General features: G+C 42.0%; 2 protein-coding genes across 2 annotated transcripts in view; both read left to right on the top strand.

Annotated features, from left to right (window-relative positions):
• The window catches only part of LOC145400664 (uncharacterized), a 20,373-nt gene extending 8,933 nt beyond the window's left edge, over positions 1-11,440 (top strand). Inside the window, exons 3-4 of the mRNA XM_080273098.1 lie at positions 357-416; positions 10,270-11,440. Coding sequence (XP_080129224.1) covers positions 357-416; positions 10,270-10,405 — 196 coding nt within the window. The 3' untranslated portion in view covers positions 10,406-11,440. The remainder of the gene's footprint in view (positions 1-356; positions 417-10,269) is intronic.
• Positions 11,441-33,477: 22,037 nt separating this feature from the next.
• On the top strand, positions 33,478-59,817 carry LOC145400665 (uncharacterized). Its single transcript, XM_080273099.1, has 4 exons — positions 33,478-33,596; positions 37,934-38,012; positions 45,968-46,027; positions 59,140-59,817. The coding sequence occupies exons 1-4, from the start codon at positions 33,527-33,529 to the stop codon at positions 59,273-59,275; spliced, it is 345 nt and encodes a 114-aa protein (XP_080129225.1). The 5' UTR covers positions 33,478-33,526; the 3' UTR covers positions 59,276-59,817.
• Positions 59,818-66,118: the final 6,301 nt, after the last annotated feature.

Genomic DNA, 66,118 nt, shown 5'->3' on the forward strand with positions numbered 1-66,118 from the left:
GTCCCGATAATCTGGCAGTACGAATATATATATATATATATATCTATATATATATATATATATATATATATTTATTTATATTTATATATATATATAAAGGTGGTGCCATGCTCTTGGATATTACTGATGCAAATTATAGCCTACAAGGGAATACTGAGGAGCAATAAGCAAAATATATCGCTCAGATAGAAATGCGAAAATGTCCCTTTTGCCAACAACAACACAACCCATATATATATATATATATATATATATATATATATATATATATATATATATATATATATATATATATATATATATATATATATATATATATTTCCCAACCTGGTACAACTCTTAGCCTCCCTGTACAGGTGTGAAGACGGTGTCGTCGAATGTCAGCTGACCACTTCTCCGGTACTCTCCTCCTTCCGGTACGTCACTCGGTACTGCCACAGTATAACTTACGGTAACATTCCTTTCGTTACTAAGATTTGTGTTGTAGGAAAGACAAGGAAAGGTGAGTATAGAGTCTTTCTACGTCCCTCGTCCCTCATGTAAAAATAAATCCCACGAGGGGAAGATTATCGCACTTTATTCTCTGTATCTCAACCAGTCACGTGGTAATTTCATCTCTCACAGCTTCGTACCTGAGTAAAAACACATCTGTAATTCTATGTCTCAATCAAACCGTTTCAGCACATCAGAAATCTTAACTATCTCATTCTTTCTTACCAGTAGACGATTTTATATAGCCAGGAGTGACCATTCGTCATCTTAGGCCACGTCCACTCCAAAATCTTTCTAGCACAGGAGGGGACGAGCGAGAACTACTTTGGATTAAAATTTTGCAGAACTTCCGCGCGTGCCAGCAAGCATTTGTTATGGACATGACCTAAGAGGTAAGACTACCTGTTGGTAAAATATTTTTTGCCATAAGGGTACTGGACTCCAGATAAAGAAGCACCCACCAGTTACGTAGCCAACGTAGTGTATATTCTCACTGTTCTTTGTATGCTGGTTATACGGTACAGCATGATACCCACACAAACTTGCTGACGATATTAAGAGTCTGTGGTACAATTACAGTAGTTGAGAAGCGTCATTCTTTTGCACTTGCAGGTCTTCGTATTCTGGATTCAGTGTGCAGGTCTATGTATTTTGGATTCCACTTGTAGGTCTATCTTTTCGGAATTCCACTTGCAGGTCTGTGTATTTTGGATTCCACTTGTAGGTGTATGGATTTTGGAGTCCTCTTCCAGGTATAAGTATTTTGAATTCCACTTGTAAGTCTACGTATTGTTGTGTCCGCGTCCCCACACTGCCACAGGCTCCAACAGCAGTAGTTCAGTACAGGAAGGACGTTGCCCAGTGAGTTGTTCTTATGGTCAATCTTTCGGAGTACAGCACACAATATCAGCCGAGGCGAAACTAAACACTGGCTTCTTGAAGTTCCCTGTCTTTATTTTCCAAATAATTCCACTTAATGCTTTCCAACTTCACTGTTCTCACAAGCACTGGAGCTATACAAACTTTACTAACTGCTATTACACTTACTGGTTGACAACACTTCGCTGTTATTACACGTAATACTTGACAACACTTCACTGTTATTACCCTTAATGCTTGGCAACAGTGTTTTCACAAGTACCGAAAATATAGGCTGCAAACTGACACTGCACTACACTCATACTGAACTGAAAACCAACTGAACTTTTTCTAGTCTCTTATCCATCCTTATGTAAGCTTGTTGTGTTCAAGAATGATCTACTTCTCCACAGTTCTGGTGTATTCGAGAGAGCGAGAGCACAATTACTAACTCGGAGATAACCAAAACATGCAAGAGTTTTCTTACATTACGTAACACTGTAAGTTATTTACCATACAAACTTAATATCAATCACATAATTTAACAGTCACGTAAAAAAACATTATTGAGAAAAACTGCAAAAAAATTAATGCATAACTTAAGAAATAACTGCACTCACAAACAGCAGGCAAACTTGCAACTCTGACTCGTACCGAAACCTACGATACGGGAAACGCCGAGAAGCTTCTCGAGCACCTAACTGGCAAATCCCGCTTCTTAACGGTGTTCTGGACACCACTTGCAGGTCTGTGTATTTTGGATTCCACTTAGCAGTTCTATGTATTTTGGATTCCACAAGGAATATATAAGTTTGTTTTCATCACGTCTTTGTTAATTTATCTGTACAACTGAGAATTTGTATAGAAGTTCGATTATTGTGTGTAGTATTCTTGAAGACGACTGTGACTGAAGAAAACTTGTCTGCCTTAATAACCCCCGGACAGTTGATAGGCATTACTCTAAACCTCGTATTCTGGTTGGTTAGGGAACCTCCCTAACACCTCTTCTTTACCGATTTATTTTTGGACATGGCTGGTTGATATCACTGTCTACGTTTTTATGCAGAGTATGGTGATATTATAATATTTTGACACTGGAGAGGACGGCAAGGTATAATAAACAAAATATATTGCTTAAGAAGAGGTGTTGGAGACCTTCCTTATCTGATAACGATACGGACCTAAGTCTTCTAACTGATATTTGTGTATTTATTATGAATACTGCAACTGTAATTACGAATTCCACATTTAACCCCATTAATGCTTTAAACAATTGCTCTTGATGCCTCCAGACAATTTTACTAGGCTTTGGAAACCTCTCGTACTGAAAGCATTAGCACAAGACTGTAATGAAACCCCCCCCCCCAGTTATAGTCCATTTGATTGAGCTGTGCACTTGAGATGTATAGGGCATGTAGGGTGTTTGATCCACGGCTGCTGATTGGCCGCCGATGACGTCATTGACATAAATGCAGGCATTTACTGTCGTGCAACAATTGGACGTTGGTGTGCGCCGTGGGTGGATACTAGTGCAACATGCGGACGTGGGTGTACACCTTGGGTGGATCATTTACTTCAAACGTCACTCATCGTTATATAAAACTTCACAATCAACATTAATTTTCTTTGATAACAGTAAACTTTTAAAGCTAATTTTGACCTCTTTAGCTTCGGAAATTATTCCAAATTTAAACTGGCCGCTTACTGTATATTGCAAGCAATTTAAATATATAAATATATATGTGTTAAAATAAGAAGACCTATAGATTTTACATCATCGGCGACCAATCAGCGCCGCGAATCAAACACACCCTACTCTCCACATACATTTCAGCTGCGCAGCTTAGTCAAATAATGTATAGTTGCTAGGCTGAGTTAACTTATCCATAGGTGACTGGAACATATCGAAGAAGAAATATTCATAGTCAAGGGTTTACTTTCCAATAATACATAGCTCCTCCCAATATTCTTCAGCCTTAAAGTAAACTCTTGCCCTTTAAAAAATACAGCAAGAAATACCTGTATCTCGTTCTTTAAAAGATCACATAAATGTACTATATAATTCAGTATCTCCACATACATTAGATGGCCAATTACTTTAACACTATCTGTGTAAGTCTTAGGGACAGTGATATTGTGATAACCTGAAATTATTTGTGAAAAAATTGCATTATTACTGTGGGTGACTGCGACTGATATGCTGATGGAAATGTGGAATGCGGAACAGATTACTGAGATGTATTGTGATAGACTGTGTCAGATATTTTGCTGGACATTGTGGTACAAAATTGTGATGAACGATTGTAGTGGACATTATGCTTGAAAATTATAGAGGGCAATTGTACCTGACACTGTGATTGACGATTACAAAAGACATTGTTTGAGGCGTTGTGAAGGTCGAATGTATGAGACAATATGCCGGAAAATATGACAAATTGTGACTGATCGTTTCGTTTGTATCGTTTATAAAGGCTCCATCATTCTTTCATGCTTCGGCCTTGGTCATCTAATGGCGGCTATCCACGCTGCCCGACCTCTGGCAGCCTCCCTTTTCAGCCCCTTAGGGAGATTCTGATGTAGATAGTAGGGTAACATGAGACTGGAGGAAACAGCTGGGTCGTGGAGAGCTCATTCAGTGCAATTAAAGGATAGTTATGTGATCAGCCTTCCCTATATCATACTTAAGAATCATACTTAGTACTCGCTGGATAAATGAGGGATAACGTGATACACTGTGGGAAGGCATATTATCTTTGTTCGCTGTAAATACTTAACATTTGTTTGAGATAAGCTGATATGACAGACCCGGGGACTAGCTTGCTAATTGGTCTTTTCTGGTGATGGTTAGCTTTATTTATTTTTTTTTTTTTTTGCATTCAGAATTTAGATCATTAAACAATAATTTCCCTTGGTATCTAAATAAACAATTTAATAGTCCCCCTGGGGGTAGTTTTTTTTTTTTTTCTCAAGAATATTCCGCCAGTATCCCTGCTTGTCGTAAAAGGCGACTAAAAGGGTTGGCGGAGGGTTAGTGCCCCTCCCCGGAAAACAACTAACTAAAAAAACAAAAAAGAAGCCTCAGACAAGGACTGACTTAACGATGACGACCCAGGACCGGACAAAGGACTTGGTGATGGACAACGTGAAAGAGAGAGAGATTGTCCAGGTGCTTCAGGGTGAGAAAGTGGATGTATGTGAAATAACTGAAACAAAATGGAGAGGAGAAAGTGTGAGAGAATGGGAGTATGGATGGGGTATATGTGCAGGAGTAGGTGAGAATGAGAGGGCAAAGGAAGGAGTATGTATAGTTGTGAGTAAAAGATGGAAGAAGAGCATAAGACAGTATGGATCAGTTGGGTCAAGAATTGTGTGGGTAAAGTTGAAAGTTGGAATACAAATGTGGGCAATTGTGCGTGTGTATGCACCAACGCAAGATCGTGCTAGCAGAGTGAGAGAAGAGTTCTGGATAAATGTGGAAGTGTGCATGGAAAAGTTTAGAAGGAATGAGAGAGTGTTTTTGATCGGTGATATGAATGGTAAAGTAGGGAATGTGAAGGTGGATGGAATAGTTGGTGAGTGGGGTGTGCCTGCTGAGATAGATGAGAATGGTAGTGCGTTAGTGGACATTTGTGCTGGGAGAGGGTTGGTGATAGCCAATACCCTCTTCAGGCATAAAATGATCCACAGTTATACATGGCGAGTGATGAGAAGGGTGGGTGGTGAACTGAATGAAAGGAAGGCAATGATTGATTATGTGTGTGTGGATGAAAGGATGCGAAGATGTGTAATGGATGCAAGAGCTTATAGAGGTTGGGGGAGTGGACTTTCTGATCACTACTTGGTGGTGGCTAGAATTAGGATCCAAGTAAGATGGAGGAATAGAAGAAGGGAAAGACGAGAGGAAGGAGTAGTTGCAAGGAGAGTGGAAAGGTTACAAGAGGATGAGAAAAAGGCAGAGTATGAGAGAGAAGTGGAGGAACGATTGGGCAAATATGAATTGGAGCAGATGGGGGACGTGGAAGGTGTGTGCAGGATATTTACAGAAGAAATATGTGCAGCATGTGATGTGGTGTGTGGGAGGAATAGAAGACAGAGGGGGGTGCAAGGAACAGCGTGGTGGAATGAAGAGGTGAGACAGGCTGTGGCACAAAAGATGAAAGCATACAGTGAATGGATGAGAAATAGGGACATGGAAAAATTTGAGAGGCGGAAGAGAGAGTTATATGTAGAAAGAAAGAGAGAGGTGAAAAGATTAGTAAGAGAGAGTAAGAAGAGAGTGGATGAGGAATTTGGAAGGAATTTGAGTGTAAAGTGGAGGGACTGTAAGACAATGCTCTGGAAAGAGGTGAAGAGAGTAAGACAGGGTGGAAGTGAAGTTAGCAGGGGAGTGAAAGATGAAAATGGTATATTACTAGTGGAGAAGGGAGAAAAAGTGAGCAGATGGAGAGAACACTTTAAGGAATTGTTGAACGTGGAGGATGGAAGTAATGCGAATATAAGTGGCTGGGAAATGGCTGGGAGAAGGAGGGAGGTGAGAAGACAGGAAGAAATCAGTAGGATAGAAGTTGTGGAAGCAATGAAGAAAGTTAAACTGGGGAAAGCCCCAGGAATTGATGGAGTGTGTGGTGAAATGCTGAAGCATGGGGGAGAGATAGTGGTAGAATGGATGTGGAAGATGTGCAGATTGGCCTGGGAGGAAGGTAGAGTCCCGGAGGATTGAAAATCAGGTATAATTATTCCCTTGTACAAAGGAAAAGGGGAAAAAGAAGTGTGTGGTAATCATAGGGGCATTTGTCTTCTTAGTATAATAGGAAAAGTGTATGGTAGGATACTTATTGACAGAGTTAGAGAAAGAACAGAGGAATTAGTTGGAGAAGAACAGGGAGGCTTTAGGAAGGGAAGAGGTTGTGTAGATCAGATATTCATTCTTAGATCCTTAGTGGAAAAGTTTCTAGAGAAGGGAAGAAGTAGTATGCGGCTTTCATGGATTTGGAGAAAGCATATGAAAGAGTGGATAGACAAGGATTGTGGAAAGTAATAAGAATATATGGAGTAGATGGGAAGTTGTTGAATGCTGTGAAGAGTATTTATGATGGTGCTAAGGCTTAAGTGTGTGTGGATGGTGAACTAAGTGAATTTTTCTCTTTGAAGGTTGGGTTGAAACACGGATGTGTCATGTCTCCATGGTTTTTCAATCTGTACATGGATGGGATAATAAAAGAGGTACAAGGTAGGGTAGTGGATGTTGGAGTGGCCCTGGTGAAAGAGGATAGTTTTCAGAAACTCCCTGTACTGTTGTTTGCAGATGATACTGTGTTGTTGAGTGAAGACGAAGGGGAGCTGCAAGGCTTGGTGGATGAGTTTGGGAGAGTGTGTAAGAAACGGAATCTAAAGGTGAATGTAGGGAAGAGTAAAGTGATGGTCTTTGAGAAAGGTGATATATCCACTCAGATGCCTGAGTGGATATATCTCCACTAATGGCTAAACCGTTGTTCTTACTTTTGCAAGTCTTGATGCATCTATCCAAACATGATAATACTGATTTCTGAGTGTAATTGCCACAACTTCTTTTACATCTACTTCTCAACCTCGAAAACAAACCCTCTAACTCCCTATCTATCATTCCAGCTAAAACAGTAACTCCCTGCCTGGTAAGATAAGTCCCATCTCAACTATACAAGTCACTCCGACTAGAAAACCGGTCCCGGCTGTCTATGAAAGGTATTGCGTTATCTTTGCAATACCTTTCAAGGCGGCAATTAAAACCTATTGCCCTGTTCAACCACTCTCTCCTAACCCGCTTTCTAGGCAGCACACCCCTTTCCCTAACCTCCTCTAACTTATCCTTGTACTGCTGCCACAGTACCTCACTCTTTCGCCTACTATTATTATTGCCTCCTACACTTAGGCACACAGTGCGTTTGTCTCCACTATCCTTCATGATATTTGAAACTGTCTCTGTTACATTACCCACCCTGGCCCCCGGAAGACACACATGTTTAGTGAGTGGAGTATACATGGCTCTGTTAAGATATCTGTGTGGATGAAAAGTAGTGGTGTGGAGGAAGTTGAGAGATGGAAGAGAGAAGTATAGGTAGAGAAGAAGAGAGAGGCGAAAAGATAGTAGAAGAGAATAAGAAGAGAGTGGATGAGGAGTTTGGAAGGAATTTGAGTGTAAAATCGAGGGAATGTAGAAAAATGTTCTTGAAAGAGGTAAAGAAAGCTAGACAGGTTAATAAAGAAGTTAGTCGGGGAGTGAAAGATAAAAATGGTAGATTACTAGTGTACGTGGGAGAAAAACTGAGCAGATGGAGAGAACACTTTAAGGAACTGTTGAACACAGAAAATGAAAGTAATGCTAGTATAAGTGGCTGGGGAATGGTTGAGAAAATGAGGGATGTGAGAAGAAAGGAAGAAATCAGTTAGATGGAAGTTGTCGAAGCAATGAAGAGAGTTAAAATGGGAAACGCCCCAGGAACTGATGGAGTGTGTGGTGAAATGCTGAAGCATGGGGGAGAGATACAATAGTAGTGGAACGGATGTAGATGTGCAGATTGGCCTGGGAAGAAGGTAAGGTAAAGTCCCGGAGATATAATTTTTCCCATTGTACAGAGCAAAGGGGGAAAGTAAAATGTGTTGTAACCATAGGAGTATTTGTCATCTTAGTGTAATCGGAAAGTATATTGTACGAAACTTATTGACTGAGTTAGAGAAATAACAGAGGAATTAGTTGGAGAAGAACAGGGATGTTTTAAGAAGGGAAAAGGTTGTGTAGATCAGATATTCATTCTTAGGTCCTTAATGGGAAAGTTTCTAGAGAAGGGAAAGAAGTTGTATGCGGCCTTCATGGATTTGGAGAAAGCATATGACAGGGTGGATAGACAAGGATTGTGGAGACTATTAAGAATATTTATGCAGTAGACTGGAACTTGCTGAATGCCGTGAAGAGTTTGTGTGAGGGTGCTATGAGTTCGTGTGGATAGTGAAGTAAGTGAATTTCTCTATATGAAGGATGGACTGAAGCAGGGATGTGTCATGTCTCCATGGTTGTTCAGTCTGTATCTGGATGGGGTTATAAAAGAGATACAACGTAGGGCAGTGGATGTTGGAGCGGCCCTAATGAGAGAGGGCAATGTTCAGAAACTCCCTGTACTGTTGTTTGCAGATGACTCTGTGTTGTTAAGTGAAGACGAAGGGGAGCTGCAAGGCTTGGTGAATGAGTTGGAAAGAGTGTGTAAGAAACGAAATCTAAAGGTGAATGTAGGGAAGAGTAAAGTTATGGTCTTCGAGAGACATGAAGTCACTGAATGTTCAGTGAGGTTGGATGAGGAGGAAATGGAAAATGTGAGTGCATTTAAGTACATACTTGGGTAGTGTGATGAGTAAGGATGTAATTTTAGAGAGTGAAGTGCTTGAAAGGGTACAGCAAGGATAAAAGGTTGCTGGCTCTTTGAAAGCGGTGATAAGAAACAGGGAAGTGAGCATGGAAGTGAAAAAGTCACTGCATTACTACAGTGATACCAATTCTAAGGTATGGAAGTGAAGCTTTGACCTTGTTGAAGGGAAACGAGTCAAGAGTGAGAGCATTGGAAATGAGTTATCTGAGAAGAGCATGTGGAGTCACATGGAGAGACAGACTGACAAATGAGGAAGTGAAGGAGCATTGTGGTGTGGATGTGGATGTGATAAGAAGCGTTAGGCGAAACACACTGAGGTGGTTTGGCCATGTGGAGAGGATGGAGAACGAGAGACTGACGAGGAGAATGTAAGTGAGTGAGGTGGAAGGGGGGGATAAGGAGGGGAAGGCCAAGGATGAGATGGAGAAATGGAGTGGAGAGGTATATGGGAGAGGGGGTGTGAGCTGGGAGTACGGCAGTGAAATGGCGGGGAACAGGGCGACATGGAGGCAATTTGCTTATGGCCACACCTTACGGGACTAAGGCACCTGGCAATAGATAGAGAAATAGCAGATTAACAAGGTGGAGTCAAAAGCTTTTTCTCTCATTAACTCTCCTTCTCTTATTATCTCCCTTCATCCTCAGTCTCTTCACTGCACTGTTGCATCTTTATCTCTTTTTTATCGTTAATTCGATGGTCATTGCTCCTCTGATCTATTTGTTTGGATCCCTCCACCACAACCACTGTCACCTAGCACCCGTCTAGTAATAAACTCTCATCTCTTTTCTGTCCAAATTTCTCATGCAAGAATTAGCTGTTGCTCCCAATCCTTCATATATACAACAGGTCATCTCTAGAACTGACTGCCTCTATCAACATTTCCTGCACCTTATGATCCTGAGTCTTTCAAATGCAGTGTGTTGACGCATCTTGAAATGAACGGATCTTGAATTTGGCTCTCTTTCGTATTGTTTCTGTTTTTTTCTTGGAAGGAATGGTTTGCGAGCTCCTGGCATTGGTAGCTTCTTCTTTGCATTAAAAAAAATAGAGTTACACACACACACACACACACACACACACACACACACACACACACACACACACACACACACACACACACACACACACACACACACACACACACACACACACACACACACACACACACACACACAATATATATATATATATATATATATATATATATATAATACACACACAGACACACAATCAGAATACCATTTTTTCCAAACACGCAAGGTATGGGAACCCAAGTAGATGGATTATCGGCAGGCCACTCCTCAATACTCGCTACGTCTTGCTACACACAGATAAGTAAATACAGAGACAGACAAATACATGGCCCAAAAAAACAATTTTCTCCTATAGTACAGCTTAGAGAGCCCAGGCAAAGGGATCGGTGGAGGTCTACCTCATAAAATGCTGTCAGGCAAAAAACAGGTATAGATACAAAAAGATGGCTACATTGACAGTCAATAGAATAATTTTCTTATACTTCAGCTGTGAGAACTCAACCAGGAGGAGGCAGAGAAGGCAGGCGCGAAGCAGACGCAGAGGCAGAGGCAGAGGCAGAGGCTGTGGTGGAACACCCAATAGAACAACCACTGAAACGACCACTGAAACCACCACTGATTGAACAACGGAACCACATCTGAAACGAGCAATGGAACTAACTCTGGAACGAACAATGGAACCACCACTAAATGAACAATGGAACTAACTCTGGAACAAACAGTGGACACAACTCTGGAACAAACAATGGACACAACTCTGGAACAAACAATGGAAACAACTCTGGAACAAACAACGGACACAACCCTGGAACAAACAACGGAAACAATTCTGGAACAAATTATGGAAACAACCCTGGAACAAACAACGGTAACAATTCTGGACACAATGGAACACTGCAACAAACAACGGAAACAATGCTAATAATGGCTTGGACCCTGGGCTGGTGGGTGGGTAATCAGGTAGTGTAGGCGGTGGGGGTGGTGGTGAGGGTGAGGCTGTGACGGAGAACTACGGTAGTTCAGGCGGAGGGACCCACCTATCAGGCTGTCACAGTCTTCTGTCGCTGACCATTTATGCCTGACCACCACCAACCACTGCATTAACCAGTCTCTTCATGGCTGACCACCACCACCCACTGCATTAACCAGACCCTTCATGGCTGACCACCACCACCACCCACTGCATTAACCAGTCCCTTCATGGCTGACCACCACCACCACCCACTGCATTAACCAGTCCCTTCATGGCTGACCACCACCACCACCCACTGCATTAACCAGACCCTTCATGACTGACCACCACCACCACCCACTGCATTAACCAGACCCTTCATGGTTGACCACCACCACCACCCACTGCATTAACCAGTCCCTTCATGGCTGACCACCACCACCCACTGCATTAACCAGACCCTTCATGGCTGAGCACCACCACCCACTGCATTAACCAGACGTTTCACGGCTGAGGACCACAACCCACTATGCTAACCAGACCCTTCACGGCTGAGGCCCGCCGCCCACTGCACACACACACACACACACACACACACACACACACACACACACACACACACACACACACACACACACACACACACACACACACACACACACACACACACACATGGACACACACACACAAAAAAAAAAGCATTCACTGCACTAACTCTTCATGGCTCATACCCACCACTCACTCCACTTATCGAACCCATCACGGTTGAGGCCCTCCACCCACAACATAAAGCCGTCACGGATGGGTCCCGCCAGCCAGTGAACTAACCCGTCATTGTTGAGGCTCGTCACCCACTGCACCAGCTCTTCACGGATGAGGCCCAGCAGCCCCTTCACTTACCACCTGGCCTTTGAGAGTTGTCATACCTGCAACAGTATATCATTTAGTAGTTGTCAGACGTGGTGCCAGACCCCACTCTACAAGCAACATAATACCGTGTATCTCATCGTACATAAGACAGTCAGTTCTTTGGATATAAAGTAAACATATTGTCAACCCTTATAGCTCAGTTTTGTCTTACAGCTGAGGTCCTGAGCGCTTAGTAATCACGATGTCTTGTGTGATGATATTCGGCAGTTGTAAGACAGATGGTCTGGCGGAATTTAAACTCTGGCCATCATACACGTTTACTGTCACTGGTGACAATAAATATTTGATCCTTATTTGTGTTTTGTATATCTGTCGACAAAATTATGGCATGTTGCTATTGCTTAACCCCAATGTGTCTGATCGAGCAAACCCGTCGACCACAGGTAAGAAACAGCTTCTATGGTGCAGTTCTACAGGTACACAACAATACCTACACCGTGCAAGAAACCGGTACCTGTATGTAGCAGACACGCCTTGCCAGGGTCCTTCCCACGGCAAGGCACAGTGAAGTATGAGTAGATTTGGCCCCTGGGTGAACGTCGCAGCTGCTCCACTTAGAGTAACACAGCCACCACGTGCAGGCTCCTCTTCACTACCGATAAGCTGTGTGTAAAGCAACTTCTCAGTACTTGGATTGTTGGCTATATTCTTGACAATATTAGGCTGTGTTATACGCCTCAGTGACTGTTTTACGTATTGTATTTTGCACCAAACATTAAATGGACATTATTTTGTCATTACCTGGTATGATAACTTAACACAGAGTTCGATAGCTTTGTTTTCTGCTTCCTATAGTAAATCAATACCACACAAATAAATACAAAAACAGAGTAACAAAACTTCCACACCAATCGCAGGGCCGCGTCTCGCTGTGCCGAGATGCTGTCAATCACATGGGAACAGCAGCTCACCGCACGGGACGGCCCCGCAGGGGCGGTTGCTTGCCTGTGGTTGCTGGGTCTAGTCGATCAGATAGATTGGGGTAGCACAACAACGACACAGTATGCATTTCAGATAATAAATTTTCTAGGGATGTTTTAAGTGTATGCAGCACTTTAATGGTAACTGTCAACTCCCCACCACCCACGCCACTATCGAACTCCTACTATGGATTGATAGTAGTCCAATCAATGCAGGTAATTCACTGGGTAGGATAATGCGTCTCACTGTTTCGACGAAACTCATTAAAAAAGAACAAATAGCAGCTACAAGCGGTACCTCGTATTAAAACAATAGTACCAGCTTATGATGTAAATTATTGTTTTTTAATATCTGTTGCATGGTAATTATCGCTAAGGTACATTATACATCACGGCTGCGATTCCAGCGCGGCTACGTACCAAGCACTGTTATGAGTGGCTCAGGCTTTGCCTTGTTTCCCTTGCAGAGGAAGTGGAAGGCAGGGATGGCTATAGATAGTTTATTTTCGTCTGACAATAACTGCTGCCTCTCCACACTGAATGCTGAGCTTTTATGGGAGAGGAGTGGTAAAATATGCTGCTGGCTATGAAGAAATGGTAAGGAAATAATGTGTTAATGGAGTATCATCTGATTTTGTCTGTAAGTAACAGGTAATTGGTCAGAAAGAAAGCAAATCTCTGTCAGATACGATCAAGCTGACAATAACCTAGGAAGTATCATCAGAGGTAATGTCACCCTGTGTCTAAGTGCTACAACTATTGGCGGATTTTTCTTTTTTCTTTTACTTAGTTCGGCCTTGACCTCCAGTGGACATGCTTTCGGCATTAACAATTAGTATGGGCGTATAAACACGTGGCACCTTGTTGACAGTGTGTGTGTGTGTGTGTGTGTGTGTGTGTGTGTGTGTGTGTGTGTGTGTGTGTGTGTGTGTGTGTGTGTGTGTGTGTGTGTGTGTGTGTGTGTGTGTGTGTGTGTGTGTGTGTGTGTGTGTGTGTGTGTGTGTGTGTGTGTGTGTGTGTGTGTGTGTGTGTGTGTGTGTGTGTGTGTGTGTGTGTGTGTGTTTCATCTATTGCTCTCCACCTGTCTCTAAACATGGCTGCTTCATACGTTTAAAGAGGAAGAAAGTGTGAAGACTGCTGCTACAGTTTGAACAGTTCCAGCTCAAAGATACATTGTGGTTTATTATTATCCAAGGATTTCATTTTCCAAATTATTGTGTTCTCTGGTGATGCCTTACGTCATCAGTGGGAGTTTTCTAGTATGCATAAAGAGTATAGGATCAGTGTTGGTATTTGAAGTACGCAGATATATAAAATACTACTGAGAAGGCTGCAGTAAATATTACACGTATTTTTTCATTAATTTCTTTCTTCTTAGTTCTGCCATCAACTGAGCAGGCACTCCGTTGCCCGGTACAGAAAACGTCCCTTAACTCGCTCCCTATCCCCGGAAGAGGGATGGTGGGCTGCAGGAGAAGGTTAGTTTCAGCCTGCAGTCCGCTGTGTTCACGTTCAGATGAGCCTGGTGTTACTATAATAACAACAACACCAACACCAACAACACCAGCACCACCAACAACAACACCAGCACCACCAACAACAACACCAACAACACCAGCACCACCAACAACAACACCAACAACACCAGCACCACCAACAACAACACCAACAACACCAGCACCAACAACACCAGCACCAACAACAGTATCATTCATCCTCACTGACATTGTCCATTGTAACTCGCCAACGATGCATGGACTCTGTGTGATGCTAATATCTGTTTCAATCTGACCTTGGAACGTTACCAGCAAACAAGATTATGTGATGATTTTTTAGTTCTTTCTGTCATCACATTATTGTATTTAACACTTGGGAAACCTGCCGCCGTGAGGGGTTAAACAAGTCTCCCTTGACCTTCCTTCACAGTTTAATATAAGCTAAATACAATCCTCAGGTGGTAGCAAGTAGGCAGCGAAAAGGACATCCTCTGACTGATGGGGTTATATGTTCTCAGGGGCAGCTTTGTCAAGAAACACTGAATGAATATATTCAATAACGTATGTAATGTAATTTGGTAAGACATCTCCGTGCTGGATAATATAATCCAATATGGTTCACTGTTCTGGCCGATTTTCATTTTCACTTCATCTCAGTTCAATGTCTCCCGAGCTGCAAAATATTATATAGTAATAGTCTACTGGTCAGTGTGGCTAGTTGTAAATTCGGTTTTTCAGTTGAAGGGGTTGATGAGCCTATCTAACACCTTCTGCTCAAAAACCGTTTCAAAATTAATCAAATCGCGCAGAGCTACCAAGAATATAATAAAGACGTCACCATATGGAAGAGATTAATAACTTACACACCAGTAGAACACAATCGATGTTTGTAAAAATTATATACCCCAGTCAGACTGAAACTGCTGCATCTTAAAATAAACCACTTTTCCCTGTGTGGCTGATCCATTGTGTCAAGTGGACAAAATTGGGCAAGTGAGATAAACAGTATACAGCCTGATGTCTTTATTTTCGCTAACGTTTCTGGCTACACGCTAAAGAAAAATTAATAAAGAATCTCAGCACTAACCCGAGTATCACACCCATCCAGTTCATCCCCTTTTCCCTTCGTACAATTCATGGCACTGTGATATCCAAACACACAATCCAGCTTTCAAAGTCCCAATGCAGTCACAGTCGTACTCATCCCAAGATGTAAAATACACTCTTTGGAAGTCTGTTACTTTGAGTGGCTTGAGGCTCTGGTCACTGGACCGTCCCCTAGTGAATGAGTAGCCTCGGGATTTGCGGAATTTTGGCTACTGTCTCCTCTCCCGACACCTTATCATCCGAATAAGATATTTGAAGATCAAGGTAAATTAAGTTATGTATTATGAAGCAGTAAAGGTGAATAAGGAAACTAGCTAATGTCTTCTCTCGCCACGCCCAGCCATTTGAGTCAGATACCTGGAGGTGAAGGCAGAGTAAAGTGGTTAGAATTCATAGCTGAGATTTAGGTAAGCTAAGTCATGGATCATAAAACTGGAGAGGGAAAATTAAGGGCCTGTCCAGTGAAAACCCATTTTCTTCTGAGTTCAAATCATTACAAAACATAAAGTAATAGATTATAAATGTTTGGTTGGATACAAAAAAAATATAAACGGCTTGTGAGGTCTGAAATGCTGACGTCACTTAGCTGCCAACATCCGGATACATAGCCTACGTGGTAACGCTTTAAGGCTGCTCTCCCAAAGTCGTGGTGATCTACCTCTGCATTCAAAACCATTGTTCTTGCAGCGCAGGTCCAGTAGGTCTGGCAGTATTTTTTATAGACAGCAATGCCGAGTGCCGTGCATCCCAGGACTGATGACTCATCTGGAATTGTCTTCAAGAAAGTTTCCAAGCGGGATTTGAATGAATCTACTGATCAATCAGCGAGGTTCCTAATGCTTCTTGGTAGAGAGTTCAATATCTTATGACCAGAATGGCATTCCAGTCTCTAGGGTTTTATCCATGGCAAGTGACTGCATGGATAGTGTTCTGCTGCACTTGCAACCAGTTCTTTGGTGTGAAATGGCCACTGTCTCATTTGTGCTTGATGAATATTGTTAGTTTTTCTAGCGCCCTCCATGCGTAAATGGTAACATATCTCTCCCTACTCTTTTTATTAGGAGTAGAGGTCCATCCTTTTCAGTCTCTACCAGTACATTAGGTTCTTCATACACCGAATCTGTCTGGTGAAGGCATGCTGGACTGCTTCAAGGGCTGTATGTGTGATATTCTGTGAAAGGACCACAGTTGACTGCAACAGTTCAACATAGGCTGGATAAAAGCCCTCCAAAAAGTCATCAGGCATTCTGCCTCTCGGGATTTTGAATATTCGTCGTATTCATCCCAAGGCTTTCTTGGTCTTACTGAGCGTTTCTTCGGTGTGGCGTTTGAAAGTACCGTCATCACTGAATGAATGGCTAGGGTGCTTGCCTTTATTTCCTGGCCGTCACTTGTAGGTACAGTAGTGTAGTATTTTCTTCAATATCGAACTCCACATCTTAGGAGTTCAAATTCATCGACACTGAATACCATAATTATTCATTCTTGCAAAGTTCTAAATACTGTTGAGGTCCTCATACAACTGGTCAAAATCCTCTTTGGTTTCCATCCCTCTGCAGAAGTTTGTGTTGTCAGCAAAGAATGACAGTGTGGACTGCGACACTTCATTGTCAGTGTTCCCCATTAACACTTAAAACAATAGGGCGTCTGGCACCAATCATTGTGGTACATCATAATGACTAGGCCTGGGTGTAACATAGCTGCATGTGCTGGTACTGCCCGGGTCTTTGACTTTATGGGTAAACACTTCTAATTTACCGGTAATTCCTTGGCTGAGGAGTTTGTGTAGAAGGATACATTTTTGCTGAATGCTTCTGAAGAGGCCAGGAATACTGTCACCGTTTTCTTTGTCTCTCAGCTGTAATTTTTTCGCCTTGGTTTAGCCCAGATTTTCATACTTATGCAGGTAAATTCATGTAGCTCAGTGGCAGAATAAGCCAATACAACGGCTCTGCATAAGTGTACAATGCAACGGGGGTCTGTTAACGGGTCGTTTTCCCTTTCATGCCGACTTCCACTATTATACCAAGTTAAAGCACAACCCGTTCCCTTACCTGCCGTTATTGCATATATGAGAAAAAGGGTAATATAACAGCTACTTACCTTAAATTATATCTTATTAAAGTCTAGATTATAATCTTATAAAATACACACATTCTCCTGCTTACTTAGGACCATCACTACTGAAAAATACTTAGAATACTCAAAACACGGGTGAGTGGGGTGCATGAGGTAGGACTCAGAGGTACAGTAGGTGTGGCGAGGTAACTATAAGGCATGGTGTCTCCACCGTAACATCTCCTAGGGTCTCTCTACTGAGATCATAGTAGCACCTTACCTAGGCATTTCTTCTCTCAGCATCTGCGCCCTGGATTATATTTGATTCATGCTAGAAAAATACTATATGTGATCTTAAGTTCACAGTAATGAATAAGTACAAATTACACCATTAACAAAGGGTACGTATTATGGTGTTTAAAAAAAAAAAAAAAAAGTGGGTAATGAAGTTTTTAGTAGCTAGTTATACTCAGAATAGGTAAGTTTCCCCTTAAACTTCAAGGGTCGTCCCACTTGACCTTGAAAACGTAAAGATTTTAACCTCTATTTATTCAAGGTAGAGTGAGATACAAGGTCTGATCATTTCTGGCTAAAAATGGGACCACTCCGAGCATGACGTCACGCGGCACCTGACCCCGTCACTCCAGTAGGGTTAAGGAGATTAGTTGGACTTAGACTCCGCTTGGGTGAAGATCCTCAGCTCCTCCTGACTTTTCACTCGAAGCTAGGCTACTGGTGTCCTGTGCAGTTTACGGGTGCACATCCTCGCAGCGTAAAAATAAGGAAGATGGAGGTACACATTTATATCGTTTCCCAAAGGATGAGGAATTGAAGAAAAAGGTGGATTTATCTTTGTGATAGAATTAATATTAATGTCAGCAATTCAACTTACTAAGTCTGAAAGGTAACCTTGCAGCTAACTGGTTGTCAGAGTGCAGTCATAATTAGCAATAAGGGTTACAATAACTGACTGAAGAAATGATTGCCAAAATATAATAAATATAGTTACGATATTTGTGTAGATTAATTTAGAAACGGGGCTTTACAAAGTTTATAAGATGGTCTAGACACATTTGAAATTTTGAATTCCCGGGTCAAATCAAAATACAGCCAAGTAAAATTTTAAGAGTACCTCGATTCTCTTCCCTTCCATGTTCAGGGAAAACAAGGTAAATGATGCTATTATGGTGATACTGTGGTGGCGTGTGTGGTGTGGGATATATGATGTGGTGTGGTGGTGTGTGGTGATACATCTGATGTGGTATGGTGGCGTGTGTGGTGTGGTATTCCTGATGTGGTGTGGTGGTGTGTGGTGTGGTGTATCTGATGTGGTGTGGTGGTGTGTGTAGTGTGGTATATCTGTGATGTGGTGTGGTGGTGTGTGTGGTGTGGTATATCTGATGTGGTGTGGTGGTGTGTGGTGTGATATATCTGATGTGGTGTGGTGGTGTGTGGTGTGGTATATCTGATGTGGTGTGGTGGTGTGCGGTGTGGTATATCTGATGTGGTGTGGTGGTGTGTGATGTGGTATATCTGATGTGGTGTGCGGTGTGGTATATCTGATGCGGTATGGTGGTGTGTTACTAGTGTAGTCACAGTCTTGCAGGAGCTGCTTAGCATGGACCAATCAGCCTACTGTAGTTATAAGTTTTTCTTATGTTTTAAGTAAGGTTTTGAAAAGTTCAGTCTGTGTTTGTAGTGACCTCCATTCCCTCCCTTATGTGCCTGAACTGTGTGTGTGAAAACGACCGGTACAGATGTTGAAATAACTGTATGGAAGTGACAAAGTAATGATTATGATGATGATGATGGTTGAGGTGATGATAACGGTAAGACAGGTATACTGCAGAAGCTGAGGGAATTATGGTAGTGATGCATTGGTGATGATGGTGATGGTATTTATAATAATGGTGATAATGATGGTGACAGTGGTAACTGTAATCATGGTAATGACGATGATGGTGCTTTGTGTGTCTAGTGTCCTATGCAGCCTTATTTTTCGGAATATGTGTGTGTGATGAAGCAGTTTATAGAAGCTGGGGGAGCTATGGTAGTGACAGTGATGATGACGATGATAAGAAGTATGTTACTAGTGATGACGAAGATGATGATGAAAAGCATTAACACAAAGGAAAGAACAGCAAAAATGTTTCATCACCATCATGATAGAAACGATAAGACTGGTACAAATGATGAATTCAGATATTCGAAGTTCATATATACTCTATTTATGAAGTTTCCAGTACTGAAGCTATAAATTAGGGAGCCTTCAGTAACAATACTAAGAGCAACACCAATATAGTTATATTACAATGCTGACCAGGGTGAGAACATGACGTAGCAAATTGTGGTAATTTATCGCAATTACCCATCCACTTTACCTGTTTTCTCTGAACCCCCGAGAAACATTGTGTGACGTCAAGAAGATGAGCGGGGAGGCAAAATGATCAGACCTGTTCTCTCACTCGACCTTGTATTTATTTACCAGTTGGAATGTAATCACGGGATACAAGCTAGCAAACAGGAATGATTTTGTACTGTAACTCTACCCCTGTGAACAAAGGCTTCTTCCAACATGCCTTCTACTTCATTTCTGTTGTTAATCACTTGTCAGTTTATGCTAAGGCTGCTTCAGGCTCCGTTTAATGTGTCTGTGAGGAATATAAGTACTAACCTCTTTAGAAGAGTAAAATAACCTACACATCCATGGGAAGTATGAGTGTGTGAGGGAGACAGTGCTCAGCTCTGCTCCATGTTCTGTTATAAACAAAGGCGAGGGGAATTAAGCCGCTATAGGAATGAGTCGAGGGAAAATTCCATTTACCAACTTTTTCCTGAGCTAATTTGGCAATATGGATTTAATAAGAAAGGAAGGGTCATCGAATACAATTGCCATCGCGCACTCCTGTTTCTAATAATTCAGTTTTACTAGGTGTTTAGGGAATTGAGGGGAAAGCGGAAGGTGATGTCATAGGGGAAGAACAGTGATGTCAGGTTCACGGGTAATTGAGTTACGGATGGCGGGCAGTTTGAATCCAACCTTACGCCCATTACATTCATGGAGCCTTAGTATGAAAGTAAGTACAAATATAATTGTGCCTGTTTAAGGCGACAAGTGAGTGAAGGGAAACGTCGTACTACAGATTACTGGCGGCATTACACAGCTTTCCTCCCCTTTTTAAAGACTTTTACCCCAATCAATTGTCCTACAAATACATATGACACAGGGAAACTATTCTTACTTATAACTATAGAGTGACAACGAGAGACACTGCCGACCCAAAGAAACTGTCACCAGTACATGCCAGTACCTCACTCTCCTGGTCCACAAACACTGATGTCAACCCGACACCAACTATATCCCACACAGACAAATCTCCCACCCACCTTAAGTCACTTGTGAGACCCCAGATGCCTATCATAGAGGTTATCGTGGACATCCAGACTAGGTTGTCCTACACACTTTTTGCAGTAGGTAAGCCTCAAAGAGGAAAGTGGTTAACATGTAACACATTCTCTTCATCCACACATTTTCGTACACATAGTCTTCCTATGGTTTCCTTAGAGCTACTCAGCATGTCCTCATGTGTTCAGATACATTCTCATACACAGAACACCTATACTGCATCCGACTCAGGACGCCTTATCGCAAAGTAACGCCAGTGACAGGAGTTTGACAGGGAGAATGAAGCTCACGAACGGGACCAGAGAGTGGTACATTGCACATTTAACAATCCTCAATATATCTACGGGCATGTCTGCGGTTTCTGGGTGGCAAGGTCTCAAGCTGACAATCCTCATCATCTTCCACCACGGCTGATGACTCCATCAGCCACTGTTCCATTTCTATATAAGGCTTCACTTTCTAAGTTGCTCTCTGCATTAGAGTGTCGTCAAACGTGTTTTTCAAGTGATAAGCACAACCATCACGTATCACTTCTACCATTTTATATGGTCCCTCCCATCTCGCGTTCAGTTTATGGCCCGTTCCTGGCTCAGGATTTTCATTTTTCACCCATTCTAAGTCTCCACACTCAATCAATTGGTTCTTTCGTTACCAGTTGGCTACTTCAAGGAACGTGCGAGCCATGTTCACAGAAGTTTGATGTATCAGATCACGAGCCACAGTCACTGCCTCCTGACGTTCCTCATTTTCTATCACTGGTAAGTTGACATCTACATGTCTAGTGGCGTGCCTTGAGAAAAGAGCAATATGGGGTTGTTCGCCAATTGAGATATGCAGAGCACCGTTCAGGAGACGTTGACATTCACCCAAGAAATCGGGCCATAATAGGGGATGACCTTTATACAGGTTTGCCAGCACACTTTGCATGGTTCTGTGCATTCTCTCTGACAGCTATTCCCACGGGGGTGATATGGAGTCGCATAACCTACTTTGATGTTGTAGGAGGAGCAAAGGTCTGTGAATTATTGCGGTGTAAATTCTCCTCCATTATCCATGAGAAGAAGGGTTATGACTCCATAGTCACAGAAATACTCTGAGAAGTTAGGAAACACCTCAACCGTAGTTTTAGTCCTGATTTTGGAATATTTGACAAACCTACTGTAGTGGTCCAGAACTGTCAGCATATAACGGTACCCTTGGGTTCAAGCACACATATTAGTGAGATCAATACTGATCCGGTCAAGGGGCTTGTGCACAGGGAGCAACTCTTGCTATTTCTGTTGTAACCCAGAGGTATCCATAAATTGCTAGCAGCTTTTACATTCTGATACATAGGTACTCATCTCCTCTCTAAGGTTTGGCCAGCAGAACAATGTTTCAGCCTTGTCAGTTGACTTTTTCCGGACTAAATGTCCTGACTCTTGATCATGTACTAAACTCAAAGGAGACTTCTTTAACTTCTGTGGGACTACTGGTAATTAATGTAGGCTGTCATCCTTCTTAGGTACTAGCCAATAAAAATTCATTGTTCTACAGCAAACTGATATAGGGTGGCGCCAGGATAGCAATGTTTAGGGACTGCACCGCTTTCTTGGTAATCTATCATATCCTTCCACTTAGCCTCTTTACACTGAGCCTCTCTCATCTCTTCCTGAGCCTTCCCTAGCCATCTTTCGTCTGGTTTCCATCTTAGCACTCTCACTGGTCTACTTAACTGGTCTAAACCCACGTTCTTCCTACCCGTCTTGTAGTCAATGTCAAACCAGCACTCGCGCATTTCCAGCATCCACTTGTTCATTCTAGATGACTTCGTTTTCTTTTTTAATGTTACTTGAAGCTGGTGATCAGTCTTAATGTTGAAATGACAAGCGTACCGCACATGTAGCAGGGACGGAGTAACGCGCTTCAACGGGCTTTAATTTCTTAGAAAAGTAACCCACTGATTTATGTGACCCATCCAACTTCATTTGCATGAGATCGGCTCCCACATGGATGTTACTAGAATCAGCGTGCAAGATAAATTTAATATTAACATTAGCTTTTACTAATACAGCAGCACTGATCAGTTTTTGTTTAAGGTGTTGAAAGGCTTCCTTACATGACGGGGACCAATGAAACTGAGCATGTTTCTTAGTCAGTTCAGTTAATGGGACAACAATTTCAGCAAAGGGGGGGAATATGTTTTCTATAACATTCAACCATACCCAAGAATTGCCTCACATCTTTAACATTTTTAGGAGGCTTCATAGCAACCACCGCTTTAACGTTCTCAGGGTCTGGCTTACATCCCTTTTCTGATACTTAGTGTCCTAAGAACTTTACTGTTTGTGGGGAAACTGACATTTAGAGAAATTCAGCTTGAGTCCATTTTTAATGAGATGTTTAAACAGGGTTGATAGTCTCTTAAGGAGCTCATCAAAGGTGGGTGCCCATGAAATGATATCATCCAGATAATTCTTTTATCAGCCTTCCTTCATAAGTGGGGTTAACACTGATCCTGACGGATAAATATTGCCGGACTACAACTCAGCCCAAAATGGAGTCTCTTGAAGTGATACAGCGAAATTCCATCATTGAAAGTGGTAACATTTCGACTTTCTTCATCCAACACCATCTGGTAATATGCATCCTTCATGTCAAGGATTACATAGAAATGGTTTCCAGCTGTCAGCTCTACTAATTCACCTAACCTAGGGAACGGTTGTAAGTCAGTTTGTAACTTGGTGTTAATTTGTCGATAGTCCAAACACATGCTCTTACTCCCATCAGGCTTTGGTACTAGGACTATTGGACTCAGCCAATTGGCAGTAGATGGCTCACTTATGTCTTTTGTCTACATATCTCCCAACATTTGTGATATTGCCTTCGCATTCTCGGGACATCTATATAGAGGACTTCTGGTTGGTGCAGGGTCGGAAATACCAATGTGAGCAGGGGGGACCTTCATGGTTCCCAGTTCATTTTCGCTAAGGGTGAACACCTGATGATTCTGCTTGAGAATATTAGTCAACTGTCTATGATTTAAGTAATGTCACTTGCACTTTTTAATGAAGACCTGCAATTTCTCTTCTCGGGAATTAGGACCAGAAGCTGTGTCGCAACTGGGAAGCATGGCATTGCTCACTATGGTACTTCTGACTTGGAAGGGTGTGTCCTCAATTTGGTTATTAGATAATTTGTTTTAAATGGCCAGTAAGGTACCAGGTTTTAGACTGATTTTTGGCCTACTCGGGTTATGAAAGGGGAGACAGACTTCCTTTTTCTCGTTAACTCTAACACACGTGGGTGCCACTTGCTGGGGACATTTAGTCTCAGGGTTAATCTCAAGAATGTCATGGGGGTTCTCTGCTACTGGTACAGGCAAAACACAGGCTTGATATGGAGGAAGGTCGATTCTGGTTACTAGTCTGATGTACTTACTTCTTGAGGATTCCCAGCTACATTTCTTTGGCATGGTTCCACGAACAAATCTCAGCCTATCACTGTCAGTGTGAAAAAAAATGAACTGTGTAAGTAAAGTCAGTCCACTGGAAGGTCTTGTGACTGTTATCCCAGGACACGGGCTCTTCCAAGGAGAGCAACACCCAGTAACAAATCTGTACTCAGGTATCCATTCGGAATCACTACTCCTAAATGCTTCACAACTTTGGAAGGCCCTATGAAAATGTCAAGGTAGATTGTACCCAGAATTTTGAGTGATGTTCCTGTAATACATGAAAGAATTGGTATAGTTTTACACTGAGATATTGGTAAACTCATTTCATTTAACAGCGACTGTCTCACTAATTACGTGAATTTACTAGCTGTGTCTATCAGAGCTTGGCATGATATGTTATTCACAAGCAGCGTTATGGCAGGGGATTTCCTCTCAGTAACCAGTTGCCTTGTCTTATTGCCTCGTCCCGGACAGTCACTTTGTCACTTACGACAATTCGTCCTCAAAAAATCAAAATAGGATCCATGTGGGGGTTTTACTGGACAGTTACGTTGATCATATGTCCATGTCTTACGGTACGTACACCATAAGGGTCTCTGAAGTCTAGCCATGGTCTTCATTTGATATGGGAGTTGGTTTAGGGAAGCTTATAACTTCTGCCCCTAATCTTCTGCTACCTGTGGCGTTTGAGAATGTAGTGACTGCGGTTGCTGGGTTGGGGTTTTAGCCTTGGGTTCAGGCCTCTTTGACTGCGTCACTTCATATACACTATCATTACTACTGGATAGACGTGCCTGATCCAACTGGTGTTCTCTGTTGATTATTTTTAGGAACCTGTCTAAAGAGACATCACTGCCTATGAAGGTCAGTTTATCCGGAACATACCTAGGTAAGCTTTGAAGGATTTTGCGCTTAATTAGCTTATCCTTCCTCGGCCAATCACCTGCGAGGAATTTTACTTCTAAGGTGGAAATGATACAGGTCAGCCTGTTCATGAATTTTCTCGGGTCTTCCGAAATACCGTATACCTCGGATTCAGTGCTCTTCCATCCTTGTTGCTCGTCATATGGACTAGAAAACTGTTTTGTGAGAATTTTCTTCAGATCTGCCCAGGAATTAAGATTGCCTTTGGATTTCTCGGTCTGTAATAAGGCAGCAATATCTGAGTCTACCCTGGCTCTAGCTACAGCAATTCTCTCATGATCCATAGCGGCACGACATTCAACATTATCAAAGAGACGAGTTAGGCGGCTCTCCGCTCGTAATCCATGCAATTCTTCCAATTCTAGCAAGGCACTGTCTCGTGGCTTCAAGACTGAGCAAACTGTCCGGGAATATTTAGGTGTTACCTTAGGTGCTTCTTTGAAAGTCGTGGTAGATGGAGGTTTTTGTGGATTTTGTAAGTTCTGGTAGCAACCTTGATTACTGTTTATACCAAGGGACTGATTTACTGGGTTTTGGGCATTACCAGTTGGTTATGTGGGGTTGCCTCTAGCTCTATGTTCTACAATTAATTGTTTTTTGTGGATTTTGTAAGTTCTGGTAGCAACCTTGATTACTGTTTATACCAAGGGACTGATTTACTGGGTTTGGGGCATTACCAGTTGGTTGTGTGGGGTTGCCTCTAGCTCTAAGTTCTACAATTAATTGTTGAAGCATGTCCTGCTGTAACACTACAACCCTGGTGAGTTAATCTCGTTGTTCCTAAGCTGGTCAGACCTATCAGGCAACACATCTGCTTCCTGTTTCTCCAGAGTTGTGTTAATTTTATTGACATCATTGGGAGGGCAGTCTTCTGCTTCAGATTTGTACGAATGTTCCATCTTGTATATTTTAGGGGGCATACTGTTAGTAATAAAATAAGCACCGTTCCCAATGAAATTTGCAAACACACACACACACACACACACACACACACACACGCACGCACGCACATACGCGCACACACACACACACACACACACACACACACACACACCGCTTGCTGGCTCAGTGGTAATGCTACTGCTTTGCATTTGGCTCAATCGGTAGAGAGGCGGCAGTCCGGCAGTCCTGCCGGACCCAGGTTCAAATTCCCGGTGGGTCAGGGAACAGTTTAAGGATTTGAATTTCGTAAAAACAGACTTTACCGATCTATGAGAAGACCCGCCAACATGTAAAAATACCCACGCTAATACCAATACACCAGTCCTGCATGAGACAGCCATAGCACGTATTCAATATGGACGGTGGGTGTTAGCGCCGAAGTGGTGACATGTAGAGGTGTATGGTATATAGGAGGACCACTGGGCCTTGGACACAGGCTGTGAAGCCTATGCCCAAAGTCAAACACATTAAAAAAAAAAAAAAAAAAAAAAACGTGGTTTGCTCCTTGCACGGGATGCGAGAAGTTTCACTGACGAAGCGGGTGGTCACTGTCCTCCTGGAGCAAGAGGATGGGTGCGTGCGTTTGTGAGGGTCAAGGCTTTGCATTTTGATCCAACAATATGAGCTCTCAGCTCTCTTCCGGGAGGGTAAAAAGCTGAAGATCACAACCATCACGTGATCCTGACTGACCCGGTGAATTACACACACACACACACACACACACACACACACACACAGAAATGGTAACGTGGAAACTAAACTCTTCGGTTAGGAGTTCGTGTTTAGTCCGGGAGTACACTCATAATTTAGAATACAACTCATTCCTAACTTTTAGGAAAAATCACGCCGCTGCCTACCAGTGTAACGGGGGTGGGGTGTGACGACGGGTCGTTTTCTCTTTCGTGCCGACTGTCACCAGAATACCAAGGAAAAGCACAACCCTCACCCTTAACTCCCGTTATTGCATGCATAAGAAAAAAGGATAATATAACAGCTAATTACTTTAAATTATATCTTATAAAAGTCTAGGTTATAATCTTATAAAGTACACACTTTCTCCTGGCTACCTAGGACCACCACTACTGAATAATACTAAGAATACTCAAGACACGGGTGAGTGGGGGTGCGTGAGGCAGGGCTGAGGTAGGTGTGGCAAGGTAGCTATAAGGCATGATTGTAATGGGGTGTATAAAAGCCCGCGTTGCTGAGACACAAAGCGGGGTACCTATCTTTGGCTCAGTGGTAACGTGTGCGCGTATGAAGCATGAAGGCCCTGAGTTCAAATCCCGGCCGGACCAGTGATTAATTTGTAAAGTTTCAGTTTATTACAGCGGTGTGGAATGTAAGGCGAGGGCCTTGAGGGCAATGATGTTGTTGATAAAAGCCTTACTTCCCGAGAGGGAGCTGTCTGGTGTTGTCCGCACCGTCCCCAGTATATTCTGCTGCCTTGTCCCCATGATGGCCTCCAATGCGCTACGCTACCACGTGTGTTCGAAACTGACCAAATTAATCACCAAGTGGAGAAAAGAGTTGATGTAATGGGGTGTATAAAAGCCCGCGTTGCTTAATGGCAAAGCGGGGATCCTCTCTTTGGCTCAGTGGTAACGTGAGCGCGTATGAAGCAAGTGGGCCTGATATCAAATCCTGGCCAGACCAGTGATTAATTTTTTAAGTTTCAGTTTGGTTATTACATGGTGTCTCCACCGTAACATCTCCTAGGGTCTCTCTACCGAGATCAGAGTAGCACCTTCCATAGGCATTTCTTCCTCCAGCACCTGTGTCGTGTTTAGGATGGAAAAATAACCTACGGATCCATTGGAAGTATGAATGTGAGATGGATCCCGCCCAGCTGTATTCCGTGTCGTGTTATAAACAAAGGCGAGGGCAACCCGCTACATGGATGAGACGAGGGAATATTCCGTTTACCAACTTTTTCCTTAGCTAATTTGCCAGTATGAAGTTAATATGAGAAGAAGGGTTATCGATTACGATTGTCAATAATTCTTTTTTACAAGGATTTTAGGGAACTGAGAGGAAAATGGAACGTGATGTCATACTGGAAGAAGAGTGACGTCAGGTTCGCGGGTGTTTGAGTTAAGGATGGTGGGATGTTTGAATCCAATCTCACGCCCGATACATTCGTGGAGCCTTGATATTACCGCAGGTACAAATATTTTTGTGCCCAATTTTTAGGCGATAAGAGAGTGAAGGGAAATGTCGTAATCAGAACTTACAAATGACCTCTACAGAGTGTTGTCACATTACAAGGTGTCCATCCACGCTTTGTGGTTCTGTAGGTAAAATGACTACCCCGGGCAATACCTAAGGGGAGGTACTGTAGGTGTGGTGACCTGGATTTTTGCAGTGGCCTTGTATGCCAGGTTATTGGGTGAATAACCCGCTACAGGCTCAAAGGCCTGCTAGGGAGATAAGCACCATGGCTAAGCGCCTCATGGAGTATGTTCCCACCCTTACCTTTGTATCATTACCGAATTCCTCGACATTGCAATAGTTTACCTTCCAAATTCCAGGAAAGGAAGGTTCTCTGTTATTGAATTGCATTTTCTGTTATGCATTATTAGAGCACAAACAAAAGCAATTCACCCAGTCACCAGGCAGTTCGGCTAGCCCGAGCTGCCTGCAACCTCCACCTAGCTGCCATTTGCCTCCCTGTGTCCACGACAATTGTCAGGAGAATCCTTCTGGTGGAGTCCATGGGGACCTAGCCCTGCGTATCGATGCTGAACGTCCCACTATAAATAGTGTCACCATCCAGCACTATGACACCGACCATGGCGTGGGACACACCTATGGCAAGCACCCCACCCACACCCGCCGCTGTGATGTGGCCGTCGCCCGTATTAGCCTGGGGTATCACTCCCCAGGGGAAATCACCGGACGACCGACCGCCAACAGACCATGTAACCTCTGCCACAGTCCAATGGATGAAGCATTATCCCAACATATCGTTAACTGTTCAGTTATTGCCCCCTTCAGACTCCCAGGACTCTTGTTTTCTTCTTTGTGCACCTACTTCATCACACATCTTGATGCACTCGAAGACATTTTCACCCTTCACCCCGACTTCCTTTCATTGTAATGCTCTGGCACTAAGACAATGATCGGACATTTATGTGTGTGTGTGTGTGTGTGTGTGTCCACGTACACGCGCACACATAAGGTGCATGTGCATGTAGTGTCCTAGTGCTGGGATTTTGAATTAAGAGGTAATTTTATAATGCATATCGTTTTTTTCTCTCTCTCTCTCTCTCTATCTACCCACCTGTGTATGTGACTATGTATATGTATCTACTTAGGGTGTATATGTATATATATGTCTCCCTGTCTATGTATATATGAATATATCATATATGTGTGCATGTTGGATATGTATACTGTATGTATGCACGCCTGTACACATACCCGCATCTTAATACGTACCTATCCTGTACATGCAGTATGTCTGTTGTTAATGTGCATGAATATATACATATATGTATAGATATATACGTATATGTATGTGTGCATATGTGCCTCTCTCAGCATATGTATGTACATACGTGTGTATCTATGTAGCACTTCACTCATGTCAAAACATGTAATGATAATTACTATGCCATGTATGTATCATTGTATGCCTTTGTTCATTATTGTGCTTGTAATGATAATTCCTTCCGCACCTTCTATGTCCTGTGATACTGATTTTGTTTTCCCCATGCACCTCTCCCTGCTTGGCCTTCAGGGACAGTGTTCCCCAGAGTGTTGGGGCTTCTACTGATTGGCAAATAAAGAATCTAAAAATAAAAAATCCTTTCTTCGTGTGTGTGTGTGTGTGTGTGTGTGTGTGTGTGTGTGTGTGTGTGTGTGTGTGTGTGTGTGTGTTGTCCATACACGCAGGGCCGGATTTACCAATAGGCCATGTAGGCCATAGGCTTAGGGCCCACAGGTATCTGGGGGCCCACTGAAACTAATTTATCACGCAGTGTGCCAGCGTATAACATGTTTCAAGTGTACACCGAGGATTTCATTATATAATATACCCACAAACATAAGGGCCCCTGTACAATAAGTATAGGCCCGCAGTGCGCTGTAATCACTACCATTTCCTCCATACTAAAAACACTATAAATATAATAACACAAAGTCCTCTCTCTCTCTCTCTCTCTCTCTCTCTCTCTCTCTCTCTCTCTCTAAGCGTCCATTGAGGGGGACGCCAATACAATGCTTCAAGATAGCCACGGGATTCGACAATGTAAACGTAGATAATATTTTCACATTTGCCCCTGATATGCTTACAGAGGATATAGCTTAAAATGATAAAGGCATCGAATTCACCTAGACACTTCCAAAAATTTGCACACCAGTGATGACATCAGTGAATGGAATATGCTTCCGGAATGTGTTGTTAAAAGCACATCCATAAATACGTTCAGGAGCGGGCTAGATAATTATTTGTCAGCTGTCGGTGTTGACTGAGGAAAATTCGCATCTCAGACAAGGAGCTCTGCCTGGGCCGACCTGGGAGGCAGGAGGCTAGATTGTCCACCTGTAACAGTAGCCCATACCCTAGGAACACGAAGCCGTATTTGTGGGATTCGTGTTTCTTTGTTCTCCTTGTACATATAATAAAACTAGAGGGGCACTCAGTGGAGCGCACCTCTCCGACAAGGGCAACGTAATTTCCAAACCACTATAGTCGTGTCGCACGACTCTGAGGTTGTCATTATCATACCCTGGCATCCTACCATTCAAAAGTGCCTCCGATTTCGTATCATATTATACAGGAATCATGTTATTGTGCACGAATATATTATACACGAATATTATTATACACGAACATATACATAAATCACATGCGTCTCATATTATACACGAATTCAGACGCACTTTTGAATGATATGTTGCCAGGGCATGATAACAACAACCTCAGAGTCGCGCGCCGCAACTTATAATAGGTTAGGTTTTCTCATCACTGATTAGGATTTCGCAAAAACTGTTTCCTGGATCCATAATCTGTAATACGATCCGGATCTGTCCCGAAAGTTAATCAATTGGTTCCTGGGACGTGGGCTATCTTCCCACCAAATTTAGTCCAAAGCTCTCTTAGTTTTAGAAGTCCTGCTAACAATCAATTAAACAATCAAACAAACAAACTGAGATGAAAATATGCTATCCAGGTCGGAGAGAAGAAAACATAAGTAAATATAAAATTTAGAAGATGCACGTCTGGAGTAAGTTTATATACGGAACACGTAAGAATAAAAAAAAAATGCATGTTCAGAGCGAAGAAAGTTTGTATTTTTACGAACCATTTTCCTATATACAGATTTTATTTTTTCAAGTCCTACAAGGTGCTGTTTCCATCTTTTTCCTGGTGCGTATTGTCGGAGGCTGTTGGGTGTGGTGGAGAGATTCTGTTGTAATATCCCCTTGTTATACTCTTGTGACCAAAGTACTCTCTCTCTCTCTCTCTCTCTCTCTCTCTCTCTCTCTCTCTCTCTCTTACACACACACACACACACACACACACATACTAAATACGAATAACTTTCTGATAATTATCACAATGTCAGTGTGGCATACATACATATTAGAGAGAGAGAGAGAGAGAGAGAGAGAGAGAGGCGCTGTTAGATGTAAGGAAACATCGGTCTACTGCATGGGACAGCCCAGCAAGGGCGGGTACTTGCCGAGGGTTGGTGGGTCTGCTCGGCCAGTCAGACTGGGGTTGATCAACAACAACAACTACGAGTACGTCATTTGTATTTCATTCTTCTGGCTACCACCAGACGGTTTTATACATCCTGTGAGGAACTTTTAGAACTGGAGAGATTCAGGGTAGCCTTCACTAACCCACTGAATCCTTGGACGTCTTTTTTCATTATAGTTTTACTTTCTTAAATTATTATTATTATTATTATTATTATATTTTGAGCAAGATAGGGTTTCCTAATTGTAGAGGTTAGATATGGCCTTAGCAGATCCCATGTTGGTGTTGTTTGTAGCACAGTGTCAGTGTGGCACAGTGTCAGTGTGGCACAGTGTCATTGTGGCACAGTGTCAGTGTGGCACAGTGTCAGTGTGGCACAGTGTCAGTGTGGCACAGTGTCAGTGTGGCACAGTGTCAGCGTGGCACAGTGTCAGTGTGGCTCAGTGTTGATGTGGCACAGTGTCAGTGTGGCACAGTGTCGGTGTGGCACAGTGTCAGTGTGGCACAGTGTCGGTGTGGCACAGTGTCAGTGTAGCACAGTGTCCGTGTGGCACAGAGTCGGTGTGGCACAGTGTCAGTGTAGCACAGTGTCGGTGTGGCACAGTGTCGGTGTGGCACAGAATCAGTGTGGCACAGAGTCAGTGTAGCACAGTGTCAGTGTGGCACAGTGTCGGTGTGGCACAACATTTTCATTATAGTTTTACTTTTTTAAATTATTATTATTATTATTATTATTATTACATTTTGAGCAAGATAGGGTTTCCTAATTGGAGAGGTTAGATATGGCCCTAGCAGATCCCATGTTGATGTTGTATGTAGCACAGTGTCATTCTGGCACAGTGTCGGTGTTGCACAGTGTCAGTGTGGCACAGTGTCAGTGTGGCACAGTGTCGGTGTGACTCAGTGTTGATGTGGCACAGTGTCAGTGTGGCACAGTGTCGGTGTTGCACAGTGTCAGTGTGGCTCAGTGTTGATGTGGCACAGTGTCAATGTGGCACAGTGTCGGTGTGGTACAGTGTCGGTGTGGCACAAAGTCAGTGTAGCACAGTGTCGGTGTGGCACAGTGTCGGTGTGGCACAACATCAGTGTAGCGCGGTGTTGGCGTGGCATAGTGTTGGTGTGGCACAGTGTCAGCGTGGCACAGTATCAGTGTGGCACGGTGTCAGTGTGGCACGGTGTCGGTGTGGCACAACATCAGTAGCGCTGTGTCGGCGTGACATAGTGTTGGTGTGGCACAGTGTTGATATGGTAGTGTCACTGCAGCACAGTGCTTTTGTAGCCCTTTGTTAGTGAAGCGTAATGTTGGTGTGGCATAGTGTCACTGTAACACAATGTTGGTGTGGCAGAGTATCAGTGTGGCAGAGTGTCAGTGTGGCACAGCGTCGGTGTGATACGTGGCAAAGTGACCAAACTACACAATGTCAGCGTGGTACAGTCTTGCTGTGGTTTGTCGTACAGTGTCAGTGTGTCACATGTCTGTGTGGTACAGTGTCAGTGTGACACAGTGTTGGTGTGGTGTGTGTTACAGTGTGGCACAGAATCGGTGTGGCATAGAGTTGGTGTGGTGTGTTACAGTGCTGAGTGGCGTGACACAGTGTCGTATGGAATGATATAGTGCAGGATGCTGTGTGGCAGAGTTTCGTGTGTTAAATGAAATTTTCTGTGATGTCATGCTCGTGGTCCCGGATGTGGCATTATTGATACTCTGAACAATGACAACACAATAGAACAAAAGCGTGCCAGCAAAGCCATAGTCTTGTACACCTATTTATTCTCATCCGTCAGTCGCATATCCTTTAGTGTGCGGTTGGTAGCCGGACCAACAGCTGCTCCTCCCAAACAGCGCTCAGAATATAGAGATCTATGATGAAGTTCCAGGCAAGAGTAATAGTAACACTTTCCTTTCTTGTGACAGCCTTAGTTCTCTGTCAAGGTAAGTATTTCTGTTTTTTAGGTATTCCAAAAGACTGTTAATATGTGTCTTTTAAGTACGGTAGTACAACCCAAACATATATATACTCAGTCTCTATTGATATGATCAATCTCTTGACTCATACCATTATTCAGTCCAATGAACAACATGGAGAATCCCATGCAGTAGCTTTTGATATTTCTAAGGCTTTTGACACAGTATGACAACGTTCCCTGCTATCCAAACTCCCTTGCTACAGCCTATCATTTTTTGTTCCATTGATTTCCTGATATCTCAGTGAAAGAAATTTAAGAGATAAAGTAAATGATGTATGATCAGTTTCAACTCGATTAATGGCGGCGTGCCACAAGGACCAGTTCTGACTCCAACCTTATTGCTAATATATAATAAAGACATCTTGCCTATCACCCACAGTCACATGCATTCATATGCAGATATATGAAGGCTTTACAGTAGCTTCTTCACACTTAAACACTCATTCATAAAGTTTGATATCTCTAACTCAAAACTCATTGTGGCAGTTTCCATAAATCAATACTTTTTTAAGATCAATGAATGGGGACAAACAACCTTGTCTCATTTAATGCTAGGAAAGCCAGATAAATATAATTTACTAATAGACAGACAATTGCCTGATTCCTATATTTCCTTCAGTGCAATCGATATTCCTACTTCTAAACGTACTGAAATTTTCTGTATTTCGCTTAACAATATCCTCAGTTGGACTTCTCATATTACATCACTTGCTAAAACCGCTTCACTGAAACTTTAATTACTGTATAAAACCCGTAACTTCTTTCACTGACGAGTAGTTGGATTTAATGTACATGACTCATCTGCACTTTCAGCTCGAATATTGCTCACCCATGTGGAGTGGATGTGAGAAGGCTTCACTAAAACAACTGGACAAAATTCAAAACAAAGCTATATATGAAAAACTGATAACCATGCACTTACAAATGGACTACCTCCCCTACAAGTAAGAAGGAATGTTTCCTCCATTGCATTATTTTACAGATACTTTTATGGCAAATGCTCAGATGAAATTCAATCCATTGTGCCACCTCTTCAAGACTTTCCCCGTGCTACACGGGCATCTGGTAACGCTCATAACTATACTGTCACACTGTCATATTGCAGAACTTTTGCCTATCGGAGTTCTTTTATTCCCCGAGCTGCTTCTTTTCGGAACTTGCTTCCCCAGAATTGTTTCCCTCCAAACTTCAGCTTTCAGCTGTTCAAGTCCAACTGCTACAGATTTTTTATGAATGGAGAACACCTGTAATCTGGTGTATGGATTAATTTTACAGTCAGTCTATTATGCTTCTCATCTTCGGTAAAAAAAGGAAAAAAATAAACAGTAGTCAGTGATCTCGAAATACGAGGAGTATAGCATGTTTGTTATCGTGCCTAACCAACGGCGAGTGCTTTAGCTGCGATCGCCCCCACTCAGTACAGTCGTGGAAAGAAAAAAAAAAAAAAAAAACTAATATCTCACCTCTTCTACATCTCACTTTCATTTGCTGGCTGATATTCCTCACCCGAGACTCCTGATTTGTTTCTCTGTCCATAGCTAATCATCTTTCATATGATACGTCTGGTAGAAAGGTGACTGACATGCCTTAAATATGACGTAGACGCAGTAGAATAGTAGACGATCTTCCGACAGCCTGTACACTCCCCGCTGTGTGTAGCCAGGAGCTGTCAGTTGGGGATACTTTTCCTGAACGGAGCAATTAGGTATCTGTCGGAGGTAACAAGTAGGTTTTACATATTATTCGACCGCTCGTTGGACACGCATATTTGTTGACTGCGTACAGCCATGAGCAATAGTAGTTCGGCGATATTCCTCTGTCAGCGTTGTGTGTTTGGCCTTCCACATTTCTCTGTCCTCCCCAGATGACAGAGAGTATCCTTCCTTTCTATTCCGTTTTGTTGCGTGATTCCTGTTGATAGCACACAAAATGGTTCACGTATCACCTTCCATTAAAACAGTTGGCATAAAAGTGTCAGCGAACTTTTGCAATCGTTCTATCTGTGTCCTGCTGCCAAAACCATCACCGGGTATAATGTTCAACCAGGATTGCCATTAGAAATGCAAGTCAAGATAGTCCACGAATTCCCTGCATGATATACTTAAGAGTAAATTGGTCCATTCTTCCACTGGTGGGTTTTGATCCATCCAGGTGTCTTAGATCGGCTGTTTTGGATAATATCAGCCATGCGCAGACCCATTTACAACATTCATGGTGTACTTTATCTAAGTCAGGTCCTGTGAGATTAGTTTTTGTACATTTCAGTCAGGTCCACTTTGGTCCATCGGGGCCATCGAACGTCGCCAGTCCCATCACCTAGTTTGTATTTTATTCTTTCTGCCACTACTCGATTTTTTTTTAGCTTTTTTGTGGGATTATATGGTTGAAGAGTTTAGTTGAGGCTTTATCTAACCCTCTGGAGTTCATATATATATATATATATATATATATATATATATATATATATATATATATATATATATATATATATATATATAAACATTTGATGGCAGCAAGAATGAAACATGAAAGCACGTTATTTGATTGAAAGGATTATTGTTCAGTGAGGTCCTACGCGTCCAACTTTGATAAAATCACTTTCATTTAAGGCCATTTAGGACCACTTATCACTAATTAGGACCACTTAGCACTAATTAGAACCATTTAGCTCTAATTATTACTATATAGTACTAATTAGGTCCATTTAGAGTCATCAGTTCCATTTCAAGACCGGTCAGGCCCATAAGATCCATTTCAGGTCAGTTTTTATGAGATTCAGGTCTAGTTAGGTCCATCCAGGTCTAATTAGTTAGGTCCATCCAGTTCCAGGTAGTTTAGTCCATCCAGGTCCAGTTAGGTCCATCCAGGTCCAGTTAGTAAGGTCCATCCAGGTACACTTAGGTCCATCCAGGTCCAGTTAGTAAGGTCCATCTAGGTCCAGTTAGTTAGGTCCATCCAGGTCCAGTTAGTTAGGTCCATCCAGGTCGAGTTAGTTAGGGCCATCCAGGTCCAGTTAGGTCCGTCCAGGGTATTTACATCCAACCAGGTTGTTCACATACACATTTCTTTCAGGGTTGTTAAGACCCAGTTAGGTTCATCGGGGTTCAGTTATTCCGTCTCAGGTTCACGTAAACCCGCTCGTGTTGTTTCCTTTCACTCAGGCTCAGTCAGGTTGGCTTAGATCTGTTCAGGTCAGTTCTGGTCCACTTAGTTCCACTCAGGTCTAAATTGGTTCAGTCACGTTATTTAGATTTATCCTGATTGTTCACGTCTATCCTCGTGCCAAAGGAGATTTGTAACACCTCTTCCTTAACGATTTATTCCCCATATTCCACTTCAGCAATTTCATCTGTGCTTATTTATTTCGTTTTAATATTAAGCAATACACCAATAAATTATAAGAGCGTACTGAGGTGCAATGTTCTGAATAAATCACTGAGGAAGAGGTGTCACGAAGGCTCTAAAGCCACTCAGAATACGACCTTAAGTCAGGTCCATTCAGATCAAATTACGGCCGTCCTATTCTTGAATATTTCTTACTTATTAAGGTATTATTAATTTTCATATCACCGTTTTTTCTTTCTCTATTTTTTATATCCATCAATCCAGTGATGTTCTTTATAATTTGTTTTTGTTATCTCCATACTGTTCTACTCGACATGAGTACTGAAAGACTTGATTGAGACTTACCTAACTCCTCTAGGTTGAAAAGTCTCTCCCAAGCAAGATACCATTGTCTGGAGGCGACAGGAATAAAATCGAGGAATACGTCATCACACTGAAGGCGTCACATGAACTTTACTATCGAACCTTATTATTATATTACCTATTAAAGGGCCAGACCTAACATAACCTTGGCCGATCCATCATTACCATTCTTTTTCTTTTTCTTTTTTTCTTTTACTTTAACCTGACCTAAAATTGCCACCATCTTCAATGCTGTGTTGTAATTATAGAGTAACACTAGAATATGATACTGACAAGAAGAAAGTGCTTTGTGAACGATGTACAGTAGTAATATTGGCTTTTTGCCACTGGACTCTGTGAAATAGGTAAAAAAAAGGACAAAAATCTGTGCAAAGTTAAGATGAAATGAGTATAGATCTAACCTTCCTTACACTAATGAAACCTTGCAAGGCCTAACCTTATCAAACTTAACCCCTTCTGTTATGTAACCTGAAGATATTGCCTCACCAAACCAAACCTGACCGAACCTAACCAACTCTAACCTAGTCTAACTTTACGTGGTCTACTCCCTCCTATTACGTGAGCTGACCTGACCTGACCTGACCTCTCCCACAGGCCAGCCAGGTCCGGGGGAGTCCTGTGAGGAATCTAGTGACCCTGTCTCCTGGACCCTTCCTGATGGCTCCTGTTGTAGGTAAGGTGGTGTTAATGCGGTGTTGTGGTGGTGTAAGTGTTGTGGTGTTGTGGTGTCAGGGTGGTTGTGTGAGTGTCGTGTTGAGGTGTTATGATGTCAGGGTGGTTGTGTAAGTGTGTTGTGGTGATGTAATGTGGGCAGTGCGACGGTTTGGTGACGTCACTGTGGTGGTTTCTTGGTCGTAATGTGGTGGTGTCAGTGTAGTGATGTGGAGTTATAGGTATGTTGGTGGTGTGGGTGCCAGTGTGATGATGTGGTGATATCAGCGTGGTGGTGTTAGTGAATTTGCCTTCTTTGCCAGTCTAAAAATTCCATGTATTTTCATATTCCTTATGAAAGTTTTGCTCACTCTTCTACGTCAGTTTGGCTGAGAGGAATTATTATCAATTACCTTCTGCTCTGCAAACAGCCTCTTCACGAAATCATTTCCGTATTATGTCCTCTTTGCATTCCTTCGAAGAAGGTGTGAGTGGATGAATGTTTTGAACAATGGTATTTTTGTATTTTTGTGTAAATGTTTTGACTGCATCTCATTTGTGTTGCCACTAATCGCTAGTGACCTCAGTGGATAGCATAAATTATTCAGTTTACATTGCAGGCATTGAAGAAGATTTGTATAGTGTTAAAGACGAACATATGAGTCATTTATAATCAACTTAAAATCTCACTGCCACATTAATGTCCCTCGTTAGTGACAGCATTGCCATTACCACTAATTACCAACCCGCTAATGTGTTTTGACCCCCTGGCCTCCCGGTGCAGGGGATAAATTTTCAATTAATGTTTCACTCCCCTCTTCTAGTCATCCAACGCTGAGAGAGATCTGGTATGTCCCTTTGCCAATAAATACTTCTGAGTGATGAGTCAAGGCGGAAAGTGATCGACATGCTTTATATTAAGTGTGCAGTTGATGGAGTAATATAATAACCCAAGTTTTGTCCCTGACCAAGCAGTATATACGTGAAGATGTTCATGCAGTGTCGGTTGCTCCTTAGAGATGTCTTGTATTTCAGTCTGAACGATGTATTTTGAACATTACTTTTTAACTCCTTCAGTACGATGACGTCGTTTGCATTTTATTCTTGCTCTCACAGACTATTTTATTCAAATCAAACGAGACTTTTCGGACTGGAAGATTTGGATATACCCTTCATTAACCACTTCACCATATGGGTGCTGTCCCGATAATCTGGCAGTACGAATATATATATATATATATATATATATATATATATATATATATATATATATATATATATATATATATATATATATATCCTATGATTTCATCATCCTTTGTGTAATTCTAATGTACAGTATGCTGCATGTTTGATCACGAGCGTGTTCTACCTCACTCCCCCCTTCTACCCTTATAGTAAAGTAAGTCGTTCTTTCTGTTGTTCAGAGCAGGATTGTCAACTCTTTGTCCCCATGGCTTCATTTGCACGTCCTTCTTACAAGTTGTATCAAGCTCTGCCGGCCCCTATATAATGAGCTCAGTCTCTGCATTATGGCCACTTAGATCTACTCCTCATTTTGTTCACATCTCTGTCCTCCCCTGTACAGTTGTTATTACTGTGAGTGCTCAGGAAGTCTCCAACCTTCTAGCAGCTGTGTAATTTGAGTATAACTGTTATTGCATTTTTTCTTGTACTGTGTAGCGTAAGGTGTTAATTCTTAGGCCTAGTAAGGTTTTTGTGATTCATGTGTTTTGGGTGTCAGCCCTTATTAATAATATTTTGTATCTGTAATAATATATCTTGCATTCACTGAGTATTATCTGGTGTTCTCATTTTATCAGGGCTGACTTAGATAAATTTATGCTAATTTCGTGTTAATAGAGGCTATTGCAGTTAACCATATATTTAACCTGTTTTTGCCATTACATTATCCTTATGAGTCCTGAATGTTTTGTTGTTAGTTTGAGCATTAAACTTTAACTTGTAATTTTACCTAACTCTTTTGTTTTGAACCTGGAACTTTACGGGACAGTAGTGATTTTTAGTATTCTCACTTAAAGTGTACATTATCTTTCTCTGTTCCGTAACATAAATTTGGCGACCTCGCCAGGATATTCAGGATATTATCATAAGGATATTGCTTGATATTTTGTGACTGTGATTTATTCATGATGTCTACTATTACTACACTTGATGAAGCCAAAGATTATTTGTCAAATGTGTAAACAGTGTGTGATGTAGAAAACAGAACAAAGAATGAACTTAAGCTTGTTGCTCAACAATTGGGAATTGCAGTTCACTCTCATCATTCTAAAGATCAAATTGTTGGCATGATTAATAAAAGCTTGTTTAATGTAACTCCTCCAAATGAGCAAACGCAGATTGAAATAGCTATGTTACAGCTAGCTCTGCAGGAGGCTTGTGTTAAGGAAGCTGAGTTTCAGGCTCGTGCTAAGGAGGCTGAGTCTCAGGCTAAGGAGGCGGAGTCTCAGGCTCGTATTCAGGAGGCTGAATTTCAGGCAAATGCTCGCATTCAGGAGGCACAGGCACAGGCTCAGGCACAAATTGAACTAGCTAAGATTCAGGCAGACCATGAGTATCGCATGAAACAAGGTGGAACTGGATCATCTAGCTCTGATGATTTTGATGTGGCTAAAAATGTTAAACTTGTCCCTCCTCTTAATGAATCTGATTTAACAAAGTATTTTCAGTTGTTTGAGAGGGTAGCTACGGGTTTTAATTGGCCCAAAAAGTATTGGCCAGTACTCATTCAAACTGTTCTCACTGGTAAAGCTCAAGTAACTTATGCATCTTTACCTCAGGATCAATGTGATAATTATGATGTAGTTAAGAGCCTGATTCTTAAGGCCTATGAGCTTGTTCCTGAAGCCTATAGAGTAAAATTTAGGACAACTTATAAGCAAGATAAGAAATCCCATGTTGAGTATGCAAAAATCAAAGAAGATCTGTTAGAGCAGTGGTTAAATTCTAAGAATGTGGATTCTGATTTTGACAAATTTAAGCAGATGATTTTGCTGGAGAACTTCAAAAGGTGTATTAATAGAGATGTAAGCCTATATCTTGATGAGAAAAGAATAGATAATTTGTCTGATGCTGCAGTTTTAGCTGATGAATATGTTCTCACTCACAAGAGATATTCTAAAGAAAAAGGGAAAGCTGAGAGTAAGTACGTTGCCTCTACTCAGAGTACAGGTAACAGGAAAGAGAATAAAGATGATGTTTCTCAGGAAGTAAATACCAGCTTCACCTCTAGATTTCAGAAAAGTAAATGTACTTATTGTAGTAAGCTTGGTCATACTACGGAGAAATGTTTCAGGAGACAGCATGATGTGAACAAAAAGGAGTCTTTAAATATTCAGTCAATTGGTCTAGTGTCCACCTTGAGAGTTCCCAGAATTCTTTAACTGAGTTAACTGAACCTGCTTTGAGGGGTAAATTAAATTCTCATGATGAAGCTCCTCTTTTGAGCAGTAACGTGGGTGACACTCTCAAGAGTTCATGTGCTAATTTCCTGTCTGAAGGTTTTGTCAGTCCTCTGGACAGTAATGACAGGAAATCAGTTAAAATATATCGTGATACAGGTGCTTGCCAATCCCTAATGCTGACCAGTGTTCTAGGCTCTAATGTTAATTCCTCTGATGAAACTGTAATCTTACAAGGTGTAGGGAATAATTACTTCTCTGTCCCTCTGTGCAGAGTGAATTTAGAGTCTGGTTTTGTTAATGGTTCCGTTATGGTTGGGTTGGTTGAGACACTCCCAATGTCAGGTGTAACTTTCTTACTTGGAAATGATATTGGTGGAAGTCAAGTGTGTCCAGCTCCTCAGTTGTCTAGTGAGCCAGTGGCTGCGGCCCAGGATTGTGATGTCCCTGATGTGTTCCCTGCATGTGCTGTCACTAGGGCTAAGTCTAAAGTTACTGGTGACTTAGAGGATAATGATGATGATGATGTTATCCTAGCTGACACTTTTCTTGCTAATTTGGACCACTCACCAGATGAGGCAGTACCCCGTAGTGTTGATAATTTGTCTCGTCAAGAGTTGGTTGAGTTGCAGGTTGCAAACTCTGAGTTGAAAGGTCTAGCTAACTCTGCTTGCAGTGAGGAAGAGTCAGCTGGTGCTTCTACTTGTTATTATATAAAGTCAGGAGTACTTATGAGGAAGTGGAGACCCCCAGCAGCATCAGCCTACTGTGAGTGGGAGGTTGTACATCAAGTTGTCATCCCTCGTGTTTGTCGGCAGGATATCATTAGAGTGGCTCATGATTCCAGTTTGGCAGGACACCTTGGAGTGAGGAAGACTGTGGCACGCATTTTGAATCAATTCTACTGGCCAGGTATCTTCAGGGATGTTTCCTGGTATTGTAAGTCTTGTCACACCTGTCAAGTTGTGGGGAAGTGTAATCAGACCGAAAAAGTTGCACCTCTAGTTCCCATTCCTCCTTTTGAGGCGCCTTTCACCCGTGTGTTGGTGGATATTGTGGGCCCTCTTCCTAAGACTTCTTCAGGATTTTCTTATGTGTTGACCCTGATTGATATGGCTACTCGTTATCCTGAAGCCATTCCACTTAGAAATATCTCAGCAAAGAACGTGGTTAAGGAAATGCTAGGGTTCTTCACAAAATTTGGTTTGCCCAAGGAGGTACAGTCAGACCGGGGAAGTAATTTCATGTCAAATGTTTTCAAGCAGTCTCTGAAAGAGTTGGGCATCACCCAGATCACGTCTTCAGCTTACCATCCCCAGACCCAAGGAGCGTTGGAGAGATATCATCAAACACTCAAATCGATGCTCAAGAAATACTGTTTGGAACATCAGAAAGACTGGGATAAAGGTCTTCCATTTGTTGTATTTGCCGCAAGAGAATCTCCAAATGAATCACTGGGCTTCTCACCTTTTGTACTACTGTTTGGCCATGAAGTAAGAATACCCCTTAAGCTACTCAAGGAATGCTGCCTGTCGGAGGAAGATGACGTCAACCTGCTGGAGTATGTGATGAAGTTCAAAGAACGGCTGTCCACTGCTTTACAGCTGGCAAGAGAGAATTTAGGAGCTGCTCAGGAGAAGATGAAGACTTGGTATGATAGGAAGTCCAGGTTATGCCACTTTCAGCCAGGAGATCAGGTTTTGATTCTGCTACTGGTGCATGGGCAACCTCTTCAAGCCAAGTTTAGTGGTCCTTATTTCGTGGAGAAGAAACTCAGTGATGTCAACTATGTCATCGCCACACCAGATCGTAGAAAGAACAAGCAACTTTGTCACATCAACATGCTAAAGTTATATCACAGGCGGGACGAAAATAACCCAGTCTGCATTGTAGCTGTTCCACCCGAGTCTGCAAGTGAAGCTCTCCCATGCAGCATGAGCCTGAGTGATTGTTTGGGGAAGAATCCTGATATCATGAATGATCTCCAGACTAAGCTTTCTCATCTAGCTCCCGAGGAAAGGCAGGAGTTTTCGGCATTACTGCAGGAGTACCCGCAAGTGTTCCGTGCTACTCCAGGAAGAACCACTGTGTTGATGCATGATGTCAATGTTGGAGACGCAAAGCCAATTAAATTGCCTCCTTACCGTGTGAACCCAGTGAAAGTTCCTCTCATCCAGAAGGAGCTTGGCTACCTGTTGGACCACAAGATGATTGAGCCCTGTCAGAGCGAGTGGAGTTCTCCTGTCACTCTAGTCCCTAAGCCAGGTGGGTCACAGCGGCTTTGCATCGACTACAGACGTGTTAATCAGATAACCAAAACAGACACTTACCCTCTCCCTCGCGTGGAAGATTGCATAGACAAGATCGGAAAGGCTAGGTACATAAGTAAGTTTGATTTGTTAAAGGGATACTGGCAAGTACCTATGACTGAACGTGCTAGGGAGATCTCATGTTTTGTAACACTAGGAAAGACTTTTGCATGTTCTGTAATGCCATGCACCAGCCACATTTCAGAAGCTCATGAATGTTGTAACAGAGGGTTTGGCAGGATGTGTTGTTTATATTGATGATGTATTAATCTTCAGTGACAACTGGAAAGATCACTTATGCCATGTCAGTAAATTTCTTGAGTGTTTGGTTCAGGCTAATCTTGTAGCTAATTTATCAAAGTGTGAGTTTGGTCAAGCTAAAGTTCAGTACCTTGGCTACGTAATTGGTGATGGACATGTTGCACCACCAGGAGCTAAGGTTCAGGTTATAAGTGATCTTCCCAGACCTAAAAGTAGGAAAGAGCTACAAAGATTTTTGGGAATGGTAGGTTATTACAGGAGATTTGTTCTTAACTTTTCAATTCTTGTATCACCACTTACAGACCTACTGAAAAAGGGAGTTAAATTTGTCTGGACCGATAACTATGAATCCTCTTTCAACAAACTTAAAGCTATCTTATTAAGTCAGCCAGTGCTCGCTACTCCAAATTTTGCTAAGCCTTTTAAGATGGCTGCTGACGCAAGTGAAACAGGAGCTGGGGCTGTTTTGCTGCAAGAGGATGATCAGGGTATTGAACACCCTGTATCTTATTACAGTAAGAAGTTCACTCCACCTCAAAAGAACTACTCAACTATTGAGAAAGAGCTTTTGGCCTTGATTTTGGGTTTACAGCATTTTTCATTTTATTTGTGTTCTGGTTTTGACCCCATAGTCATATATACCGATCATAACCCACTGAAATTCCTTAGTAAGTTTAAAGATAAAAATCAGAGATTGACAAGATGGAGTCTACTTCTTCAGGAGTATTCATTAGACATACAACATGTCAAGGGGAAAGAAAATGTTATTGCAGATTGCTTATCTAGACTTTAGACAGATTGTTTTAGAGTAATAAGAAATTTTCTTTGTAAATTTCTTTTTCTTTGTGGGGAGATGTTACATAGCCTATGATTTCATCATCCTTTGTGTAATTCTAACGTACAGTATGCTGCATGTTTGATCACGAGCGTGTTCTAACTCACTCCCCCTCTCTACCCTTATAGTAAAGTAAGTCGTTCTTTCTGTTGTTCAGAGCAGGATTGTCAACTCTTTGTCCCCATGGCTTCATTTGCGCGTCCTTCTTACAAGTTGTATCAAGCTCTGCCGGCCCCTATATAATGAGCTCAGTCTCTGCATTATGGCCACTTAGATCTACTCCTCATTTTGTTCACATCTCTGTCCTCCCCTGTACAGTTGTTATTATTGTGAGTGCTCAGGAAGTCTCCAACCATCTAGCAGCTGTGTAATTTGAGTATAAGTGTTATTGCATTTTTTCTTGTACTGTGTAGCGTAAGGTGTTAATTCTTAGGCCTAGTTAGGTTTTTGTGATTCATGTGTTTTGGGTGTCAGCCCTTATTAATAATATTTTGTATCTGTAATAATATATCTTGCATTCACTGAGTATTATCTGGTATTCTCATTTTATCAGGGCTGACTTAGATAAATTTACTCATGCTAATTTCGTGTTAATAGAGGCTATTGCAGTTAACCATATATTTAACCTGTTTTTGCCATTACATTATCCTTATGAGTCCTGAATGTTTTGTTGTTAGTTTGAGCATTAAACTTTAACTTGTAATTTTACCTAACTCTTGTTTTGAACCTGGAACTTTACGGGACAGTAGTGATTTTTAGTATTCTCACTTAAAGTGTACATTATCTTTCTCTGTTCCGTAACAATATATATATATATATATATATATATATATATATATATATATATATATATATATATATATAGATAGATAGATAGATAGATATATATATTGCCATGCTCTCGGATATTATTGATGTAAATTATAGCATACAAGGGAATACTGCGGAGCAATAAGCAAAATATATCGCTCAGATAGAAATGCCACGATGTCCCTTTTGCCAACAACACAACCCATATATATATATATATATATATATATATATATATATATATATATATATATATATATATATATATATATATATATATATATATATATATATATATAGTTCCCAACCTGGTACAGCTCTTGGCCTCCCTGTACAGGTGTGAAGACGGTGTGGTCGAATGTCAGCTGTCCACTTCTCCGGTAGTCTCCTCCATCCGGTACGTAACTCGGTACTGCCACAGTATAACTTACGGTAACATTCCTTTCGTTACTAAGATTTGTGTTGTAGGAAAGACAAGGAAAGGTGAGTATAGAGTCTTTCTACGTCCCTCGTCCCTCATGTAAAAATAAATCCCACGAGGGGAAGATTATCGCACTTTATTCTCTGTATCTCAACCAGTCACATGGTAATTTCATCTCTCACAGCTTCGTACCTGAGTAAAAACACATCTGTAACTCTATGTCTCAATCAAACCGTTTCAGCACATCAGAAATCTTAACTATCTCATTCTTTCTTACCATTAGACGATTTTATATAGCCAGGAGTGACCATTCATCATCTTAGGCCACGTCCACTCCAAAATCTTTCTAGCACAGGCGGGGACGAGCGAGAACTACTTTGGAATAAAATTTTGCAGAACTCCCGCCCGTGCCAGCAAGCATTTGTTATGGACATGACCTAAGAGTTAAGACTACCTGTTGATAAAATATTTTGCCATAAGGGTACTAGACTCCAGATAAAGAAGCACCCACCAGTTACGAAGCCAAGGTAGCGTATATTCTCACTGTTCTTTGTATGCCGGTTAAACGGTACAACATGATACCCACACAAACTTGCTGATGATATTAAGAGTCTGTGGTACAATTACAGTAGTTGAGAAGCGTCATTCTTTTCCACTTGCAGATCTTCGTATTCTCGATTCAGTGTGCAGGTCTATGTATTTTGGATTCCACTTGTAGGTCTATGTTTTCGGAATTCCACTTGCAGGTCTGTGTATTTTGGATTCCACTTGTAGGTGTATGGATTTTGGAGTCCTCTTGCAGGTATAAGTATTTAGAATTCCACTTGTAAGTCTACGTATTGTTGTGTACGCGTCCCCACACTGTAACAGGCTCCAACGCAGTAGTTCAGTACAGGAAGGACGTTGCCCAGTGAGTTGTCCTTATGGTCAGCCTTTCGGTGTACAGCACACAAGATCAGCTGAGGCGAAACTAAACACTGGCTTCTTAAAGTTCACTGTCTTTATTTTCCAAATTATTCCACTTAATGCTTTCCAACTTCACTGTTCTCACAAGCACTGGAGCTATAAAAACTTTACTAACTTCTATTACACTAACTGCTTGACAACACTTCGCTGTTATTACACGTAATACTTGACAACACTTCACTGTTATTACATTTAATGCTTGGCAACAGTGTTTTCACAAGTACCCAAATTTTAGGCTGCAAATTGACACTGCACTACACTCAGACTGAACCGAAAACCAACTGAACTTTTTCTAGTCTCTTATCCATCCTTATGTAAGCTTGCATTGTTCGAGAATGATCTACTTCTCCACAGTTCTGGTGTATTCTAGAGAGCGAGAGCACAATTACCAACTCGGAGATAACCAAAACATGCAAGAGTTTTCTTACATTACATAACACTGTAAATTATTTACCATATAAACTTAATATCAATCACATAATTTAACAAACAATCACGTAAATAAAACATTATTGAGAAAAACAGCATAAAAATTAATGCATAACTTACGAAATAACTACACTCACAAACAGCAGGCAAACTGGCAACTCTGACTCGTACCGAAACCTACGATACGGGAAAAGCCGAGAAGCTTCTCGAGCACCTAATTGCAAATCCCGCTTCTTAACGGTGTTCTGGACACCATTTGCAGGTCTGTGTATTTTGGATTCCACTTAGCAGTTCTATGTATTTTGAATTCCACAAGGAATATATAAGTTTGTTTTCATTACGTCTTTGTTAATTTATCTGTACAACTGAGAATTTGTATAGAAGCTCGATTATTGCGTGTAGTATTCTTGAAGACGACTGTGACTGAAGAAAACTTGTCTGCCTTAATAACCCCCGCACAGTTGATAGGCATTACTCTAAACCTCGTTTTCTGGTTGGTTAGAGAACCTCCCTAACACCTCTTCTTTACCGATTTATTTTTGGACATGGCTGGCTGATATCACTGAGTACGTTTTTATGCAGAGTATGGTTATATTAGAATTTTTTGAGACTGGAGAGGACGGCAAGGTATAATAAGCAAAATATATTGCTTAAGAAGAGGTGTTGGAGACCTTCCTTATCCGACAACGATACGGACCTAAGTCTTCTAACTGATATTTGTGTATTTATTATGAATACTGCAACTGTAATGACGAATTCCACATTTAACCCCATTAATGCTTTATACAATTGCCTTGTTGCCTCCAGACAATTTTACTAGGCTTTGGAAACCTCTCGTACTGACAGCATTAACAAAAGACTGTGCTGAAACCCCCCCAGTTGGAATAGTTATAGTTCATTTGATTGAGCTGTGCACTTGAGATGTATAGGGCATGTAGGGTGTTTGATCCACGGCTGCTGATTGGCCGCCGATGACGTCATTAACATAAATGCAGGCATTTACTGTCGTGCAACATATGGACGTAGGTGTACGCCATGGGTGGATACTAGTGCAACATGCGGACGTGGATGTACACCGTGGGTTGATCATTTACTTCAAACGTCACTCATCGTTATATAAAACTTCACAATCAACATTAATTTTCTTTGATAACAGTAAATTTTAAAGCTAATTTTGACCTCTTTAGCTTCGGATATTATTCCAAATTTAAACTGGCCGCTTACTTCATATTGCAAGCAATTAAAATATATAAATATATATGTGTTAAAATAAGAAGAGCTTTAGATTTACATCATCGGCGACCAATCAGCAGCCGCGAATCAAACACACCCTACTCTCCACATACATTTCAGCTGCACAGCTCAATCAAATAATGTATAGTTGCTGGGCTGAGTTAACTTATCCATAGGTGACAGGAACATATCGAAGAAGAAGTATTCATAGTCAAGAGTTTACTTTCCAATAATACTTAGCTCCTCCCAATATTCGTCAGCCTTAAAATAAACCATTGCTCTTTAAAAAATACAGCAAGAAATACCTGTATCTCGTTCGTTAAAAGATCACATAAATGTACTATATAATTCAGTATCTCCACATACATTAGCGGCCAATTACTTTAACACTATCTGCGTAAGTCTTGGGGACAGTGATGTTGTGATCACCTGAAATTATTTGTGAAAAAATTTGCATTATTACTGTGGGTGACTGCGACTGATATGCTGATGGAAATGTGGAATGCGGAACAGATTACTGAGATGCATTGTAATAGACTGTGTCAGATATTTTCTTGGACATTGTGGTACAAAATTGTGATGAACGATTGTAGTGGACATTGTGCTTGAAAATTTTAGAGGGCAATTGTACCTGACACTGTGACTGACGATTACAAAAGACATTGTTTGAGTCGTTGTGAAGGTCGAATGTATGAGACAATATGCCGGAAAATATGACAAATTGTGACTGATCGTTTCGTTTGTATCGTTTATAAAGGCTCCATCATTCTCTCATGCGTCGGCCTTGGTCACCTAATGGCGATTATCCACTCTGCCCGACCTCTGGCAGCCTCCCTTTTCAGTCCCTTAGGGAGATTCTGATGTAGATAGTAGGGTAACATGAGACTGGAGGAAACAGCTGGGTCGTGGAGAGCTCATTCAGTGCAATGAAAAGATAGTTATGTGATCAGCCTTCCCTATATCATACTTAAGAATCATACTTAGCATTCGCTGGATAAAAGAGGCATAAAATGATACACTGGTGGGAAGGCATATTATCTTTGTTCGCTGTAACTACTTTACATTTGTTTGTGATAAGCTGGTATGACAGACCCGGGGACAAGCTTGCTAATTGGTCTTTTCTCGTGGTGGTTAGCTTTTTTTTTTTTTTTATGCATTCAGAATTTAGATCATTAAACAATAATTTCCCTTGGTATCTAAATAAATAATTTCATAGTCCCCCTGGGGGAAGTTTTTTTTTTTTCAAGACTACTCCCCCAGTATCCCTGCTTGTCGTAAAAGGCGACTAAAAGGGTTGGCGGAGGGTTAATGCCCTCCCCGGAAAACAACTAACTAAAAAAACAAAAAAGAAGCCTCAGACAAGGACTGACTTAACGATGACGACCCAGGACCGGACAAAGGACTTGGTAATGGCTTCATGGAATGTAAGAGGAGCGAATGATGAGGTGAAAGAGAGAGAGATTGTCCAGGTGCTGAGGGTGAGAAAGTGGATGTATGTGGAATAACTGAAACAAAATGGAGAGGAGAAAGTGTGAGAGAATGGGAGTGTCAATGGGGTATATGTGCAGGAGTAGGTGAGAATGAGAGGGCAAAGGAAGGAGTATGTATAGTTGTGAGTAAAAGATGGAAGAAGAGCATAAGACAGTATGGATCAGTTGGGTCAAGAGTTGTGTGGGTAAAGTTGAAAGTTGGAATACAAATGTGGGCGATTGTGTGTGTGTATGCGCCAACGCAAGATCGTGCTAGCAGAGTGAGAGAAGAGTTCTGGACAAATGTGGAAGTGTGTATGGAAAAGTTTGGAAGGAATGAGAGAGTGTTTTTGATCGGTGATATGAATGGTAAAGTAGGGAATGTGAAGGTGGATGGAATAGTTGGTGAGTGGGGTGTGCCTGCTGAGATAGATGAGAATGGCAGTGCGTTAGTGGACATTTGTGCTGGGAGAGGGTTGGTGATAGCCAATACCCTCTTCAGACATAAAATGATCCACAGGTATACATGGCGAGTGATGAGAAGGGTGGGTGGTGAACTGAATGAAAGGAAGGCAATGATTGATTATGTGTGTGTGGATGAAAGGATGCGAAGATGTGTAATGGATGCAAGAGCTTATAGAGGTTGGGGGAGTGGACTTTCTGATCCCTACTTGGTGGTGGCTAGAATTAGGATCCAAGTAAGATGGAGGAATAGAAGAAGGGAAAGACGAGAGGAAGGAGTAGTTGCAAGGAGAGTGGAAAGGTTACAAGAGGATGAGAAAAAGGCAGAGTATGAGAGAGAAGTGGAGGAACGATTGGGCAAATATGAATTGGAGCAGATGGGGGACATGGAAGGTGTGTGCAGGATATTTACAGAAGAAATATGTGCAGCATGTGATGTGGTGTGTGGGAGGAATAGAAGACAGAGGGGGGTGCAAGGAACAGCGTGGTGGAATGAAGAGGTGAGACAGGCTGTGGCACAAAAGATGAAAGCATACAGTGAATGGATGAGAAATAGGGACATGGAAGAAGTTGAGAGGCGGAAGAGAGAGTTATATGTAGAAAGAAAGAGGTGAAAAGATTAGTAAGAGAGAGTAAGAAGAGAGTGGATGAGGAATTTGGAAGGAATTTGAGTGTAAAGTGGAGGGACTGTAAGAAAATGCTCTGGAAAGAGGTGAAGAGAGTAAGACAGGGTGGAAGTGAGGTTAGCAGGGGAGTGAAAGATGAAAATGGTATATTACTAGTGGAGAAGGGAGAAAAAGTGAGCAGATGGAGAGAACACTTTAAGGAATTGTTGAACATACAGGATGGAAGTAATGCAAATATAAGTGGCTGGGAAATGGCTGGGAGAAGGAGGGAGGTGAGAAGACAGGAAGAAATCAGTAGGATAGAAGTTGTGGAAGCAATGAAGAAAGTTAAATTGGGGAAAGCCCAAGGAATTGATGGAGTGTGTGGTGAAATGCTGAAGCATGGGGGAGAGATAGTGGTAGAATGGATGTGGAAGATGTGCAGATTGGTCTAGGAAGAAGGTAGAGTCCCGGAGGATTGAAAGTCAAGTATAATTATTCCCTTGTACAAAGGAAAAGGGGAAAAAGAAGTGTGTGGTAATCATAGGGGCATTTGTCTTCTTAGTATAATAGGAAAAGTGTATGGTAGGATACTTATTGACAGAGTTAGAGAAAGAACAGAGGAATTAGTTGGAGAAGAACAGGGAGGCTTTAGGAAGGGAAGAGGTTGTGTAGATCAGATATTCATTCTTAGATCCTTAGTGGAAAAGTTTCTAGAGAAGGGAAAGAAGTTGTATGCGGCTTTCATGGATTTAGAGAAAGCATATGACAGAGTGGATAGACAAGGATTGTGGAAAGTAATAATAATATATGGAGTAGATGGGAAGTTGTTGAATGCTGTGAAGAGTATTTATGATGGTGCTAAGGCTGCAGTGTGTGTGGATGGTGAACTAAGTGAATTTTTCTCTTTGAAGGTTGGGTTGAAACAGGGATGTGTCATGTCTCCATGGTTGTTCAATCTGTACATGGATGGGGTAATAAAAGAGGTACAAGGTAGGGTAGTGGATGTTGGAGTGGCCCTGGTGAAAGAGGATAGTGTTTGGAAACTCCCTGTACTGTTATTTGCAGATGATACTGTGTTGTTGAGTGAAGACGAAGCGGAGCTGCAAGGCTTGGTGGATGAGTTTGGGAGAGTGTGTAAGAAACGGAATCTAAAGGTGAATGTAGGGAGGAGTAAAGTGATGGTCTTTGAGAGAGGTGAAGTCAGTGAATGTACAGAGAGAGTGGATGGTGAGGAATTGGAAAATGTGAGTACGTTTAAGTACTTGGGTAGTGTGATGAGTACGAGTAAGGATGGAAGTTTGGAGGGTGAAGTGCTTGAAAGGGTACAGCAGGGAAGAAAGGTTGCTGGTTCCTTGAAAGCAGTGATAAGAAACAGGGAAGTGAGCATGGAAGTGAAAAAGTTACTAAATGACAGTATTGTGATACCAACTCTAACGTATGGAAGTGAAGCTTGGACGTTGTTGGAAGGACACAAGTCAAGAGTGAGAGCAGTGGAAATGAGTTATTTAAGAGGGGCCTGTGGAGTCACATGGAGAGACAGGCTGACGAATGAGGATATAAAGGAGCTTTGTGGTGTGGATGTGGATGTGATAGGAAGCGTTATGAGGAACACGCTGAGGTGGTTTGGCCATATGGGGAGGATGGAGGGTGAGAGACTGACGAAGAGAGTGTATGTGAGTGAGGTGGAAGGGGGAAGAGTGACGGGGAGGCCGAGGATGAGATGAAGGGATGGGGTGGAGAGGTATATGAGAGAGGGGTGTGTGAGTTGGGAGCAGGGCAGTGAAATGGCGGGGGGCAGGGAGACGTGGAGGCGATTTGTTTGTGGCCACCCCAGACGGGATTGAGGTGTCTGGCAATAGATAGATAGATAGATAGACAGAAATAGCCAATACTCTCTTCAGACACAAAATGATCCAAAGGTATACATGGCATGTCATTAGACGGGTCGGTGTTGAACTGAATGAACGGACGGCAGTGATTGATTCTGTGTGTGTGGATGATACGATGAGAAGGTGTATAATGGATGAAGGAGCTTCTAGAAGTTAGGGGAGATGACTTTCTGACCACCACTTTGTGGTGGTAAGAGTCAAGGTTCAAATGAAATGGAGGAGGAGGAGTGACTCCTAAGTGTAGATCATTTATACATATAATAAATAATAAGGGACCGAGTACTGAACCCTGGGGTACACAGCTCGTTACTAATCCCCAATCCGATTTAGTTACATTTATTAATACTCTCTGCTTTCGTCCTTTTAGCCAGGATTCTATCCATTTTAAGTTATCGCCGTCTATACCGTGTGCTCGAACCTTTCTAACTAAAATTCATGTGGGACCCTATCAAAAGCTTTACTAAAGTCCAGATAAATAATATCGTAAGCTTTATCGCTATCTACTGCCTCATAGACCTCCGAGTAGAATGGCAACAAGTTTGTGAGGCAGGATCGTCCTTACCTGAATAAGTGCTGACTTTCATTTATATGATTAAATCTTTCTAAGTGTTCTCTAATTTTTATTGCTAAAATTGACTCTAATATTTTTCCTACTATTGACGTTAGACTTATCGGACGATAATTCGACGCAGCTGATTTATCACCCTTTTTAAAGATGGGCACTACGTTTGGGGTCTTCCACGCCTCTGGAACTTTTTCTGAAATTAAAGAGTCATTAAATATCGTTAAAAGTGGCTGACATAATTCTTCTTCGGTTTCTTTTATAATTTTTGCATATATATCGTCCGGACTTGGCTATTTTTGAGGTTTTAACTTATTAATTTCTTTCACTACGTCATCCTTATTAATGTTTATTTTACTAAGATTATTTTCCGTATTCTTATCGTAAATATTTGCTGCTTGAGGGACCAGGTCTAGATTTTCCTTGGTGAATACTGATATGAAATAATTATTCAGGATGGAGCACATTTCTTTATCTTCACTGGTAATGTCACCTGATTCTGTTCTGAGTGGTCCTATCCTATCTTTACTTTTCGTGCGGTACATTTGATAAAAACTCTTGGGGTTTTCTTTCGATTCACTAGCAACCTTAAATTCATAACTTCTCTTTGCTTTCCTTATTTCCCTCTTTACTTCTCTATTTAAAACTGCGCACCGGTTACGTAAGTGTTCCTCTCCTTGTTGTATTTTTCTATATATTCCTTTCCTTTGGCTTATGAGAGATTTTAATCTGGTTGTTTAACCATGTTGCGTCTGAATTATTCGTTCTAAACGGTTTTGAAGGGAGATATCTATCTTAGCCTCAGTGTATTATATTTACTAACTCGTTATATTTCTCACTGGCCGAACGTCTGCTTGGTACTGGACCTGAGTCAATCCTCATCACGAGAGCTACACTTCCACCTGGAACCTGACCCTCCCTGTAGACCTGGGGCACATTCCAACCTATTTCCTGCCCCTCACCTATGACCTGGGGTTCCCCACTGCACCGGCACTCCCTAAAATAGCTATTCTCCCTATGGAATACCGTTCTAAAATAAGCTCTTAATCCATCAAAATCTCCTAGACGAAAATTAGGAACGGTGGAGGGATTTTCAGTGGAATAGGCATCCCAAATAAGTTTGAACTTATTTTCTTCATGATCGCTATTACCAAGACGTCCACCAACCTCTATATAACTAATGACTTTTTCTTTATTAGCTAAAACTAAATCTAGTATATTATTACCTCTGGTGGGCTCCATGATATACTGATAAAGGAAATTATCCTGCATTACCTCTAGAAATTCCTCTGACTCTGCATCCCCTGTCTGGTTTCCCCAATCTATCCTTGGCAAATTAAGGTCCCCTACAATTATTACTAAGCTGGACTGTGACGCTTTCCTAATTTCCTCCCAAAGGTATTTACTATCTGCTCTACTTAATTTTGGAGATCTGTAAATATCTCCTGAGACTAATTTCTCCCTATTGTTACTCATTTCAACCCAGACACTTTCTCTGTCCCTATTTACTTTAATGTCTGCTTCATTGTAACAGTTTAATGAATCCTTTACATAAATAGCTACCCCGCCCCCCTGTCTTCCCTGACCGTTTAACACAAAAATATTATAGCCCTTTATCTGATATTCTGCTAAAAATTCTCGAGTGTCTGAATTCATCCAAGTTTCACTAATAACAGCAATGTCTATTTTTCTCTGTACAAAGTAAAGCCCTCAGTTCATCCATTTTATTACGTAAACTCCGGCTGTTTGTGTAGTACACTTTCAGGTTATTGCGAGTAGTTGTCTCTACCTTGGGACTTACTATTTTTTATTTTGTCTCTGACTGGGAAACTCTTTACTAATAAAATAATTTTTTGTACTGTCACTTATCGCCGCTCTATCATCGCTTGTTCTGTCCTCTATCATCGCCTGCTCATTTTGAGATGCCTGAGTGGATATATCTACACTAATGGCTAAACTGTTGTTCTTACTTTTGCAAGTCTTGATGCATCTATCCAAACATGATAATACTGATTTCTGAGTGTAATTGCCGCAACTTCTTGTACATCTACTTCTCAACCTCGAAAAAAAAAAACCCTCTAACTCCCTATCCATCATTCCAGCTAAAACAGTAACTCCCTGCCTGGTAAGATAAGTCCCATCTCAACTATACAAGTCACTCCGACCAGAAAACCGGTCCCAGCTGTCTATGAAAGGTATTGCGTTATCTTTGCAATACCTTTCAAGGCGGCAATTAAAACCTATTGCCCTGTTCAACCACTCTCTCCTAACCCGCTTTCTAGGCAGCACACCGAGTACTACAGGGGTCCCTCCCCTTTCCCTAACCTTCCCTAACTTATCCTTGTACTGCTGCCACAGTACCTCACTCTTTCGCCTACTAATATCATTGCCTCCTACACTTAGGCACACAGTGCGTTTGTCTCCACTATCCTTCATGATATTTGAAACTGTCTCTGTTACATTACCCACCCTGGCCCCCGGAAGACACACATGTTTAGTGAGTGGAGTATACATGGCTCTGTTAAGATATCTGTGTGGATGAAAAGTAGTGGTGTGGAGGAAGTTGAGAGATGGAAGAGAGAAGTATAGGTAGAGAAGAAGAGAGAGGCGAAAAGATAGTAGAAGAGAATAAGAAGAGAGTGGATGAGGAGTTTGGAAGGAATTTGAGTGTAAAATCGAGGGAATGTAGAAAAATGTTCTTGAAAGAGGTAAAGAAAGCTAGACAGGTTAATAAAGAAGTTAGTCGGGGAGTGAAAGATAAAAATGGTAGATTACTAGTGTAGGTGGGAGAAAAACTGAGCAGATGGAGAGAACACTTTAAGGAACTGTTGAACACAGAGAATGAAAGTAATGCTAGTATAAGTGGCTGGGGAATGGTTGAGAAAATGAGGGATGTGAGAAGAAAGGAAGAAATCAGTTAGATGGAAGTTGTCGAAGCAATGAAGAGAGTTAAAATGGGGAACGCCCCAGGAATTGATGGAGTGTGTGGTGAAATGCTGAAGCATGGGGGAGAGATACAGTAGTAGTAGAACGGATGTAGATATGCAGATTGGCCTAGGAAGACGGTAAGGTAAAGTCCCGGAGATATATTTTTTCCCATTGTACAGAGCAAAGGGGGAAAATAAAATGTGTTGTAACCATAGGAGTATTTGTCATCTTAGTGTAATAGGAAAGTATATGGTACGAAACTTATTGACAGAGTTAGAGAAATAACAGAGGAATTAGTTGGAGAAGAACAGGGAGGTTTTAAGAAGGGAAAAGGTTGTGTAGATCAGATATACATTCTTAGGTCTTTAATGGGAAAGTTTCTAGAGAAGGGAAAGAAGTTGTATGCGGCCTTCATGGATTTGGAGAAAGCATATGACAGGGTGGATAGACAAGGATTGTGGAGACTATTAAGAATAATTATGGAGTAGACAGGAAGTTGCTGAATGCCGCGAAGAGTTTGTGTGAGGGTGCTATGAGTGCGTGTGGATAGTGAAGTAAGTGAATTTCTCTATATGAAGGATGGACTGAAGCAGGGATGTGTCATGTCTCCATGGTTGTTCAGTCTGTATCTGGATGGGGTTATAAAAGAGATACAACGTAGGACAGTGGATGTTGGAGCGGCCCTAATGAGAGAGGGCAGTGTTCAGAAACTCCCTGTACTGTTGTTTGCAGATGACTCTGTGTTGTTCAGTGAAGACGAAGGGGAGCTGCAAGGCTTGGTGAATGAGTTTGGAAGAGTGTGTAAGAAACGGAATCTAAAGGTGAATGTAGGAAAGAGTAAAGTTATGGTCTTCGAGAGACATGAAGTCACCGAATGTTCAGTGAGGTTGGATGAGGAGGAAATGGAAAATGTGAGTGCATTTAAGTACATACTTGGGTAGTGTGATGAGTAAGGATGTAATTTTAGAGGGTGAAGTGCTTGAAAGGGTACAGCAAGGATAAAAGGTTGCTGGCTCTTTGAAAGCGGTGATAAGAAACAGGGAAGTGAGCATGGAAGTGAAAAAGTTACTGTATTACTACAGTGATACCAATTCTAAGGTATGGAAGTGAAGCTTTGACCTTGTTGAAGGGAAACAAGTCAAGAGTGAGAGCAGTGGAAATGAGTTATCTGAGAAGAGCATGTGGAGTCACATGGAGAGACAGACTGACAAATGAGGAAGTGAAGGAGCATTGTGGTGTGGATGTGGATGTGATAAGAAGCGTTAGGCGAAACACACTGAGGTGGTTTGGCCATGTGGAGAGGATGGAGAACGAGAGACTGACGAGGAGAATGTAAGTGAGTGAGGTGGAAGGGGGGGATAAGGAGGGGAAGGCCAAGGATGAGATGGAGAGATGGAGTGGAGAGGTATATGGGAGAGGGGGTGTGAGCTGGGAGTACGGCAGTGAAATGGCGGGGAACAGGGCGACATGGAGGCAATTTGCTTATGGCCACCCCTTACGGGATTAAGGCACCTGGCAATAGATTGAGAAATAGCAGATTAACAAGGTGGAGTCAAAAGCTTTTTGTCTCATTAACTCTCCTTCTCTTATTATCTCCCTTCATCCTCTGTCTCTTCACTGCACTGTTGCATCTTTATCTCTTTTTTATCGTTAATTCGATGGTCATTGCTCCTCTGATCTATTTGTTTGGATCCCTCCACCACAACCACGGTCACCTAGCACCCGTCTAGTAATAAACACTCATCTCTTTTCTGTCCAAATTTCTCATGCAAGAATTAGCTGTTGCTCCCAGTCCTTCATATATACAACAGGTCATCTCTGAAACTGATTGCCTCTGTCAACATTTCCTGCATCCTATGATCCTGAGTCTTTCAAATGCAGTGTGTTGACGCATCTTGAAATGAACGGATCTTGAATTTGGCTCTCTTTCTAATTGTTTCTGTTTTTTTCTTGGAAGGAATGGTTTGCGAGCTCCTGGCATTGGTAGCTTCTTCTTTGCATTAAAAAAAATAGAGTTACACACACACACACACACACACACACACACACACACACACACACACACACACACACACACACACACACACACACACACACACACACACACACACACACACACACACACACACACACACACACACACACACACACACAATTATATATATATATATATATATATATATATATATATATATATATATATATATATATATATATATATATATATATATAATACACACACAGACACACAATCAGAATACCATTTTTTCCAAACACGCAAGGTATGGGAACCCAAGTAGAGAGATTATCGGCAGGCCACTCCTCAATACTCGCTACGTCTTGCTACACAGAGATAAGTAAATACAGAGACAGACAAATACATGGCCCAAAAAATAATTTTCTCCTATAGTACAGCTTAGAGAGCCCAGGCAAAGGGATCGGTGGAGGTCTACCTCATAAAATGCTGTCAGGCAACAAACAGGTATAGATACAAAAAGATGGCTACATTGACAGTCAATAGCATAATTTTCTTATACTTCAGCTGTGAGAACTCAACCAGGAGGAGGCAGAGAAGGCAGGCGCGAAGAAGACGCAGAGGCAGAGGCAGAGGCAGAGGCTGTGGTGGAACACCCAATGGAACAACCACTGAAACGACCACTGAAACCACCACTGATTGAACAATGGAACGACATCTGAAACGAGCAATGGAACTAACTCTGGAACGAACAATGGAACCACCACTAAATGAACAATGGAACTAACTCTGGAACAAACAGTGGACACAACTCTGGAACAAACAATGGACACAACTCTGGAACAAACAATGGAAACAACTCTGGAACAAATTATGGAAACAACCCTGGAACAAACAACGGTAACAATTCTGGACACAATGGAACACTGGAACAAACAACGGAAACAATGCTAATAATGGCTTGGACCCTGGGCTGGTGGGTGGGTAATCAGGTAGTGTAGGCGGTGGGGGTGGTGGTGAGGGTGAGGCTGTGACGGAGAACTACGGTAGTTCAGGCGGAGGGAACCCACCTATCAGGCTGTCACAGTCTTCTGTCGCTGACCATTTATGGCTGACCACCACCAACCACTGAATTAACCATCCCTTCTTGGATGACCACCACCACCCACTGCATTAAGCAGACCCTTCATGGCTGACCACCACCACCACCCACTGCATTAACCAGTCCCTTCATGGCTGACCACCACCACCCACTGCATTAACCAGACCGTTCATGGCTGACCACCACCACCACCCACTGCATTAACCAGTCCCTTCATTCGTGACCACCACCACCACCCACTGCATTAACCAGTCCCTTCATGGCTGACCACCACCACCAACGGCATTAACCAGTCCCTTCATGGCTGACCGCAACCACCCACTGCATTAACCAGTCCCTTCATGGCTGACCACCACCACCCACTGCGTTAACCAGTCCCTTCATGGCTGACCACCACCACCCACTGCATTAACCAGTCCCTTCATGGCTGATCTCCACCACCCACTGCATTAACCAGACCTTTCACGGCTGAGGACAACAACCCACTATGCCAACCAAACCCTTCACGGCTGAGGACCGCCGTCCACTGCACCCACGCACACACACACACACACACACACACACACACACACACACACACACACACACACACACACGCACACCAAAAAAAAAAAAAACATTCACTGCACTAACTCTTCATGGCTCAAACCCACCACTCACTCCACTTATCGAACCCATCACGGTTGAGGCCCTCCACCCACAACACAAAGCCGTCACGGATGGGGCCCGCCAGCCAGTGCACTAACCCTTCATTGTTGAGGCTCGTCACCCACTGCACCAACTCTTCACGGATGAGGCCCAGCAGCCCCTTCACTTACCACCTGGACTTTGAGAGTTGTCATACCTGCAACAGTATATCATTTAGTAGTTGTCAGACCTGGTGCCAGACCCCAGTCTACAAGCAACATAATACCGTATATCTCATCGTACATAAGACAGTCAGTTCTTTCGATATAATGTCAACATATTGTCTACCTTTATAGCTCAGTTTTGTCTTACAACTGAGGTCCTGAGCACTTAGTAATCACGATGTCTTGTGTAATGATATATGGCAGTTGTAATACAGATGGTCTGGTCGGAAATTAAACTCTGGCCATCATACACGTTTACTCTTAATAGTGACAATAAACATTTGATGCTTATTTGTGTTTTGTATATCTGTCGACAAAATTATGGCATGTTGCTATTGCTGAACCCCAATGTGTCTGATCGAGCAAACCCGTCGACCACAGGTAAGAAACTGCTTCTATGGTGCAGTTCTACAGGTACATAACAATACCTACACCGTGCAAGAAACCGGTACCTGTATGTAGCAGACACGCCTTGCCAGGGTCCTTCCCACGGCAAGGTACAGTGAAGTATGAGTAGGTTTGGCCCCTGGGTGAACGTCGCAGCTGCTCCACTTAGGGTAACACAGCCACCACGTGCAGGCTCCTCTTCAGTGCCGTTAAGCTGTGTGTAAAGTAACTTCTCAGTACTTGGATGGTTGGCTATATTCTTGACAATGATATTAGGCTGTGTTATAGGCCTCAGTGACAGTGTTTTACATATCGTATTTTGCACCAAACATTAAATGGACACTATTTTGTCATTACCTGGTATGATAACCTAACACAGAGTTCGATAGCTTTGTTTTCTGCTTCCTATAGTAAATCAATACCACACAAATAAATAAAAAAACAGAGTAACCAAACTTCCACACCAATCGCAGGGCCGCGTCTCGCTGTGCCGAGATGCTGTCAGTCACATGGGAATATCAGCTCACCGCACGGGACGGCCCCGCAGGGGCGGTTGCTTGCCTGTGGTTGCTGGGTCTAGTCGATCAGATAGATTGGGGTAGCACAACAACGTCACAGTATGCATTTCAGATAATAAATTTTCTAGGGATGTTTTAAGTGTATGCAGCACTTTAATGGTAACTGTTGACTCCCCACCACCCACGCCACTATCGAACTCCTACTATGGATTGATAGTAGTCCAATCAATGCAGGTAATTCACTGGGTAGGATAATGCGTCTTACTGTTTCGACGAAACTCATTAAAAAAGAACAAATGGCAGCTACAAGCGGTACCTCGTATTAAAACAATGGTACCAGCATATGATGTAAATTATTGTTTTTTAATATCTGTTGCATGGTAATTATCGCTAAGGTACATTATACATCACGGCTGCGATTCCAGCGCGGCTACGTAGCAAGCACTTTTATGAGTGGCTCACAGCTTTGCCTTGCTTCCCTTGCAGAGGAAGTGGAAGGCTGAGATGGCTATAGATAGTTAATTTTCGTCTGACAAAAACTGATGCCTCTCCACACTGAATGCTGAGCTTTTATGGGAGAGGAGTGGTAAAATATGCTGCTGGCTATGAAGAAATGGTAAGGAAATAATGTGTTAATGAAGTATCATCTGATTTTGTCAGTAAGTAACAGTTAATTTGTCAGAAAGAACGCAAATCTCTGTCAGATACGATCAAGCTGACTATAACCTAGGAAGTACCATCAGAGGTAATGTCACCCTGTGTCTAAGTGCGACAACTAATGGCGGATTTTTCTTTTTTCTTTTACTGAGTTCGGCCTGGACCTCCAGCAGACATGCTTCCGGCATTAACAATTAGTATGGGTGTATAAACACGTGGCATCTTGTTGTCAGTGTGTGTGTGTGTGTGTGTGTGTGTGTGTGTGTGTGTGTGTGTGTGTGTGTGTGTGTGTGTGTTTCATCTATTACTGTCCACCTCTCTCTAAACATGGCTGCTTCATACGTTAAAAGAGGAAGAAAGTGTGAAGACTGCTGCTGCAGTTTGAACAGTACCAGCTCAAAGATACATTGTAGTTTATTATCATCAAAGGATTTCATTTTCCAGATTAATGTGTTCTCTGGTGATGCCTTACGTCATCAGTGGGAGTTTTCTAGTATGCATAAAGAGTATAAGATCAGTGTTGGTATTAGAAGTATGCAGATATACAAAATACTACTGAGAAGGCTGCAGTAAATATTACACGTATTTTTTCATTAATTTCGTTCTTCCAAGTTCTGATATCAACTGGGCAGGCACTCCGTTCCCCGGTAAAGAAAACGTCCCTTAACTCGCTCCCTATTCCTGGAAGAAGGATGGTGAGCTGCAGAAGAAAGCCAGTTTCAGCCTGCAGTCCGCCGTGTTCGCGTTCAGATGAGCCTGGTGTTACTATAATAACAACAACACCAATATCAACAACACCAACACCAACAACACCAGCACCACCAACAACAGCACCAACAACACCAGCACCAACAACAGTATCATTCATCCTCACTGACATTGTCCATTGTAACTCGCCAACGATGCATGGACTCTGTGATGCTAATATCTATGTTTCAATCTGACCTTGGAACGTTACCAGCAAACACGATTATGTGATGATTTTTTAGTTGTTTCTGTCATCACATTATTGTATTTAACACTTGGGAAACCTGCCGCCGTGAGAGGTTAAACAAGTCTCCCTTGACCTTCCTTCACAGTTTAATATAAGCTAAATACAATCGTCAGGTGGTAGCAAGAAGGCAGCGAAAAGGACATCCTCTGACTGATGGGGTTATATGTTCTCAGGGGCAGCTTTGTCAAGAAACACTGAATGAATATATTCAATAACGTATGTTATTTAATTTGGTAAGACATCTCCGTGCTGAATAATATCATCCAATATGATTCACTGTTCTGGCCGATTTTCATTTTCACTTCATCTCAGTTCAATGTCTCCCGAGCTGCAAAACATTATATAGTAATAGTCTACTGGTCAGTGTGGCTAGTTGTAAATTCGGCTTTTCAGTTGAAGGGGTTGATGAGCCTATCTAACACCTTCTGCTCAAAAACCTTTTCAAAATTCATCAAATCGCACAGAGCTACCAAGAATATAATAAAGACGTCACCATATGGAAAAGAGTAATAACTTATACACCAGTAGAACACAATCGATGTTTGTAAAAATTATATACCCCAGTCAGGCCGAAACTGTTGCATCTTAAAATAAACCACTTTTCCCTGTGTGGCTGATCCATTGTGTCAAGTGGACAAAATTGGGCAAGTGAGATAAACAGTATACAGCCTGATGTCTTTATTTTCGCTAACGTTTCTGGCTACACGCTAAAGAAAAATTAATAAACAATCTCAGCACTAACCCGAGTATCACACCCATCCAGTTCATCCCCTTTTCCCTTCGTACAATTCATGGCACTGTGATATCCAAACACACAATCCAGCTTTCAAAGTCCCAATGCAGTCACAGTCGTACTCATCCCAAGATGTAAAATACACTCTTTGGAAGTCTGTTACTTCGAGTGGCTTGAGGCTCTGGTCACTGGACAGTCCCCTAGTGAATGAGTAGCCTCGGGATTGGCGGAATTTTGGCTACTGTCTCCTCTCCCCACACCTTATCATCCGAATAAGATATTTGAAGGTCAAGGTAAATTAAGTTATGTATTATGAAGCAGTAAAGGTGAATAAGGAAACTAGCTAATGTCTTCTCTCGCCACGCCCAACCATTTGAGTCAGATACCTGGAGGTGAAGGCAGAGTAAAGTGGTTTGGATTCATAGCTGAGATTTAAGTAAGCTAAGTCATGGATCATAAACCTGGATAGGGAAGATTAAGGGCTTGTCCAGTGAAAACCCATTTTCTTCTGAGTTCAAATCATTACAAAACATAAAGTAATAGATTATAAATGTTTAGTTGGATACAAAAAAAATATAAACGGCTTGTGAGGTCTGAAATGCTGACGTCACTTAGCAGCCAACATCCGGATACATAGCCTACGTGGTAACGCTTTAAGGCTGCTCTCCCAAAGTTGTCGTGATCTACCTCTGCATTCAAAAGCATTGTTCTTGCAGCGCAGGTCCAGTCGGTCTGGCAGTGTTTTTTATAGACAGCAGTGCAGAGTGCCGTGCATCCCAGGACTAATGACTCATCTGGAATTGTCTTCAAGAAAGTGTCCAAGCGGGATTTGAATGAATCTACAGATCAGTCAGCGAGGTCCCTAATGCTTCTTGGTAGAGAGTTCAATATCTTATGACCAGAATGGCATTCCAGTCACTAGGGTTTTATCCATGGCAAGTGACTGCATGGATAGTGTTCTGCTGCACTTGCAACCAGTTCTTTGGTGTGAAATGGCCACTGTCTCATTTGTCCTTGATGAATATTGTTCCAGTTTTTCTAGCACCCTCCATGCATAAATGATAACATATCTCTCCCTACTCTTTTTATTAGGAGTAGAGGTCCATCTTTTTCAGTCTCTACCAGTACATTAAGTTCTTCATACACCGAATATGTCTGGTGAAGGAATGCTGGACTGCTTCAAGGGCTGTATATGTAATATTCTGTGAAAGGACCACAGTTGACTGCAACAGTTCAACATAGGCTGGATAAGAGCCTTGCAAAAAGTCATCAGGCATTCTGCCTCTCCGGATTTTGAATATTCGTCGTATTCATCCCAAGGCTTTCTTGGTCCTACTGAGCGTTTCTTCGGCGTGGAGTTTGAAAGTACCGTCATCACTGAATGAATGGCTAGAGTGCTTGCCTTTATTTCCTGGCCGTCACTTGTAGGTTGTGTAGTATTTTCTTCAATATCGAACTCCACATCTTAGGAGTTCAAATTCATCGACACTGAATACCATAATTATTTATTCTTGCAAAGTTGTAAATGCTGTTGAGGTCCTCATCCAACTGGTCAAAATCCTCTTTGGTTTCCATACCTCTGCAGAAGTTTGTGTCGTCAGCAGAGAATGACAGTGTGGATTGCAACACTTTATTATCAGTGTCCCCCATTAACACTAAAAACAATAGGGCGTCTGGCACCAATCATTGTGGTACATCATAATGACTAGGCCTGGGTGTAACATAGCTGCATGTGCTGGTACTGCCCGGGTCTTTGACTTTATGGGTGAACACTTCTAATTTACCGGTAATTCCTTGGCTGAGGAGTTTGTGTAGAAGGATACATTTTTGCTGAATGCTTCTGAAGAGGCCAGGAATACTGTCACCGTTTTCTTTGTCTCTCAGCTGTAATTTTTTCGCCTTGGCTTAGCCCAGATTTTCATACTTATGCAGGTAAATTCATGTACCTCAGTGGCAGAATAAGCCAATACAACTGCTCTGCATAAGTGTACAGTGCAACGGGGGTCTGTTAACGGGTCGTTTTCCCTTTCATGCCGACTTCCACCATTATACCAAGTTAAAGCACAACCCGTTCCCTTACCTGCCGTTATTGCATGCATGAGAAAAAGGGTAATATAACAGCTAATTACCTTAAATTATATCTTATTAAAGTCTACATCATAATCTTATAAAATACACACATTCTCCTGCCAACTTAGGACCATCACTACTGAAAAATACTTAGAATACTCAAAACAGGGGTGAGTGGGGTGCATGAGGTAGGACTCACAGGTACAGTAGGTGTGGCGAGGTAACTATAAGGCA

The sequence above is a fragment of the Coenobita brevimanus genome, chromosome 53 (genome assembly GCF_032717465.1).
Source record: "Coenobita brevimanus isolate Jiangsu-jjx chromosome 53, ASM3271746v2, whole genome shotgun sequence".
NCBI classification, from domain to species: domain Eukaryota; kingdom Metazoa; phylum Arthropoda; class Malacostraca; order Decapoda; family Coenobitidae; genus Coenobita; species Coenobita brevimanus.

Excerpts from the sequence above, each read along its gene's own strand:
- LOC145400665 (XM_080273099.1), top strand. The coding sequence starts at position 33,527 with ATGATGAAGTTCCAGGCAAGAGTAATAGTAACACTTTCCTTTCTTGTG. Across the intron at positions 33,597-37,933 it reads AGCCTTAGTTCTCTGTCAAG|GCCAGCCAGGTCCGGGGGAG; the intron begins GTAAGTATTTCT and ends CCTCTCCCACAG. Across the intron at positions 38,013-45,967 it reads CCTGATGGCTCCTGTTGTAG|GTGTGAAGACGGTGTGGTCG; the intron begins GTAAGGTGGTGT and ends CTCCCTGTACAG.